Source organism: Sinohyriopsis cumingii, chromosome 7, assembly GCF_028554795.1.
Source record: "Sinohyriopsis cumingii isolate HCF-2022 chromosome 7, ASM2855479v2, whole genome shotgun sequence".
Classification (NCBI taxonomy): Eukaryota; Metazoa; Mollusca; class Bivalvia; order Unionida; family Unionidae; genus Sinohyriopsis; species Sinohyriopsis cumingii.
In genome coordinates, this window is record NC_142967.1 from 20140159 (window position 1) to 20194789 (window position 54631).

At 35.0% G+C, this 54631-nt stretch overlaps 1 protein-coding gene across 1 annotated transcript; it reads left to right on the forward strand.

Moving 5' to 3' along the window:
• Positions 1-440: 440 nt before the first annotated feature.
• LOC149794833 (putative phosphoglycerate mutase) lies at positions 441-30528 on the forward strand. The gene is made up of 6 exons (XM_089964492.1): positions 441-636; positions 4094-4303; positions 6999-7082; positions 10327-10425; positions 19896-20004; positions 29703-30528. Exons 1-6 carry the CDS (start codon positions 508-510, stop codon positions 29822-29824), a joined length of 753 nt encoding a protein of 250 aa, XP_089820618.1. The 5' UTR covers positions 441-507; the 3' UTR covers positions 29825-30528.
• Positions 30529-54631: the final 24103 nt, after the last annotated feature.

Sequence of the window (54631 nt, forward strand, 5' to 3'; positions counted from 1 at the left end):
GAAATTATAAATCAATGATTCAATTGACTTAGTTCTGTCACTTTTATCACTTAAACTTTCTCGTTTTTGAAATCGGTAGGGGGGGTATAAACAAACGGAGATGTAGAGTGAGACTTTAGATGTGTGCTTAGATCATGTACAATTTCCACAAGTACAAATCTAAAGAAATTTCAGCCATAGTACATGAAAGTAACAAAGAGGTTAACCAACATTCTCTTCATCGTACATGCTGCAAATGTAAACAACTTCACCTTACAGCCGCCAACACTCTCGTCTCAGAAGTTAAAAGATATCCGTATAGGGCCCCCAAACTGCTGTTATTTGCGAAAAAAAATTATTGACGGAAAAAGCAGACCATATCCCAATTGAGTCGTGGCACTTTCGACCTCACTTTGGCTCTTTTCGATATGAATCGTAAATATTATGCAGAAGACAGAGATCACTCCGATTGAGTCTTCGCACTGTCAAGGTCATCTCACAAGGTCAGTGGATATTGCCAGGATAAAAATGGCTAAATATCAAATCGTTTTGGTACGACATGGAGAAAGTGAATGGAACCAAAAGAATTTGTTTTGTGGCTGGTTTGATGCAGACTTGTCCAGTACTGGAATTGAAGAGGGTAGAAATGCCGGCAAGGTAAGTGTTAGGTTGTGTCAAAGATGTCGATTCTTCTCATTTTCGATAATGACGGGCCAAATTCGGACTAGGCTTATTGGACCAAAAATAAGGACTGATTTGAACCAAATGCCAGACTTATTCGGACCATACTTTGGGCTTTATCTGGCCTAGTCTTGAGTACTGCATAATCGCTTGGAACCATGGCAAAGACTGATAACAAGAGATTGTTAGTGGAATGCTAGTATAATAAAAGTCATACAAGTCACGATGACGTTCAGAACCATTTCAGTAAATAGTTTCGTTTTTATAGAATTTGATTGCACACACACAAATGACGATTATTCACTTTAGTCGAATCCTCATGCTTGCATCTTCCTTTGAAGGTCATTATTTACATGTGCCGCTAGTCCTACATGTAAGACCTGACGCTGATATTTATGTTTTGGGCGTCAGGGTCTTACTGCCTAACTAACAGCGCTGTGTAGTGTGTTTTGATGTCGACTAACATCGTAACGAAAGTCAAATTTTCAGAAATATCTCCCAACTGGCATCTAAAATAACGGCGCTTTTCTACAAAGTACGGTAATAATGTTTTAGTCAGACTTTTCTTACTCTGATGTCTTTTCTCTAATAAATTCAAATTCTCACAAAAGAAATGGACGTGTTTTCAAGTTTCGTTGGCCTACATTTCAGTTGACTGGAAAGCGACGAAAGCCGGGAATGCCGAAATCGGGTTAAGTGGAAATATTATATAACGAAACGAATAAAAATATAATATGCCTATTGGAACTGTGAAGCAATGTTTCGTTTCGTTCAAGAAACATATCCGCCACATGAATCTACTTAAACATACTTCGGCATACCTCGACTACCGTCGCATTGCAACAAATTCAAATGTATGTCAACGGAACATGAAAAGGCGTCCATTTGCTAGTGTCATATTTTCATTCCGCCGGGATAAAGACCACAGTAAGTATATTAATTACACATAAATTAGTGAAAGAGTGTCGATATATGCTGCCAGATGTGTGAGATATTCCTGAAACTTTGACTCCTCATTCCAATGTCAACATCATCAGAACACACTATACAAGGCCGTTATTTGGATAGTAAGACATAGCACCTAAACAAAATCACCATGTCCTATGTCTTACATGTAGGACTACATGTGCCGCCGACTGCTCTGGTGGCGTAGTGGTTAGAGCGTCCACCTCAGATGCAGGAGGTCATGGGTTCAATCCCCGGTTGAGTCCTACCAAAGACTTACAAAAATGGTACTTACAGCTGCCTCGCTTGGTGCTCAGCATTAAGAGGTTAGTGCTAGGATTGGTCGGCCTGGTGTCAGGATAATGTAACTGGGTGGGACATCATGCTTCGTGTCTGCGGCATGATGCCTTAGTGCTAGACATCACTATAAACTGTCACACTGCAGACATCGTAGCGATATGACTGAAAAATTGTTAAAGCTACCTTAAAATTCCAAATCACACAAACATTTATGTGTCCAGACAAGTACCCACCATGTCTGCGCAACGATAAGTCATTTCTGTAAACATTGGATCACATGTTATTTTTGGTTAAAAAAATCCATTTTGTATCAAGAAAGAAAGATCATACTTTAATTAAGAAAAGTGATAATCACAAAGTGTACAAAAATATCCCACATTTCAGCTCGAAATGCATATGAAAATGTGATTTCTAAATGTCAACATGAAAACCCACTCCCTGGCCTTTTTGAACCTATAACCCAGAAAATCCTATTTACTATGTATCTTTTAGAATCATAAAAATAAATGCATTATTTAAAAGATGGAAATGTATACTTGTAAAAATTATGCATCGTAATCTAAGTTTCCAATTTTGCAAGATGTTGTCCCACACATAGAAATTGTCAGCTACCCAATGTGTCAACTTGCCACTAGAAAGGAATTCTCAAGAAGTTCCCCGGCGTAATGTCTCTTTTTAAATTCTTTAGTAATTTTCCCCCATAAATAAGACATTGTAAAAACAATACATCTTTTTCATTGTTGTTTCTCTTCCACATAGTAGCTTTTTTTCTATAAAATGTTTCTTATACAAGATTGGTTTAATCTGATTAATATCTATTGCCTTTTATTGGCATTGTTACTTTGAATTGTTTTTAACTAGCTATAAACCTGACCTAATTATTCGACTGAACTGCTGACCAAAACAGTCCAAAGTAATGTATTTCATTTCTATAGCCTGATGGATAAACATTACATCTTTCCAAAGCTGTGTGTGGAATAGGCCAACATATCATGAGTCATGAAAACAGGGGGTGTCCAAAATTAATATTTTGAACAGAATATTCTGGTGACAATTGGCTCTTTTCAATGGTAAGCATTGCAGTATTTATTTTTGTCAATCAGTTGAATTCGGTATGCATTTTGCTTCAGTATTGGAGATGGTAACCTTAGGTGCACAGAAATGCCTGACAGCATTGTACATAATGGCCAGATCAATGTTAAATTATGGTTTTTGATTAGGCTAGAGTATCAGTCAACAAAGTGCATACATTATGCAAATTAAAATAACTAGGTCATTTTCTTCTTTAATTAATTTGATACTTTATCAGATTTCTAATAAATGATATGCTTACCTTTGGAGAACATCTTGCAACTGCTTTGTTTCTTAAACATCACAATAAAAAGAAACCCTTAAGTTCTAAAATTTAATTTCACTTCTATTTCGGATTTAAATACTAGTGGTATAAATCATGCTGGATCATCACCTTTTGGAATTACTAGAGTCCAGGTAAACTAAGGCCCAGCTGACCGTATCATTTTTTTAAAATGGGATTACACTGCAGATATGAACTTTTGAAATGACATCAAAGCAGCACAGTGAAGCAGTAAATAAATTAGAAAGATGTAGGACTTTGCTAACCAGGATGTCATACATACATTTCTTAAGTAAAAGAACAGGAAAAAAATGTTTTAAAAACTAATTTGCAGAATGATAAAATGTTGTTTGGAAAATCTGAAAAATAGTTTTTCTCAGAATTTAATTCAGATACATACATGTACATGTAATCAAATAATGATCATGTACTTTTTCATTTCTCTTTTTGTCTCTTTGAACATTGGGGACTTGACTTGTGAATTCATGCCAGGGACTATCAGAAATATGTTGAGGACTCCTGAGTTCTATGCGTAAAGAGTCCAGGATTCTTGCTACTGAAACTTTCTTAAGAGCCCCAGATCTGAACCTGCCTGTAATTTGGTATGAATGAGCAATGGTCCAAATGAACCAGGATTCAGTTGGTCCCATTCCTTTTAGAATTTTATGCATTTCAATAAGCAAAGAATCAAAACTTTATAGAGACAATATATGATTTATTTTAGAGTTCGTTACTGTTTTTGCAAACATCATAAGACAATGTATATATTTGATTTTCATCTCTTAAATGCGAGTGTATGGTAGCTGACAATTTTAGTGTTTTTTATTTCTGTAGATGCTGAAAGAGAAAGGTTTCACATTCGATATAGCCTTTACTAGTGTATTGAAGAGAGCCATCAAGACCTTGTACTTGATCCAAGATGAACTTGAGCTTCATTGGATCCCAGTAATACGGCACTGGCGACTGAATGAAAGACACTATGGGGCCCTTCAGGGCCTGAATAAATCTGAAACAGCTGCCAAATATGGAGAAGCACAAGTAAAGGTATGTTGTACTTGCGTACTGTACAATTAAGTTTGGTTATTTTTGTATACTTAGTGTGGCTGTTTCTTATTCTCTCGCTGATATGTAATATGGGGATCTAGCTGTCATTATCTCCATCTGTCTGGCTGTTCTTGCAAAATTATTACATTAGGTACAAAAAAAATCTAGAAATTAAAAAAACCCCAAAGCCTTACTGCTAGATATTCACATAATTTTTGGGTAGGAATACGAACAAGAATGCCGGCCTACATGTATAGTATATTCATATAACGTTATTTTTTCTAAAAAGAGAGATAGTCATATATAGTTACTTTAAACAATGAAAAGGTAGAAAAATACATACTTTGACTCGTTTTTCATCCAAGTTTATGTGCAAACTTGTTCCAAAAACATCTGTTGAAAGTTGCATTCATTCTATAAGTCACCAAATCTTGCACCATGTAAATCCCCATCTTTGCAGACTCTTAAGTGCTAGTAAATAGCATTTGCAAAATTAATAAAATGATTGTGTTTTCATTTGTTCATTATATTTTGACTATAGGCTACCTCAAGGGGTGTGGAAGACAATATTTTTCTTTTTCTTCCAAAGATAGAAACACAGTAGTGTATTATATAGCCAAGAAAATATAAGGATAAAAGTACATAAATACATAAGAATCATTCGTCATATCCAGTGAAGTTAACAAACCCATCTATTCTGCGAATAAGTGAACGTACAGGCCCCTGTTAACACTTCCTTTATAGTCATATTCAAAAATATCAAACAGTCATTTAAATAATTCAGTAATTTAAAAAGGATTCAGTAATATTAAACAATATTTTATTAATGAACAGTTTTTATATTTTATCAATGAGTACCTTTTTGTCAACATATTTTAGAAACAGATTTCAGTCGACATATAAGTTTGATATTCTATTTTTGCCTACGATGGACCATTTTGGAATAGTTCTAGAAACTAAACTTTATTTATAGAGCTTTATAACCCCTAAAATAATCAAAACGCATATTGCAGATTTGAAACTGACTGAATAGATCAGTGTCTATGAGAAGTGATTGGAAAAGATGACTACTTTTCGTGTCTTTTTTTTAATAGCATTTTTAGACACCCTGTAACGATGGCTATGGACTCGTGAACACAAAACTGATGTCAGAAATAAATGTTAACCATCTCATGTGTGCAGTATACATCATGTAAGGGGACACTTAGAGAGGGGGCAGAAAATTGCCCTTATTCAATATAGTCCTTTTCTCATCACATAATCATATCAAGTCATAGTGCTGTGGAAGTTTGAAACCAGCCTTATGTTACATGTTTAGGCTTGAAAAAACAGTAATACAAGAAAGAGTGAAAACAGCAAGCTTTGAAAATTATAATAATTTATTTCCCTGGAAAAATACTGTAAAAATGAAAAAATATAAACTTACAGTTTTAAGAATCAAATCCAAAAATAATCCAAGTATAATCCACGAATAAAATTTTAGAAGTCCTAATAAGAAATGTTCCAATGAATTCAAATTTGAGTCCCAACAAAGAATCCAAGATGGAAGGCAATGATGTATGGTATAACCTGTACTGGGTTGAAGTCTACAGTTCCTTGTAGAAACAAGAAATATCACTCCGGTTTTGGAAATTCGAATAAATTTTTATAAGATATGTCTTTGTTCAAGAATTTCATATGAGCACACATATAATTCCAGGAAAAAGAATCAATCCTTTTGAATCCAAATAACCTGAAGAAAAATAAACATATGACTCAGAAGCTGGCTTCAACAGAAGGAAACAACTTGACATAAGCGTTTTTAAGCCCAGACTGTAATTATTTCTCGAAAATGATGGTTTAAAACTTGAATTTTATGTCCTGGATAAGGGTCACATGATCATGTTTACATATTTAAAAAAAATCACGTAGCCCCTGTATATCCTTGATAAGAACCAATCATTTAACTCCGAGAGTAAGAGTTGTTTACTTCACTAAAAATTATTTACAAGTCTAGGGTCACGTATCCAATACAGCCTCGATCTCACTCTTATAAGTCCCACAGTTTTTTAAAAAAAATAGCTTGTTCACGTGTCTGTTGCTAATTTTGAATTAAGGTTGAGAACCATTTCAACAGATGCAAAGTGGAGTAAAGTGCTTCATTTTGCTTATTAAAGTAAGGTGTCAGAGTACATGTGTGTGCACTTAATATTTTCATGATAAGATACAATCAATGAGCAGATGTCTTAAGCTCTGTATCTACTAAAATTTGGCTCTTGTTGTTCCCCTAATCCCTTTACAGCCACATGGACTATGTTTTATAACCTTCATACTTTCCAAGAGAATTTTCTCCAAAAATGGCTTGCATATCGAGGACATGGTGATAGTTTCATATATCCAGAATTAAATATCTGTGTATTTTTATGCTGATTTTGCATCCTACACTACAGAACTTTGTTAGTGACTTAACACCAAGGGGACTAGGTCAACTAGGTTATCATCCCTGATGGTGTGTATTAAAACCTATGTGGGTTTGTTATTGAGTATCAAATCCTCTTAAGTACTGGCAAATAACCTGTCAGCTCTTTGATTTTTGAACACTTGACTATCCTGCATTTGGTGACTGTAATTTAGTTTACTCCACAGTGTGTTATTTGAGTTTAAAATATTTATATTTAATATAAATTAATTTGTTTGACCTGTCTGAATATTGTAGATCTGGAGACGATCCTATGATATTCCTCCACCACCACTGGAGCCTACCGATCCCCGCTCTTCTACAAATGAAAGAAAATACCAGGTAGGAAAATTATTCACAAGGGAACAAGCAATGGACTTGAATATTCTAAATTGGGGTAATTCTGTATCCTTCTTGGTAGAGTCCTCAATTTATCGATAATGGTCTATAATAAGATGTGTTTGCAGGATTTATGCACAATTAGCGAAATGCTTGAAAGTAGCACATTATAATTTCTAGCTGTAATTGATTGCTGCAGCTCTCAGACTCAGCAAGGAAAAACTTTCTGTGAAAATGCTGTTAATATAATTCAGGGGCTAATGCATATAGATTGTGCTGTGTGTAGCTGTTTGACGCAGCAAGATTTGTTTTCTAGGACAATGCTCTTAATATAATTTTGGGGCTAATGTATATAGATTTTTCTTGTTAAGATGGAACGGAAGGTAGATGGTTTAATTCCTATGGATTTTTATTGTTAAGATGGAACAGAGGGTAGGTGGTTGAATGCTAAAAACAGAAAAATATGCCACCCTTTTTTAAAGGAGGAAACTGTTACATGGAAAGTCATTGTCTCAAAAATTTTGTTTAAAACCTTCATTATCATTAAAATGGATAAGACTAAAACCTGAACCCAGTCTCATAGAGGCTAGTAAACTGATTCCATTGGGTCCAGTCCAATTTGATGCTGAAAAATTTATAAGGTTAAACACAAGCTAAATTGCATATTAATACTTAAAAATTCATGATATAAGAGACACATGAGAAAAGAATGTTTTCTGGTATTTCTTATAAATGTCTTATTATCTACTGAAACCATTTCCATTATGAGACCAATTTGTGACTGTTTTACTATTATCGACAGTGGAGGTATTGTACAAGTCTGCGAGATGGAGACTTTCAATATAAAACTGATCTCTTTTAGTTAAGAGTGACAGTCTTTTAATGTTTTCATGATTGAGACTCTATATAAAAATCCAATTTAGTTTTAAAGAAAAGATTATCAGACAAGAAAATATGATACATATTTTGTCCCCATTAAGACTAGTGTACTTAAAAGGTGTCTATAGACATTCAGAAAATATGCAGTTTGTTTCATTATTTGCTTTGCTCCATCTCTACAAACAAACACAATTGTTTGTTTCTTTTCATTCCCAATTAAATGATCTGTTTTACATGTATATTGTTAACATACTGTTTATGCAGGAGAACTACAATTATTTAAAAGACATGGAAATAGTTTGGGTATCTGGAAGTTTAGATAATCATCTGTTTTTACATGAAGAGGAACCTACCAAGACCAGTCTATCTGAACTTAGTTAAATTTTTGAGTTTTTAGAGGTTTTGAGTTTACTGGAGTTGTTATGTTTTTACCTGAGATTGAGATTTGATCAGGCTTGTTAGTAGAGATCTCTGTTTTGATAAAATATATATGATGAATCAGTTTTAAAACAGATGTATCATGGTGAGAATTTCATTCCATTGGTAATAGTTCAGCAGTTTCAAGACCATTTTTTGAAGTTCAGTGGCAGATTAAAACATGGAAGACTGTACAGTGTCAGGGCAATTCTGTATAGTGTCAGTGCTAAATTTGAACAAGTGACCTTTGCCTTTTAGGTCCAGCTTGCTAGTCAATAAAGCCAGTTTTTGATAACTGCTTTGGTCAAACAGTGTCAGCTGCCTTTGTGTGTCATTGGAAAAGGCACTTAGCATCATTTCCTTAGCATGGTGTAGCCTGTAAGGTGTTCAATGTGCCATTAAAACCAACCAAACCAAACCAATTACATTTAAGAGGTGCCACAATATTTAAAATGTTTTGGGCACAAGGTGTTTGCTTAGATGAACCAGACATTCCAGGCTGTACTGTACCAAGGCTTTATGAAAAATAACTTATGCTGTGAAAATGAATGGCTAATTGCACACAATGATTTTCATTTTAAAACATGTATTGTTGTATTGGAAATTCTGTCCTTCAAGCTTGTTGTTACTATATATTAATCTTTCTAAGGTATTGTACCAGTTCTGTTCACTGTGCTATATTTCATTGACTGGCTCCAGACCACTATACCTATCTGACCTCACCCATGTGTACACCCCATCTAGAAACTTATGCTCCTCTTCTGACACTCATATTTTCATTATTCCCACTGTTAAACAAAGTCATATGGACAACATTTTTTTGTATACTAGAACTCAGCTACCTGGAATAGATTGCCCATTGATCTTTGACACAAAGACACTGATCTTATTCAAGAGTGCTCTTAAAACTCACCTATTTTAACTACAAGAACAGACTCAAAGACTTATTAATGTTTACTTCCTTAATTATTGTCAGCACGTTTTTGTTTTGTAATTTCTTAGTGTTTGCTTTTGTAATCTTGTCTTATATATTCTATGTGTTATTTAATATTCTCAAGCACTTAGAGCCTCTATAGATTATGTGCTGTACTAAGCTGACATTATTATTATTATTATTATTATTATTATTATTATTACATTGGGAAATTTGAACAGAAAATCAGTCAAATGTGTGCCAAAAGTCCTACCTGTTATTTCTTAATGCCATCTTTTATTTCGAAAATTTGTCCTTTTGTTGAATTGGCATGGGTGGATTTCCCCCCAAAATAGTCAGTTCTAGAATAGACCCTACTCAAAGCTGTGGCTATAGACTCATCTCAAAGCTGTGGTTATAGACCCTGCTCAAAGAAGTGGTTATAGATACTGCTCAAAGCTGTGGTTATAGACCCTGCTCAAAGATGTGTTTATAGACCCTGCTCAAAGCTGTGGTTATAGACCCTTTTCAAAGCTAAGGTTATAAACCCTGCTCAAAGCTGTAGTTATAGACCCTTTTCAAAGCTATAGTTATAAACCTTGCTCAAACCTGTGGTTATAGACCCTGCTCAAAGCTGTGGTTGTATACCCTGCTCAAACCTGTGGTTATTGACCCAACTTAAACCTGTGGTTTCAGACCCTGCTCAAAGCTGTGGTTAATAGACCCTGCTCAAAGCTGTGGTTATAGACGCTTCTCAAAGCTATAGCTTATTACATAATTATGATATAATTAACACTTTATTATCACAGAGCAATGGAATCTTGACTGTTAAGATGTTCCAAGGTGCACTGAAAGAACTCCCATTCTCTTCTGATGAAATTGCTCCAACAAATCTCACAGGTGATAATGGGAGATGTGTACATGTTCATGTAGAGGCAAGTGGAACTGACCAGGAATTTTCACTTTTTAATTGTCTTGCATAAGTACCTAACATTGGTTACTGGATGATTTAATGCCAGTGTATATTACATGTTTCAGGAGTTTGATTCCAGTGTTGTTCCAGCCCATGAATGTCTGAAGGACACAATAGCCAGAGTACTGCCATATTGGCATGATGTCATTGTTCCTACAATCAAGGTAAAGTGATCACAGTACTATTCTGCACAAAAGATTAAGGCTGTCACACTGGTATGGAGATGTAAATATGTACTAATTTCACAGACAACACTGCAAATATCAGTGGTTAGATGAGCTCAGGCTCTTTTAGTAACCAATTGTTACATCGTTGCCCATGAACTTCACTAGTATCTTATGTTATTGTCCCCATACTGTTTAGGAATAGGGACAAAAATGGTCATCATCTTTCTGTCGGAATGAACGTTTGTCCATGTGAATACTAGAATCTGCTTTGTTCATTTTGATTTTATCCATATGTACTGTGTAACTTGTCAACAATTGCTCAGTTGAATTTTATGATGATCATATTTGGCATGTATTTTCAACCTAGATCGACTTAGAACAGGGATACCATTGACATGCCAACACTTGAGAATTCACACCTTTGATTTCAGTCAAATTCATTTGTCCATCTTGACAAAGCTTGTATGAATTTGATGATGACAACAGTTAGTGGCAAGTTCATGTTATCATTTGTGTCAGTTAAAGATGTTGAAAGTATAAGCAAGAAGAAAATAAGTACAGGTTGCCTCAGTTGCTTCAGTCAGACCTTAACTTTTCTGCAGTACTTTTGACTTCGCTGCTGGTTCTTTCAATTTCAGAAAATTGACGAAATTGGATTCTCCAGAAAAATTCTGAAAGTGTACTTTTTGGCAGAGCTTGCAAAATTTATATTTCCCTGTAAGTACAACAGAGGCTGATTATGATGTGGTTAAAAAATATATTTTTACAACTCTTTGGTATTAAACTGAGTAACAGAAAAAAGGTTTTGTAAAATTAAACAGATAATTTATTTCTCTAGAATATGTGAAAATTTAGAAAGAACTTAACAGGATTGTAAGTTAAATCCCCAAAGTCCAGAAAGGTCTATGACAAGGCCAAATGTACACAGTTCCATTGAAGTCCACTGGTGTTCCAAAATAAACTCCAATATTGAATGTGTTTACATGCTTTTAGCAGACTGTGTAGGTCCCTTATCAAAGACCAAGTCAGGCAATCAGTACTTATTGACCATAATGTATGCATTGACAATATTTACAGAGGCAATTCCTTGATAGAATATTAAGACTAAAACCATAGTGAAAGCTTTCATAAAGATTTGTACACTTTTTCGCCTTCCATAATCTGTCCAGTCTGATCAACAGTCTCATTTTATGCTTGGAATTTTCCAACAAGTTGTGTATGAATTAGGTATCCAACAATTTAAGTCCTCTGCTTATCACCATAAAGTCAGTGGACATGAAAGATTTCATTAGAATTTGAAGAATACGATTGAGTCATATTGCTTTGGTACCTGAAAAGAATGGGACGAGGGTGTTCATTTGCTATTGTTTACTCTAAGGGAATCAGTTCAAGAGTTTAGAGGATTCAGAGATTAATCTTCTTGATTATGTCTCTGAGTTTCAGTATAAGCTGTCAGAGGCTTGTAGTAAGAAACAATCGTCACTTCTACCCAGTCAGAACTGAAATTATGGTGGGATGAAACTATAAAGGAAAACACTTTTCATCCTGGTGATATAGTTCTGGCTTTCTTGCTCATACCTCAAAATCCTCTTCAGGTTAGATATATTATGGTCCTTATACAGTTAAAAAGAAAGTGGTTTAAATTATTTTATCCCCCTGAGTGGTAGAAGCAGAAACAGTTCTGCTATATAAATATGTTAAGGGAGTACCTTGATAGAGTTAGCTTTATTAATCATTCAGTCAGTTTAGTTGTACCTGTCCCACACAGGGAAGATTTAAATGATGGTATGCAATTGAATTGCAGTGATACTGGTTTAACCAGTCTTCAGAATTTGGAAATGTTAGAGAATCAGGGCCAGAAAATTTTGCATCTACAGCCACAAGAAAAGAATGAATTTAAGCAGCTGTTGTGTGATTATGAGCACTTGTTTCCAGGTGTTCCAACCCAAACAAACAAAATGTACCTTGATGCTGAAATTGTAGATTCTACACCTGTGAAACAACATCCTTACAGGATTAATCCTCTCAAGAAGGAATGTTTGAAAAAAGGAAATGTATATTTTGTTGTAGAATGCGTCTTTTTTACCAAGCAAAAGTAATTGGAGTTCACCCTGTATTCTAGTGCCGAAACCAGATAATACTTTTCATATATGCACTGATGAAAGAAAAGTGAACAGTGTCACCAAAACAGTTTGATTTTCAACTTCAAGAATTGATGACTGTATTTACAAAATTAGAAATGCAAAATATATCACCTAGCTTGACCTGTTGAAAGGAATTTTGCAAATTCCCCTTACAATAGAGCAAAACAAATTGTGGTATTTGCAACTTCAGAAAGACTTTACAAATATAAAGTGATATTATTTGGTATGCAATATTCTCCATCAACATGCCAGCATTTAATGAACATGGTAGCATTGGGTATAGATGGCTGTGATGTATACATTGCCAACATCGTTATGTACAGCAGTACCTGGAAAGATCACCTGGAAACTATCTGGAAATCTTGTGTTGGCTGGGTGAGGGAAATTTTGACAATTTGAATAAATAGTTACTTCTAGTCAAAACTAAATTATTATATTATTTTGAACAGATCCATTGTGTTGAATGCTTAAAATATATTTCTGCAGAAAAAGTTGAAGTATATTTTTTTTGTTTGTTAAGATTCTGGTTCTTGTAATGCTCTTATTTATGTTTGATGTTAGTAGGGGTTGACATTTCTGGACAGATGTTGATAGTGGTTGGTGTTAGTGGATAGGTGGTGCTAGTGGTTGGCATTTTTAGACAGGTGCTGGTAGTGGCTGGAATTTCTGGACAGATGTTGGTTGTGGTTGACATTTATGGACAGGTGGTGAATAATTAGAGGTTTATTTCCAAAGAGTTGGTTTAAGGTATTTCAAGAAACTGTTTGGGATTAGTATGCATTGACTTTTTACAGTGTGTTGGGGACTGTTATTGCTCTGAAGACCATTTCTTTATTACAAATGATGCATACATTAAGATTTTATTTTCAGTATGATGAAATTTTAAATATTTGGTTTGTGAGATTTAGAAATCAATGAGCAAGCAAGAAAAGGTCTTTTTCATGCTGGATAGCATTAACACCAATGCAAAAATAACATGCAGGACATTTTTGTTTTTCTATTGATACAACTCTGTGGTTATAAACTAAGTAAAAGAAAGCAAAACCAACAAGTTTTGTAAAACTCAATACATAATTTAATTGTCAAATTTATAAATGGAAATGTGATAGGAACTTAAAGTATTATGAAGTGAATCCAAAATTCTGAATAAGTTCTTTTATAGTCAAAAAGAATGAAAAGTTGCATATAAATTTCAGAACCAAAAATGTATGTACTGATCCACCAAGAATCATGGTGTTGTTTAGATGGCAATGTCCAGAACTCTTTGTGAATAATTTGCAATGGCTCCCAAAAAATTTAGTCCAATGAGCACTTTCTGTTTCCACTGAAAAACCTTAACAAATTTGTTTCCTCTCAGATAATATCTAAATATAACAAAAAACATCTGCAGACTTTATGATACAACAAGAATACAAGAAATAAGAATGACTCCAAAGCAGGAATGGATCAGATTGCTCAGTTATTTCCGTATATGTGTTCAAGAGTCAGACCTCTCGGATGGCCTAGTGGTTAGAGTGTTGGTCGCTCATGCAGGAGGTTGCGGATTCGAACCCTGACCGAGTCATGCCAATGACTTATAAAAATGGTGTTAACATCTGCCTTGCTTGTCACTCAGCATTAAGAGGTTAGTGTTAGAACTGGTTGGCTTGGTGTCAGGATAATGTGACTGGGTGAGACATGATTCTACATGTCTGTGGTATGATGCCCCAGTGCTGGACATCACTATAAACTACCACACTGCAGACATCATAGCAATATGACAGAAAATTTGTTAAAGCCACATTAAAAATCCCAAATCAAACACACATATTCAGGAGTCTATTATGACTATATATTGCAATATACCGCATGTGACAGATCTTACTACTCAATCTGATATTTCAGTGGGTCATATGACTGAACCCATCTGATGCTAATTAACTTAATTCTTCTAAATACCACCTGACCAACCTTTCCAGTGCAGAAAAAGGCTGAATCTTGTAAACATATCTATTAATAATTTTACTGTTAATAACTGTAAAGAGGTACATAATCATTTGTTTATAGATCCTAGGTAAGGTAGGTAATCACTACAATTTATAGTCATGAATAAAAATTACAAAAATTAGAGACAATTATGTACCAGGAGGTAGAAAAATCATAGATGTACATACCACTATCAAATATATTTCCCAATCACATTAATATAAGGAAGTTGCTCTGCTCCCTCCAAATGAAAACATATTTGAAAAATGATTTAGGGAAGTAACTCGCACATTTTACCAAAGTTGTATTGGAATCAAAATATGATACACTTACGGCAACAATTTTAGTCATCTAGAATGTTGGCGAACAAGCTGGACAAGTTGGACAAAACTAGGATCATTTTAAATCAAGTTGTGCAGCCTCTGGGTACAAGTCCCTGTCTGGAACTGTTTGAAAGCATTATTTATTTTCTGTATTCCTTCCTGGCTCCTGACCAACTGCTCCAGTCATCCAGACAGTGGTTGCACAGAGTGGCAAACAGCACATTCATACAGTTATGGTGTCTCACAGTTTATATGGTACACAGTAGGCCTAGAGTACATGTTTACCCTAAGATGTCACTTTCACAACTAAACATCACATTGTTGCAATTTTCATGTGAAATAGGATTACTGTTTGCAGAAATTCCCATATTTACTACTGTAATATATTTGTGACCAGACATTTGCATTGTTTGATTTGGAACAGTAGAATGTACAGAAGACATAAAGAAAATTTCGTTTTGAGTTGGATATGCATGACATTTGCTGTGTAAATATGCTGTTGTTGGATAAAGTTCTGTCATTGGGAGACTGTTTTATCTCCACATTCTTCTGTGAATAGGTGTGAGTTTTTATTTCTTCTTTAAGTTAACCTTTAAACCATGCTTGTAATATATAGGGTGGATTTGATGTTACAGATATACTGGCCCTCTCTCCTGCCATCGCACACATTGCTATCAAATGAGCAAAACCTTTAGTTTAACTTCTTGCAGTTCTTGTTTTGGAGTTTGAACCAATTTTTCTTATGATGATATTGTTATAAATGAAATAATAAACCCTTGTGTGGGTAAATTCTCCAGACAGCTGAGATAAGTTTTCTTCAATTTTCTTTTGCAAGTTAAGTTGAAAAATGGCCTCCAAACTGTTCATTGAAAACAAAACATTCTGAAAGAAGGGGCTAAAATATTTTTCCCATTTTCACAGCCAATCAATCAGTAAAGAGACTTTATACAATAATTTCATGGGCATATTTGGACCAATCAGAATCATTTAAAGTGATATGTTCACATCAAAAATATTAAATGGCACACACTGTTGGCAAAGTGTACTGACTATGTGATAAACTGATGAATGTACCCAGAAGTAAGTTATGGTGAACCTACTGCTGGTAGAGCAGGCAAGGTCAGTACCATTCCATCTGTGTCAGGAGAAACTCCTTCTTCATACCTGGCTCTTGAGTGGGATGCTCTGTGTGAAACTGGTCTCATGTTGATGACATCACACTACTGTCAGCTTCAATTCCCCAACTGACAAACGTTTTGTCATTTAACTCATTCAGCCCTGATCCCATCTGTACGTTTGATCTGGTTTCTGCATTCAGTGGCTGATCCCGCCTGTAGTTGTGGTTTGTTTACCTCATTCAGTGACCGATCCCATCTCCAGTCATGGTGAATGTGTGTTAGATACGCCTTCAATTGGTTACAAATGTTTTTTTTCTCCAAGAATCAGACCAATATTAAACCAATCAGAAATGCTTTTGCTTTCCTTTGTGCAAATTTGAATTGTTCAGAAGCCAAGGTTACTAATTGATAACAGTTTCACTACATATGTTCTTTTCATAAAAAAATGTAAATGATGTTGGATGTAAGAGTAATTTTTTATGACGATGAGAGCGAAAATGAGGAGTGTCTCTGGTTTTATCTTGAAAATGTTGAACAAGCAGAGGAAAGATATGTTCGATCTTAACCAACAACTGGATGTGAACAACAGCAAGTAAATTTATGTGCAGAATGTTTCAAACCATATCACAGATTAAATTTTCCTGGTTTATTTCAATGAAATTAAGGGCTGATGACATAATATTTCTAAAAATGTTGCACATAATTTTGTAAATAGTGTATAAATAAGTTGTGAAAGGCTTGGACAAATAGGAAAAAATTACATTACTATGTGGACAAATTGATTTGGAATAATTGGTGAAAATTTCATGGATTTTTATTGTATATAAGAAGAGAAATTAAGGTAAGAGTGAATGCATGTGCATGATGTTTACAAAATTTTCCAAAACAGGTAAAAACTCTTGGGTAAAAGCAGCTAGACACAGCTTAGCACTGCTGGGGCATAGCAGCAGTGATACTGATAACAGTGCTGGGGCTGAGTGAGTTAAAACAAGAAACTAGCACCTGTCACAGTCAGTGGATACCTTTCAGTAATCTCAGACATGTTCAGACATCATGTGCGATGACATTTGCTGCAGCAAGGGCCTTTTAAACTTCCTGTCCAGTTTTGACATATCCAGGCCATGCTTGCTCACCTTGTTTCCAAAATGGACCATCTCCTGCATCTTGATGTGGTTCAAGCTTTTGTTATAGTTTATCTTTATACAAGACTGTCTTCCTGATAGCACTAGCTTCATATGTCATGTCAATGGATATTAACGACATGTAGCTCCATTCCAGTGGCTTATTTATACTAATGGCGCAACCTAGTGTTGTTTCTGAAAACATGTTACTGTCAGTAAGCAGTCAACAAATAACTAGTAGTTCTTTTTCCTTGATTCACCCATTGAGATAAGTGAAACTGCAGGACCCTGATACATGCCATCAGATGCTATCTGTAGTGGCATCCATCAAAGGCACTTCATACTGGTAAAGGCAGAAAGGCAAGTACAGGTTGCTTGGTTATTCAATCAGCATAACTTAATTGTCACAGGATAATGTGTTTCACATGAAAATTTCTGTTCATCATATGCATGCTATTTCCATGAGCCTGATCTTTGAAGACTAGATCTTCATTGAGACATAGTGGAGTTAGTTGGCTGGTACTTGGCACACTCGCTCCGGTGGCCTAGTGGTTAGAGCATCCGCCTCAGATGTAGGAGGTTGCAGGTTCGAACCCTGGCCGAGTCATACCAAAGACAAAATCGTACTAACAGCTGCCTTGGTTGGCGCTTAGCATTAAGAGGTTAGTGTTAGGACCAGTTGGCCTGGTGTCAGGATAATGTGACAGGGTGGGACATCATGCTACATGTCTGCGGCATGATGCCCCAGTGCCATACATCACTGTAAAGTGTCACACTACAGACATCGTAGTGATATAACTGAAAAATTGTTAAAGCTACATAAAAAATCTAAATCACACACACTTGGTCTTCCTTCTTGAGCTTTTGTTTATTTGACATGTCCTCTCAAAAGAGGACTGAATATTGATGGGCAACTGGTAGCTGCACAGACAGTTTCCATGTCCCGTTCATGACATCACATCCAAAGCCCTGGGGAAGACCTTACAACTTTCTGTGGATTTACACAGAAAAGTTCTCAATATAAGCAAGTGGCCAGATTTGGGATACCAAAGGGATCACCCTTGCATGTGTATAAATGAATATTCTTCAGCTTTTCCTCAGGTGACAATGTTGCATAAGGCACTCCGGTTTCTGATCACTCACATTTCATTTCTGTCTGCATTGGTTTGAGCAGTCATACCGAAGACTTAAAAGATGGTACTAACAGCTACCTTGCTTGCACTCAGCATTAACAGGTTAGTGTTAGGACTGGTTGGCTTGGTGTCAGGATAATGTGACTGGGTGGGACATCATGCTACATGTCTGCATTATGATGCCCTAGTGCTAGACATCAGTATAAACTGCCACACTGCAGACATCGTAGCAATATGACTGGAAAATTGTTAACCTATGTTAAAAAATCCAAATTACACACATTGGTTTGAGCCTGGGCTTGGCCAGTTTGGGTCTGCGAGAGAGTTTGCCATTAGCTTCTCATTGGTACATTGTTCATTCCAGGGATCTCCAGACCATTCTTTCACCAAAATATACCTTCTGCTATGTATGGCTTTGCTTGTGGTAAAAATGATGTTAAACCCCAAAGTCACAATCAGGTTAGGAGAAGTTAAACCTTTCACTAGAGCAGCTGTTGTGATCCAACATTTCAATGTGGTTTAGGTTGGATACTTAAGAAGTACCTCTCACGTATTCTCCTAATGTTAGTGTGATTGGTGAATGTGTTTCAGGGAGAAAGGAAGTGTTTTAACAAATTATGTTTCTCTGCAAACACTTGATCACATTATTATCAATCCCTTGCACTCCCTCACACAAATGCAAGTATCCTGTTACATGTTTTGCTCAAGTTTAAACTGATATGCATCTAATATAGTTGGCCAGTTTGCTGGAACTTGATCTGTAAGAGTTATTTCCCTTATCAGCAGGTTACAGAGATGGATGGACATTTTTTTCTGTCATGGAGGGCTGGATTTGGAGATTGTTCAGAGTAATTTCTAATGTTAATGTGATACAATAAGTATTTTCTAGGAATGTTTTTTTTAGCAAAAACTTTTATCTCAAGCACTTTAGTCAGTGTCTCTCATGCCAAGAAATCAGTCACCTCAGATGTTGTTCTCCATTACATAACTCCTCTGATAACTTGCACCCATATAGCTTGTGAATCTCCATATTTGACCTATTATGTATCAATCAACGACAGCTAGGAAAACTTTCTGAACTATTGTCAGACATTTGTTCAGTCCCACATTACCCACTGTTCATAGTAAGTTTCAGAAACAAAGCTTTATTCTTTAATTAGTCAGTAAAGTGTGAAAGATTAATACTGTATATTCTTTCATTAGTTGGGAAAGCAAGTTTTGTTTGCTGCCCATGGTAACAGTTTGAGAAGCTAAGATTTATTCTGTATATTCTTTCATTTGATAGGAAAGCGAGTTTTGATTGCTTCCCATGGTAACAGCTTGAAAAACATTTATTCTGTATATTCTTTCATTCGATAGGAAAGCAGTTTTTGATTGCTGCCTATGGTAACAGTTTGAAAAACATATCTATTCTGTATATTCTTTCATTCATTAGGAAAGTGAGTTTTGATGGTGCCCATGGTAACAGTTTGAGAAACAAAGATTTATTCTGTATATTCTTTCATACGTTAGGAAAGTGAGTTTTGATGGTGCCCATGGTAACAGTTTGAGAAACAAAGATTCATTCTGTATATTCTTTCATTCGTTAGGAAAGTGAGTTCTGATTGCTGTACATAGTAACAGTTTAAAAAACAAAGATTTATTCGGTGTATTTTTTTACTAGTCAGGAAAGCGAGTTCTGATTGCTGCACATGGTAACAGTCTGAGAGGCATTGTTAAGTACCTGGACAAAATACCTGATGATGACATCCCAGAACTCAACATACCCACTGGTAAGTAATTCAGTTTTTATCAGCACATTATATCTGCATTGGTTTGACCTTTTCAGAAATCATGTTCATGATGTTTCTCAATATGGTGTACTGCATAATGTTCAAATTTCTGAAGTGCTTTTAGGCTTCAGCAGAGTGTCATATGTTAAAATGTTTCCTGTTGCAACTTTTCTTGTTGACTTCTACCACAATTATTGATGACAAACTATATGGGTGGGAGAGGAAAAGGTATCAGCACATTTTGAAACCCAGTTATACAGTTTAGCTCTAATGCCCATAAGGTACATTGAGTTCAAGAAATTAGTCCTTATGCACACATAGTATGCCATAGACCATTGTTGTACATGTATCTGTATAGTTTGTATATAAAATTTTCTTTGCTATTATCAGTAATAGTTTTTCCATCTCTATGAGGAGGGCCCCGAGTGGCCGAGTGGTCTAAAGCGCTCTCCGTCACGGATCACTGCCATCTTACCTCTGTCTGCGTGGGTTCGAGTCTCAGGCTTGGCCAATGTGGATATGTGAGAAAGCTTGCCGGTAGCTTCTCGTGGGTCGGTGGTTCTTTCCGGGGTTTTCCCTGGTTCTTCCTCCACCATTAATACCGGCCGCCATGTATAGCCTATCTTGTGCTGAAAAATGGCGTTAAACCCCATAACAGTAACAGCAACAGCATGTATCTGTATAGTTTGTATATAAGATTTATATGATCTTTTATGTTCACAATGCTTTTACTTTATATCTATATTTTAATTTAGATGTAAGGACTATGTAGTCTGAAATAAAGAATTCTTATCTTATCTTATAGTATATTGAGTTCATAGAACTTAGTCCTAATGCCTAGTGTTGTTCCGATTATCGATTATAATTGATCATCAGTTGGTTGAGCGAACCAATAAGATAATCGATTGCGAAACTCCATAATGGATTATGTGTAAAGGGAGACTACTTTTTAGTCGTATGCAAAGCACAAAGGTTAGTAAAACTCCCAGCCACTAAAGTTGACCTGAAATTTATTAATTCCCTTCACAACTACAAATATAAAACCATATTATATTTCATAGGTGCAAAATTTCATAATTAGAAACATATAGCCATTATTACATGATCAAGTTGTTAAATAGTTGAGTTAATAAATTTTGATGATTTGTTTCAGTTTTAAATGCAACATTATTTGTAGTATTTGTAAACAATGACAAACAAGAAAACCATGTCCTTCTACACTTAAAATTATAGACACATCACATATGAATGAAAGGATTTTGGGGGATTTTAGCAGTATTTACGTTGCATATGACTTATCAGCCTTAAAAAGTTGCGTTCATTTAACAAAGATGTAGAACAAAAATAACACAACACAATAGACAAAAATGTAATATTATTATCAGGTTAAAGTATACATGTCATTAAAAGAGATTACTCCTGTACATTTACTAATATCTTGAACTATTGATCAAAGATATAACTGAATAACAAACAAAAATTAAAATTTGCTCTTAGTAACCGATTATAATCGATTATCAGTTGGTTAAGTGGAACCAGTTATCGATTATGAATTTCTGACCGATTCCCATCACTACTAATGCCCATATGGTACAAAGAGTTCATAGAATTTAGTCCTAATGCCCATATAGTACATAGAGTTCACGGAATTGAATCCTTATGTCCAGATAGTATAGTGAGTTCTTAAAATGTAGTCAGCATACCCATCTGGTATATTGAATTCATAGAATTTAGTCCTAATGCCCATATGCTATATTGAGTTCATAGAATTTAGTCCTTGTGCCCATATGTTACATTGAGTTCATAGAAATTAGTCTTTATGCTCACATATTATATTGAGTTCATAAAATTTAGTCCTCATGCCCATATGGTATATTGAGTTCATGGAAATTAGTCCTTATGCTCACATAGTATATAGAGTTCATAGAATTTAGTCCTCATGCCCGTATCATATATTGAGTTCATAGAATTTAGTTCTGATGTCCATATTGTATATTGAGTTAAAAGAATTTAGTCCTCATGCCCATATGGTATATAGAGTTCACAGAATTTAGTCCTCATGCCCGTATGGTATATTGAGTTCATAGAATTTAGTTCTGATGTCCAAATTGTATACTGAGTTAATAGAATTTAGTCCTCATGCCCATATGGTATATTGAATTCATAGAATTTAGTTCTAATGCCCATATTGTATATTGAGTTCATATAATTTAGTCCACACGCCCGTATGTTACATTGAGTTCACAGAAATTAGTCCTTATGCTCACATAGTATATAGAGTTCATAGAATTTAGTCCTCATGTTCGTATCATATATTGAGTTCATAGAATTTAGTTCTGATGTCCATATTGTATATTGAGTTAAAAGAATTTAGTCCTCATGTCCATATGGTATATAGAGTTCATAGAATTTAGTCCTCATGCCCGTATGGTATATTGAGTTCATAGAATTTAGTTCTGATGTCCAAATTGTATACTGAGTTAATAGAATTTAGTCCTCATGCCCATATGGTATATTGAATTCATAGAATTTAGTTCTAATGCCCTTATTGTATATTGAGTTCATATAATTTAGTCCACACGCCCATATGTTACATTGAGTTCACAGAAATTAGTCCTTATGCCCACATAGTATATTGAGTTAATAGAATTTAGTCCTCATGTCTGTATGGTATATTGGGTTCATAAAATTTAGTCCTGTTGCCCATGTTAGACTTAGTTCATATAATTTAGTCCTAATGCCCATGTCGTAGATTGAGTTCATAGAATTTAGTCCTCATGCCCATATGGTATATTGGGTTCATAGAATTTAGTCCTCGTGCCCATATGTTAGACTGAGTTCATAGAATTTAGTCCTAATGCCCATGTGGTATATTGAATTCATAGAAATTAGTCCTCATGCCTGTATGGTATATTGATTTCATAGAATTTAGTCCTAATGACCATATTATACATTGAGTTCATAGAATTTATTCCTAATGCCCATATGGCATATTAAGTTAATAGAATTTATTCCTAATGCTTGTACATTGTTATATTGAGTTAATAGAATTTATTCCTAATGCTTGTACATTGTTATATTGAGTTAATAGAATTTATTCCTAATGCTTGTACATTGAGTTCATTGTTTAGTCCTAATGCTCGTGTGGTACATGGTACATTGAGTTCATAGAATTTAGTCTAATGCCCATCTGTTACATTAAGTTCATGATAGTGCTATGTATATTTAATTTGCATTATTTGTTAGCTTTGTTTTGAAAATTCAATATTTGCCATGGATAATTTTATTTTGGACTTGACCTTTTCAGACATCAAATTCACGATGTTTTTGACTAGAGACACCTGAAGTTGTTTTTATTTTGTAAACAAATAATACATAGCTAATATTTTTAAAGGAGATTAAGTTTAATATAAAGATCATTATCAATAGAAGTAAACATATTTATTAAGGTCTGGATCTTGGTTATTGGAATTCCCCAATAAAAATACATAGTCTGCCTGATGTTTACCACATTCTGTAATATCATTTTAGTAGCAGATTGTTCATAATTGGAAGTTTCCATTATGTAATAGTTTTAAAAAAGTCAAGTAGAGGGCTTTATAAACTTGTTTATCTAGAAATTACCCATTCTTGCTTTAATATCTTCAGGCAGAATCAGTCTTATTGTTGTGTTCAGTATTTGGATTTGGGCTAAACTTAATTAATCACATTATTCTCTAGAATTACAAGTGCTCAATAAAGTTCTTGGGAAAAGACACTGTTATAAATTTAAACAAAGATATTTTGGATTATATTATTGTGATTCATCAAAAGACTTGTCACATCATTACACTTCAAACCATTAGTACATCACTACATTTGAGACTACACCTTCAGCATTGGATCTTTTTTGGAATACCACTGGAATTTAATTAAAACTTTAGGACTGGTGATAAATATTTTGGACTATTTGGCATTTAGTTCTTTTTACTGTAAGTTCTTTTTAAATTTTCACTTTGTATGCTAGGGAAATAAATTATTGGTTGAATTTTACAAAACTTGGTTTTCTTTCGTTTTTATTACTTAGTTGAAGACAATAGAGTTGTAAATAATAGACCAGATCCAAAGTTGCACGAATTTAAAAAAAAAAAAATCAGTTATATTAATGGTTATTAGTGTTTCTGTTAAATTTTGTATAGTAACTTGAATTTTTTTACATTTAGAGATGATAACATGGATATGGAAATTATTCCCATGGTCTTGGAAAATCTAAGAAATAAAATTATTGTCAGGGAAGATGTCCAAAAATTGAAAATCTCACATTACATGCTTCTTAGTACGTAGTGTTAAAGTGGGTGGATTGGATAGCTGTATGGGCAGAAGGTCATTTTGACAAAAAGATAATTACCTTTCCCATCCTTTTGTCAGTATTATCATTATTTCCAATGTACAGATCCAACTTTCCTGTCTTTTCATGATAAACAGTAAAAAATTTAATCAGGGAAAATGATAAAGTTGTGTTGGAGAAGTCTTGGAAAAGTCATTGGGAAAAAAAATTTGTACTTGAACCCTGTGTGGAAATTTCTCAACGTAAAATTTTATTATATGACATGTATTTTTCAACAAATTTGAGCTCAACTGGCCGTAGTTCAGGAGAACATATGAAATGGTCTATTGTCCATTTATCCATCTGCTAGCACAAGTTTGTTATTACTAAACCTCCTAAGCTGCTTGAAAGATTACCATAAAACTTGAACCATGCATTCATCCCTTGGTCAGGGTGGTCCTAAATTAAAATGGTGCCACTTGAATATCCAATATGGCCACAGATGTCTTGAAAACCTTGTTATTGCTTCTTGTGAATGGATGGTCATATCAACATGTTTTTTACACAAATTTTTCTCAATATTGCCCTAGTGGTCCAAATTGAAAATGGTGCTGAACTGACATTTAATATGACTGCCAAAACAGACAAGATGAAAATCATTTTGCTGCTTCTCCTGACTGGAAAGTTGTATTGGCGTGTAGTTTTCAGCAGAAGACCTCTTATGATGTCTGCTTGGTCTAAAATGAAAATGGTTCTGATATACCATCTAATATGGTTGCCACAATGGCTATCTTGCAAATCTTGTTATCACTACTCCTCCTGAATTGATGGTTCGGTCAACATAGAATTTTTACTGAGAGACTTATTAAGATGTCTAGTTGTGCTAAACTCAGAAATCCAATATGGCCACCACACTGGTCATCTTGAAAATCTTATCACTATTTCTCCTGAAAGGATGGTCATACCTGCATGTGGTTTTCACTGAATGTAAAGTGAATATGTGCCAATTTGACCACCGGTATGGCAACCACAATTGCCATTTTGAAAATCTTCTTGCTGCTTGTCCTAGAAAGCTGGTGATATCAACATTGTGCTTTGACCAAAAGATGTCTTGTAAAATGGTGCCAATGTAATGTCCTATATGGCCACCATGATGGCCATCTTGAACATATTATTTTTACTCCTCCAATAAGGAAGGTCCTGTCCTAAATTAAATGGTAACAATCTGATGTCCAATATGGACGCCATGGTGGCCATCTAGAAGATGTTGTGGCGTCCTCATAAATGAAAAGTCTTTTTGTTATGTTTTCATCTGAAGAGTTGTTATGGTGTGTAGCTGACTGTAAATGAAATAATGCAAACGGACACTCAGTATGGCCATCATATTGGACAAGTGGTCTATAGCGCCGGTCTTTACTAATCACTGCTATTGCTATCTTGCCTCTGTATATATTTGAGTCTTGAACTTTACTCAGCCATTGTGGGTATGTGAGACAAAATTTCAGTCACTTTTAGCAGGTCAGTGGCTCTTAAATATTTTCCCCAGATTCTTTCTCCACCAGTTATACTGGCTGCCAAATATAGCCTGTCTTGTGCTAAGAAATGGCATTAACCCCAAAACAGCAACTGAAAATTGTGCTTCTCTGACATCTACTATGGCCACCACAAAGGCCATCATGAAAATCATGTTATTGCTCCTCCTTGTTGATCAATGGTCATATCAACATTGGTTTTCACTCAAGACTTATGATGCCTAGTTGGTCCTAAGTAGAAATGCTGCTGATCTGATGTCTAATATGACTGCCATGGCAGCCAGCGTGAACATTTTTTTGCAACTCCTCTTGAATAGATGACTTGTGAACATTGGGTTTTCACAGGAGGACTTCTTGTGATGTCTGATTGATTGGTTCTCAAACTGTGTTATGCAGACCGCTGGTGGTCCACAAGCTCCAGATGATCTATAGAAAGGTTGAAACAGTTGGCTAACGGTACAATGAACATTATGAAAGGTCATTAAGTGGTTTCCTGAGACCCTTAGCAATCATTAAGTCATCAGCCAAGATCCTCAGCTATGTTTAAGTGGTCCATGAAGAAAATGTTTGAGAACCACTGATCTAAATGCTCCCAAATGAAAATGGTATTAATCTGATGTACAGCATGACTGTCACAATGGCCATCTGGCAAATCTTGTTGTCACTACTCCTCTTGAATAGATGGTCATGTCAGCATGGGGTTTTCACTAAAAGATTTCTTATGGTGTCTGTTTGGTCAAAAATGGAAATGCTCTGATCCAATATACCATATGACTGACATTCTCTTCCAGAATATATAGTCATATCAAGGTGGAATTTTTACTAAAAGACTTACTATGATGTCTTGTTGGTCCTTAGTGAAGAAGGTGCTGATATGACTTAGAAGATAGACACCATGACATCCATCATGAAAATGTTGTTACTGCTACTTCCAAATGGATGGTCATATCAACATGGGGTTTTCATTGAAAAACTTCTTAATATGTTGTTTAGTAGATCCTAAGTACAATTGGTGGTGATCAGAACAGAAAGTCATATTTATGTTGGTTTTTCACTGTGACTTCTTATGATTTACAGTTGGTCTTAAATGAAAATGGTGCTGAACTAACTTCCAATATAGCTGTAAGAGCATCTGTCTTGAAAATCATGTCATTTGCTAATCTTCATAAATGGAAATTCTACCTTCAAAATATTGTTATTTTTACTTTTCTCCAAATGGATAGTTAAATCAAAAGTTTTTCACCATAAGACTTCTTATTTTACCTACTTGGTCCGGAACGAAGATGGTTTAAATATTCTTGTTGCTACTCTTCCTGAACAGCTAGCTGATCATTATGACATTGGATTTCACCAAAACACATGATGTGTACTGACTGTGTTGTCAAGCAGACATCTAGTCTGTGTTCCACAGCATCTGATTGAAGATGCTGTTATTGCTGAAGTATATTAAAGATGGTTTCAGCGTCCAGTTTAAAGGAAGAAATGGGCTTATCTTGAATTTCTGGAAATTATTTTCACAATTCATTATCAGTGGGACTCCTGTTTTAAAAATATTGTTGCCTCAGTTTTGCCCTGATGGATGATGGCTATATCAGCATAGTGTTTCACAAGAAGACATCTTATGTATGCTAGTTGGTTCTAAATGAAAATGGTGCCAGTTGCATATCCTATACCACTGCCACATGTATACAGCTTCCCCTGAATGGAGTGTAAAAAGCCATCTAATGATGTCTACTTGGTCCTGAATGAAAATGGTGCCTGTCTGACATAATTTGGCAGCTGATTTGGAAATCTTGTTATCACTGAAGAATATCAGATTCTTTCAATGCATGGCAGTTAAAAGAAAGAAATGTTATTATCTTTATTTCGTGGATATTCTTTTTAGCTGGTAGAGCATCTGCCCATCAAACAGTTCATGTTTGAGATAAAACAATGTGTGTGTGTGTTTCACATAAAAGTTATGAACTTTTGCCATTTACAGATTTGATGATCCATAGTACTTTGGATGTTTAGATGAAATAAATAATTTTGTCATGATCAAAGCAAGGCTTTTCCTTGTAGGAGTGTATTGGGTGCCAAAGCGAGGTTTTTCTTTTTATCATTGTATCAGAACTTTACATTAAAAAAACTATTGGTGCATTTGTATAGTGAGGACAAAGTGGCCATGGTACATGAAGCATCAGAATTATTTATATTCTCAGAGTTGGTGAAATGTTCAAATTTGACTTAAGTAGGAAAATAGTATTTTTCAGAAGAATAAAGCATGCAGGTAAGTTGTTGTGATCTTTAATGACTGGTTTGTATTTGCTACAGACAACAGTATTTTACATTAGGATAAAGAAAGATATTCAATAATATAAAAGTAACCCACAGTTCTTGGAAGATTAAGAAGTAAATTTGGAGCTTGGTTGTCATTGTGTAATTACATTGCTGTCCAATCTGGTCAAACTGAATTTGATCCTCAGTTGAAAGGCTTAATGATAGGCATATCTTGTTCTCATAATCCAGAGAATTTGTATCTCACTATATTCTGCCCTGATGGTATCAATCATTCGAAATTATATGAGCAGCATTTTAGAACAACGCACTTAAAAGTTATACTTTCCCTGCTATATCACCTTTTAATTGAAAGAAACTCAGGTTTAAATGAATTTTCATGAAGTCTTGTCTAGACTTTTGTAATTGACCTTTCTGACATTTCAGTCCAATATTACTGACATTTCCTTATATTGCTTGCCTAATGCTGGAGGGTTCTATGCTACAGCTAAGTGTGAGTTACAAATGTTAAATAATACATTGGTCATTTTATGGGAACTAATCTCACAAACATGACTCAAATACAGGAAATGTGTGCGTGTTATAGCTGGGCTCAGATGTAAATCAGAAATATAATAACCATGCATTCTCTTTATAGTTGGAAAGTAGAAAAATCGTACAAAAGTTAAATGCAATTTATTTTCCAGGCTTGGAACTAGATGTCGATGAAACAATGATGCTGAAATTAGTTCTTCAACATATCTTTTCATTCTGTGAAATTAAAGTGATAGGTCTATGAAATGTAATAGCTTTTAAAACATTGGATCAGGTTTTCCAAATGTGGAGAATCATTTGAGCCAATGTTAGAAAGATTTTAATGAAATGAGAAAGATGCAGCATTTGATCAAATGTAGGACATATATCAATACATTAAGGCACACAAATGATTATGACAATGCTTAAGAAGTCCAATCCTGCTTGGTAAGTGGCCTTACTGATCTTGACCACTATAATCCTTGCCCTTCTTGTCTACATACACCTTAGATTGATACCCAGATCTGCCCTTCAGGGTGGTTCAGAACATCAACACACTGCCATCACCTACAGAGTTTTGTTAGTCCCTAACTACCATCTATAAAGGAATGGAGAAAGCAGAACTGTAAATGCTAAGCCACTTGCTGCAAAAAGCATAGCTGTAAATGCTAAACCAGTTGCAGCAAAATGCAAAACTGTAATTGCAAATCCACTTGCAGCATAAAGCATAGCTGTAAATGCTAAACCAATTGCAGCAAAATGCAAAACTGTAATTGCACATCCACTTGCAGCAAAAAGCATAGCTGTAAATGCTAAACCAATTGCAGCAAAAAAGCATGACTGTAAATGCTAAGCCCCTTGAAGCAAAATGCATGACTCTAAATGCTAAGCCCCTTGCAGCAAAGTTAGGCATTTACTTTATAAGACCCTAACCTTATTTTCTAAATGATGGCTATTATGTGTATCAAGAGTTAAAGGTAGGAACACAAAAAGGGGTGGGGTGAGTGGGGGTGCATTTCTTGTAAGTTTATGATAGATTTATAAATTTAAATAGATGCTTTGTTTTCCAGGCATTCCTCTTGTGTATGAATTGGATGAGAATCTCAAACCAGTCAAGCATTACTATCTAGCTGATGAAGAACAGGTGAAAGCTGCCATAGAAAGAGTGGCCAATCAGGGCAAAGCCAAATGAAGTGTTATTCCCAACCCAGGCTAGACATTATTATAACAGTATAGTTTGTATTAAAAAAACTAAACAAAAAAGCAAACAAATCTTTCCCAAATTTGTTTCTGTTGTAATTGGGCTTTGAGACTGTGACTCATTGCAAAAAAGTAGTGGAAATCTCATTGTTACTGAGTTCCTTTGCATTCTAAAGTTTTTTGTGCAATTGTATGACATTACCTAATGGTTACATTAGTTGTAGGATTATCAATCACATGTTCGGATATATTAGTCTAATTATTGTAAGAGGGGTCATTTTGAGTAAAAGTTGCAATTCTTGAACCTTTTTTTAATAACTTATGCTACAGTTGAATTGTTTTCTTAAAACATTTTGTTTGAATTTTCAGATTTTGTACTGTTGTTATGATTGTGATGTACTGGAAATAAATTCATAAAGCAGGGTACAAGATAGCATTAGGTTTCAGACCTATTTCTTCATGACTGAGGAAGAGAAAAAGCTGTCCAGATTAGGCTTGAATAGTGTGTGAAGTTTTCTTGTTTCTGACTTGATTAATTATATGTCCTGTATTTTCATTTTATATGAAGAAATGATTAAGTGTCAACAGCTTACAAAAGAGTTTTTGTCATGTTAGAGAATTTTCTTTGGTAGTTGAAATTGGATTCGTCATTTTAGGAAAAATTGTTTTATTTTGAAATAAAATTTTCAAGATCAATTGCTACAGTGTGAATGTTAAATGATTTTGAATTTTTTTTCAGACAAGTGCTCATGTTCATTGAATTTTAGGCCTATTTTACTGTTTGGCCTCAATACAATCCATGCATTTTCGTAATAGCCATAACTTTAATCCATTATTTGCTTTAAAACGTTTGATTTATAAAAAGTGCTATCCATAAGGTAATAAATACAATACAACCTTCCATAAGGAGTAACGGTTACACTGGTGTTGGTTCAGATCCTACCATTGGTACTAGACTGTTTTGGCTGCAGGGGTGTGTTCATGGGAAAGGCACTTGACTAAAGTCGCCCAGGTAATAAATAACTTGTGTTGAAAAACACATTACAACAACCAACAACCTTCCATTGTGGTGACATTGTCCAACAATTCTAACAAGTCATGGTAAAATTTACCCAACTCTTCATTTCATATTGGCATCCTTCATATAGAACAAATCTCAGATATGTGACAATCATGTATTAGACATGTGCACAAGTTTCTTGTATACCTCCTAAATATTGAACCTTGACTAGATTACATACCTTGTCAGTGTCCACAGATAGATTACATACCTTGTCAGTGTCCACAGATAGATTACATACCTTGTCAGTGTCCACAGATAGATTACATACCTTGACAGTGTCCACAGATAGATTACATACCTTGTCAGTGTCCACAGATAGATTACATACCTTGTCAGTGTCCACAGATAGATTACATACCCTGTCAGTGTCCACAGATAGCGTATAACACATTCTTGTTGAGTGTGTCAACTTCCGCCCTGTGAGACAGAAGTATTTTGTTGTAAACTCTGTGAAGAAACTGCTTGAAGAAAAAATCTTGGATTTTTTGAGGGAATTTGGTTTATATATTAAAAAATTTGACCATGTGTTGTAAGGATTTTATTATTTTGTTGAACTTTATGTTTATATTTATTTGGAAGGTTTTGTCTTTCTAATGTTTTTGTGCAATATTTCATCCTTAATTTTTTAGAACGTTAGTTATAATTGGCATCATAGTCATTATTGTGCAGTTAAATTCCAATACATAACACATATGCATGCATACATTCTTCTCTTCACTTCATTTATATATTTTAACCTTGCCTTAATGGTGAGCTTGTTCATCCCGACTTATCCATGCCGCTGTGGAGAAAGAAAACAGAGCTATTTGGGCTGAGCAGAGACGTATCTAAATGAAATAATGGTTTTGTCTTGTTTATTCTTTGTGCCAAACCATATCAGACTTGCTGTCAAGATTACCAGATGTTGAGATGGCTAGCTTTAAAGATTGAATAATGTGTGCTAGTTAGCTAGCCATAAGGCCAAGTGAACTTATGGTATGGTCCTGAGGCATCAGTCATTGTGCATCATGCAGCTGTTGGTCCATAATATGATCCTCCGTTTGTCAGGCATCAGTCAGTGCATCATGCAGCTGTTGGTCCATAATATGATCCTCCGTTTGTCAGGCATCAGTCAGTGCATCATGCAGCTGTTGGTCCATAATATGATCCTTCGTTTGTCAGGCATCAGTCAGTGCATCATGCAGCTGTTGGTCCATAATATGATCCTCCGTTTGTCAGGCATCAGTCATTGTGCATCATGCAGCTGTTGGTCCATAATATGATCCTCCGTTTGTCAGGCATCAGTCAGTGCATCATGAAGCTGTGCATCAATAATTGTCATAAGTTGGGAGTCTGTATTTCTGATATGATATGAGACATGGAGTAAGGGTTTATATCATAATAAGATATGAGACATGGAGTAAGGGTTTATATCATCAAAACCTCACATGAATTTGATAATAAGCAAGTTGCATGCATACTAATTAGGTGACTTTGCATCAGATTGGCTGAGCTTGTTATCTCTCTGGAAGCCATATTTCTGATCTGATTTTAATCAGACTTTAAATATGAATTTATATCATCAAAGTCTTGTATGAGTTCAGTAATGAGCAAGATCCCAAGATATTAATGAGGTAATATTTTCATCGTCAGGTTGGCTGATGTTGTTACTAGTGTGGAGGTCAAAATAGTAGTTTTCTTATGAAATAACATATATTCTAGTCCACTGGAAATTGTAGGTGTTAGGGTGGTGGCGTGTTTTCCCCTTAGAAAACATTTGTAAACTTTGAAAAATGTATTTTAGAATTTTTGAATTACAAAATAGAATCTGTTATACAAATTAACAAATAATACACCTGTGTGATAACATTGATTAATCTGTAATTATTCAGTGTTATTTCATATATTATTTGTTATTGGTCACATGTTGTTCTAGACTCGTGTCAGGTATTTTGGGACATAAAGTTGAAAACACGATTCATTAATGACTGGGTGCTGGTTGCAGTCATTTTAGTTCAGGTTTACAGCAAGTTAAATTGGATAACACCAATTATGGAGTCAGTATCAGACTGTTGGAAAACATGGTGCCATTGAGTAATACTAACAAAACATTTTTTCTCAAAGGAATAAAATTAGGTGTTGCAGTTATGGGTTAATTTGATAAATGGCAGAGGTGGGGTTTGGAATGAGCATTTTTAAAAATTATTCTAGCCAACCAGATGTGTTTTGCATAAATCTGAAAACACTGATCTATTTATTAGGTCTAACAGACAACGTGTCAACTAAGTATTCCAAACATTTCGTTCTACCTCACAGTTTAACTAATGTATGATTTTTTTGTAACTTTAATTACCATTTGCCATGGGGACCTTTTTTTAATGATACTTTTAGGGAAAATCTGTTTATCAAAATAAAGTTTGCTTTTGAAAAAATAAGTGGTGGTAACAAATATGGACATGTAGCTGGATAATGATTTGCACACTCTGGAAAAGTCTTTGCATTGAAAAGTCCTTTGATTTAAAAAAAAATGGGGTTTGCTTTTGAAAAAATGCTTAAATTAACTTTTTCAAAATCAAGTTTCTTCATAATTTCCTTGAATTTTATTAGTACTGTCAAAAACGTACTACTAAAATGCGATTTAAACAATAAGAGAAAGTTTTAAAATATTTGTTTTCAGTAGAGTAATACACTAAAATTAAGTTATTAAATTAGTTCTTGACACTAGTTGGTATTGGATTGAGTTGTGTCCATTTGCACATGTGGCACTTTAATTTGACCAAGCTTGCACTTGATGTACCTTGAGATGTATATACAGCAGCAGATGGGAATGTGACCCTGTAACAATATGAACTTAATAAACACAAAGATACTGAACATATCTTTTTGTGTACAACTGCAGGAATGAGGAAAGAAAACAGGAAATGTTATTTTGTGAATTCTGTATAATAAAATTCAAGAGAGAGAAAGAAGAAGAAAGGAAGAATAGGACAGATAAAGCTCTTCACAAATTCTACATAAATGTTGAATATGTTTAGTAAATGTTTGTATCAAATAAATAACCAGGCAAAAGAATCAGGAAAAATCATGTCTGCAGTTCCTAAATGTACCTTTCAATTGTTAGCACAAAATTGGCATGATTCATTTGAGACAGCATCATGTAGAAGGAAGACGACTCCAACAACTCATGAATACTGAGTGGAAACGAAGTAATGTATTTCCATCCTGAAAAGACAGGTGACTGATAAATGCATGTCAAATTAATGCTTATATTTACAAGATATGTGACTGATAAATGTCTAATTAATGCATATCTTTATAAGACAGGTGACTGATAAATACATGTTCAATTAACACACATCTTGACAATCTTATAGAATTCTTACTCATTTGACAATTAATGAAACACCTAACACCAATCAGATATGAGAGAACCATTAAGTCATGTACATGCAATTTGTTAATTCCGGCTAGAAACAAAATAGATTTATAAAACCCATAGATATATCCAGACACATTTAAATGGATAAATAAATGTTTGGAAATGATAATATCACCCCAAAATAAAAAACAGGATTGCTTACAATATATATGGAAAGGTAACTCACCAAATGGGCATTCTGAACAGGCATAGAAAATAATGATGCAAATTGTCAACCATGGCTTCCATTGGATTTTATATGTAAAGGCAATGAAATATTTAGTTATAAATGTTTCCAAAAAGTGTGTAGTATTGTAGCTGGATGCACGAGTTTTATATTGGCACAAGCATACAAGTGTTGAAAAAAATAAGGTCTTATATGAATGTTTGAGTCATGAAACAAGTGAACATTAGTGTGTTTGTATTCCTATATACATGGAATGTAGATATTTCTTTAAATCATCATGACCAAGTTTGACTATCTTCCATTGCCTGATGAGTCCTACCTTACCTAATTCTCTATGCCAATTACTAATAGCACCTCACCATGCCTGAAGAAAACTACCCTGGGCTACTGCAATGCATTGTTGCTAAAAATTTGAAACTAGTTTTACAGGTTTTTGATATCCGTAGAGAACTCAGTTATATCCTTTTAATAAACATAGTCATCACAGACCAGCTTTATAGTGGTTTGGTGAAGCATTGAAGGTGGACGAAAATAAGCAATTTTGTAAGACTTGTGATGAGATACTGAATATTTCCAGCATTCGAGACAGTGCTCTCGAGTCTTGAATGAATAGTGCAAGACAAAAGGGAATGCTAGTTTGTCTGTTGTCATTCATTTTAGGTGACTGATGATACATGGGGCTTCTGGAACTTTACCCACTGTCTCAACTGAAGGGTTTACAGTGCTACATGTCACCAGTGACTGGTCTTCCTTCAGACATTATGGATAATTGTGCAATAAAGGATGATGTATTAAAAGGAGAAATATTATAGATATTGAAAATTGTGACTAAAACCAAACCATTTACCAGAATAGCCTAGCTGTTTCAAGAAATGTTTCTGGATAGTAGCATAGCTCAGAATGTTGCTTTTTATTCAAGAAAAATGTTCCTTCAGAAGATGGTAAAACCCTTCAGACATCTTCAGGGGTGTACAAACCCAGACACAAAACATAAATTTGCTCCTTTTGTAACCAATAATTTTAGAACAATTTGCAGTTGAGTAACTCCTGTTATAATATAGTTGGAATATTTTTTAGGATAAAATAATAATAACCACAAATAAAGATGAATGCCTACAGTTGGTTTTATACCTTTCTCCCTACATACATTCATTTATTTGATCAGTGACTTTTGTATACCAGCAATGACTGCAGAGGAAAACACTGGTCGTTTTGAGGCAATATTTTGTCAGATCTTAATGAAAATGCTGAGAAATCGTGCGCACATTTTCTCGCTTGCAATTGCATGAAATTGGTGATCTTGTTATTATTCATTCATCATAAGAGATTTTGTAAGTTTTCAGCCTGAGAACAGCATTTGTGAACAATGTGTGTTTGTGTGCGATTTGGATTTTTAACGTAGCTTTAACAATTTTTTAGTCACATTGCTACGATGTCTGCAGTGTGGCAGTTTATAGTGATGTCTAGCACTAGGGCATCATGCTGAAGACATGTAGCATGATATCCCACCCAGTCACATTATCCTGACACCAGGCCAACCAGTCCAAACACTAACCTCTTAATGCTGAGTACCAAGTAAGGCAGCTGTTAGTACCATTTTTATAAGTCTTTGGTATAACTCAGTTGGGGATTGAACCCACGACCTCCCACATCAGAAGTGGATGCTCTAACCACTAGGCCACCAGAGCAGTTTTGTGAACAATGCATTCTTATTGGTGTAAATAAAGAAAATGAGACCAATGTTTTCATGTCAATAATGGCTTTACATAAAAGATTCTCCACCAATTAAAATCCACATTATTGCCATCCTACAGTGCAGACTAACTAAAATCCTATAGGTCATGTATGTGTTCAACAATGATTATTTCAGTAATGGGTGTCATTTTTTGTATTTGATTATACATACCTTTAAATGGCAGTTACAGACTTTATTACAACCCTCTTACATCCATATTCCTTTGGAAGATCATTTTTTACACGTCCATAAAAGTACATACTGCAGACTCATTATTAAAGTATGTGGACATTTATGGACAAGATCAACCTAAAGTGTGATGCTGTACAATCTGGATTGAATGTTGTGTGCTGTAATGTCACAATGAAAGCTATGCACATTGATAAATAAATTTGTATGATCCTATGTGGTGAACACTAAACATGCTCTTTTCTTGACCCAGTTTAGTACTTGGCCACCATTGTACATCCATAGCAATTGATAAATTTCCTCTGGAAGTTTCTGGCTGACAGTTAAGGTTCAGATCATTAAAAAATTAGGATTGAATAGACTTTGGTTAAACAAAATTAGTATGAAATTTTTGAACAACAATTTATATTTAATTTGAGTTAATGCATATGCATGACCTGTTTGACTTCTGCTATAGGACCATGCTGCCTCTTTGGGCAACAATTGCAAACTCTGTTTATAATAGTCTTAATATTCACTTGAAATTGTCCCTGATAGGAGCATCTTAATGCATCAGAAACTATAATTTAATAGTAGCAATAAATTATAATTTAATGGTAGCAATAAACTATAGTTTAATAGTAGTAATAAATTGATAACTGGTGTAGTTGCTGTTTGACATATATTGCTAATTTGGTCAAATGTAAATTTCTTCTCAAAACATTATGGTAGAAGATGTTTGATTTAATAGTGAAAAATCAATAAAACAAAAACAACAAGATAAAAAGATGATGTTAAGTCTTTCTCCTGTTGCCTTATTTTTGTGCAAAATGTAAACTGAAGCAACCCCCATTGTTAACTTTGTTTACAATAGGCAGATTAAGAAAGGTTTTAGTTTCCCGCAGATTACTTATAAATAAACTGCTTAAGACATCAACAAGTCGGTCGCAATCATGGACATTAACGGAACTGCCCGGCTGATCGTTCCATTTATTTCTAGTCCAGTTAGCATTTATTATTCATGTAATATATTTGCATTAAACAAGTTTCTACTTGAATGTTGATTGGGCTTTTACCAGATATAATTGTTAACACCGTACCAATGTTACGACTTTATGGTCTTATTCTAAGTAATAAGGTAGAACGAAAACCAGCAAGTTTTGTAAAATTAAACAAATAATTTATGTTCCTAGAATAAAAAGTGAAAAAGTAAAAAGAACTTACGTTATTGTGAATTAAATCCCCAAAAATCCAAGAATTTCTAAAACAAGTCCTCATATTTAAAGATTTGAATAAATGCAAGTGATATTCCAAAATAAATCAAATGCTGGAAATGTTGATGTGCCAGTGGTGGCCTGTATGTAGTGATGTGCCAATATTATTTTGTTGAATCACAGTAATACAATCCAAGAATATATCTTTATTTGAAATCCGCAATGAATCTAAGTCTATATTTCAAAGAATGTTATTTCAGAGCAATTTGTATTTCCAGAGAACATTCCCTTGAATTATATAAAAAAACGTCTTACCTAATGGAAAATTTCATTCTAAAAGGTTCCAAATGTTTACAAGATAAAATAGCTATAATTAGAGTTATGTTACTAACATTTTAATAAAGAACATGGTAAACACAGTGTCCTTTATTCAAATATAACTATTTTTACTTATATTAATAATGATCCTAACATATTCTTACAGAATTTTTTTAAAGCTATGTATTAGTTATTTACAGAATTTAAAAAATCAAAGATTTTGGACAGGCACAAAATAAACTTGATTTTAAACAAAGTCAGTACAAATTTACAATTTTACATAACCCATATCAAATAATGAAATTTTAAAAAAATTAAAACAAAAATGTTTCATATATATATATGACAAATTAAAACTTGATTTTAAACAAAGTCAGCACAAAGTTACAATTTTACATAACCCACATAAAATAATAAAATAATTTTTATAAAAAAATTAAAATTATATATATATATATATATATATATATATATATATATATATATATATATATATATATATATAACAAATTAATGCAAAATCATATTAAATCGTGTTCGGCGAAATAAAATCGTCATCAAATAATTTACCACGCGACATTAAACTCTTTTTCCTATTGCCTATGCCATACTTTACAATATATTAAGTTTCCTAGTAGTCCATCATCAAGAATGGATATTGAAGAGGCTGCCATGTTTTCCACTAAACCAATTCACAAAAGACTACCAGATAGCTAATGTTACTCGAAAAATAGAGCAGCTGTTGTTGTTAGGCAAATCTCTTTGGAATTGAGTTAAACAGTAAGACATCAGCAACTTCTTGGAGTTACAGATATAAAAATAATTTAATGAATAACACTGAATCATACAAGTCATGAGAAGAAAGCACAAAATGGTATGAAAAATGTTTAATATGGTTAGAGGCAAGTATGGAAAGAATTTGAGCAGACACAACTAAATCAACCGCTGAATTTTGCTTATCTCTCGGCATAATTGTTTTATTAAAACTCGTTGGATTTAGAACATAAGCCATAGGAATTATTTCAGTATTTATGAATAAAAAACTAATTAGCAACACATTTTTGAAATAAAATAAAATAGTGACATCAACCATGGCTAAGTTCAAAAGCATAAACGAAATTATTGCCAAGCGACGTTGCCTTTGCGGCAAGACTGGCACCAACGGTAAAACGACATGGTTCGTGAGGCAGTGACGATGACGTTACCTCTGAATTGAATATCTACAATGAGGACTCATCAGTCAGTACAATGAGCACAAGGAGATAAACAAATCATGTAAAGAGAAATAAATATGAAATAAAATCTCATATTCATATGAACTTTGCAAATCAAGAGACACGAATAGCAATGTAGTCGCTTCCTGACAGATATACATTTTACCGACCCAGATAACATATGTGGCACATTGTCAGTTTCATTACAGAGAACTGACTTTGTTGCTGCGTTTTACAATGTCTCTAGTGATCAAATAATCAATATAGTCGCTTACGGAAATCACAGAAATGGAATATATAGCCTCGATAGGACATACAATTCTTCAAAGGTGGAATCACTGTCAAATGGTGACATATACACTGTATTCATAAAAATCTACAAAAGTAAATTGATAAGAATCTAACATTTGAAGAATACAATTAATTAAATGCAATTTGGGCCAAATCAAACACACAATTTACAGTGATGGCTATTATTCGTATTGACTCGATTCGCTGTCACTAAAAATGATTCATGGACACTTTTTCGTAAAATGTTAATGGTCATTAATAACAATTACAAATTGTACATTGAACAGATTGAAAATCAGCATCAAGGATGATGATGGCTAAGTGATAAATTGTCACAGTATGCATGTAAAGTGTGTTTGTTTCCTCGCAAAATAAATACAATGGTTTTAGACAGATATCATTTTGAGATCAAATTAGACCTGCCAACATTGAAACAAGTGGACAAGATACAATACTAGATGAAACAATGAAGATGTACTTAGACCTCAGCCATAATTGAGTTACTACTCCATGGTCATAAACTAAGTAACAGGAAGAAGAAAAGAAATATGTTTTGTGAAACTTAACAAATACTTTAACTATCAATGTTAGAAACGAAAATGTGAGAGGAAATTAGTCTTATTATTACGACTCTGGTCTTGAAATACGTAGAAGAAACGAGTGAGAAGCAACAAGGTTTGTAAAATAAAAAATAAAAATTTCGGTATTGCGAAAATTATTCTAAATAATCATAGAGTTACAGATATAAGTTATAATGTTCTGAATAAATTGAAGTCGAAATGCAAATTAAATCTAACACTGGAAGTGTTGATGTGCCTGCGGTTGCCTGTGTAGTGGTGATGTGCCAACAGTCTTTAGTTGGATCATAATAATACAATCCAAAAATACATCCTTATTTGAAATTTAAAATAAATTCATGCCTCTATTTCCAAAAACGTTAATTTTGAGCACATGATATTTCCAGAGCAGAATCACTTGAGTTAAATAATTTGAATACATAAATTACAGCTTAAATGAATTAATGGAAACAACAATAATACAAGTAATTCTCCTCAGATCTTACAGTACGAATAATTATTTTCTAGAAAAGCAAGATTATAGCGTTTCCTTATATTTTACAGAACAAATAGAAAGGAAGTGTATGAGAATAACACGCTTTATAATTTATTGTAAATTTTGTCATTTATTAACGCAGTTATATTATTTTCCACAAGAGTTACTTGACAAAGACGTGTAGCTTGTATTTCATAACATGATTTACCATATGAAATATTGAAGTATTTTCAGCGGGAATCTGAAGAAATGGATGATATAGCAAATAAATGTATTTTCATCGTGAATATGAAGAAACGGACGATATATCGAATATATGTATTTTCATCGTGAATATGAAGAAATGGACGATATATCGAATATATGTATTTTCATTGTGAATATGAAGAAATGGACGATATATCGAATATATGTATTTTCATTGTGAATACGAAGAAATGGAGGACGTATGAAATATGTCATTGTTTATATTAAGATAACTTTAAAAGGGGAACAAAGTCTAGCAACATTGATGAGGAAATGATTAAAATGCACATTTAAGTTGTTTTTTTTTGTGATTGAAAACCCGGAAGGAACATTCTTGTAAAAGAAGGGTGTATTCAATAAATTGGTTTCACAATTTCTGAACAAAGTTTCGATGGCGCGCGCATTATTATTGAAAGATTAAACACTTGGCAACAATAGTAATATGGGGCGACTGAGACTCATATGGTGTCATATAAGAAATTTAGCCAAACATTTACAGCATCAAAGTTTATAAACTCAACATAGTAACAATGTTAGAAGTGGTTGACCTCTATTAGTGGGTGACTCTCTCTCTCTCTCTCTCTCTCATGCAATAAGTTCTATATATTATAATTTTATTGGACATCGTACTGACAAAAAATTTTGAGCTTTTGATTGTTTATTCGGGCAATATTGAGACTGTTCGCACTCAATCCTTTAGCCCATAATTTCTAAAACTTATTTTTAATTTTTCAGTATCATCTTTTTAAACCACATTTTGAGTTCTTATCGTTAGGGAGTGGGTGTATGGGTCAACAAGGAAGCTGCACTCTTAATAGGGATGACAGCCGACGAAGTTTAAAAGACTTCTCGTGCGTCTTCTTTCTCTCGCTTTCGTGTTGTCGCGTCTGTCATAGTCACTAGATTTGGTGATTTTCTGTTCTTCATGGCCTTGAATCTTTCAAGATGGGTTTAGCTGTTTCGTCTAAAGCTTTCTAGTGAAAAGGTTTTAACATGTCAGAAGATTTTACCTTGACTTTGCGATTTTGTTTGTTTCCGACAAATCGGTACGACCCATCACCGGTTGTAGTTCTTGTTGTAACTGCGACATCTTGGTGAGATTAGGATTGGGAGTTAAATGAGGGTCGTTTGTTCTTGCCAACGATGGAATTTCATCCATAGTTTGTAGGGCACTAAAGTCAGCTTTCGACCTCCCAAAAGACTCCTAAGCCACTGCCTCCAGGTTTCAAAATGATTTACTTTTTGGTTTGAGTGTCAATTCTGGGATCTGCCATTTGCTACGATGCTGCTTTAGGTTTGAGGAGAAACGTTTGGATTGATGAGAGATGTGAATGGTACCTTGGAGTAATTGATGTTCTGTCACCGTAAACCATCGTATGACTTCTTTGAGACTGGCTTTCCCAGAAAAGAAGCACGCACTTGTGGATTATTATTTTTTGGCAACTGATGCCGTACAGGGCGCAAAATAATTTGGCTGGAAGATAAGATTGCAAGAAGATAATTTGAAAACTGTGAGATAGAAAAGAAGTGTCTGAATTTTTGTAGTTCTTTTCATCCCGATGTGCACGTGAAGATGATCGGCACTCCTTCTTGATCCAGTCGTGAGACAGATGGTTACGATGTCGCAAATAATCGGATGTAGTGGGTTTTAAATCGACGAGCAAATATTTGTGAGGTTTTTGCACTTGCGATTTATCTCTGGGACCTTGAAACAAAACGAAGTAATGGAAATTGAGACTAATGTACCTATGAACTTTAATTTGTTGAAACAAATTTTATGTAATGTTAATGTAAATGACAATCGCATTGTGGTAAACAAACGTTTTATTTCTTCTTCATCGTCTCCTTACATGTCATTAAAGATGACCGGATATGTTTGATGCATATCAGACATGATCCTGTCGTCCTCGCGAGGAATGTCTTTCACAGAGCCGATCGATTCTTCTAGACTTTCTTGATGGAGGGTGTAAGTCGTTTGCCACTTAGTGTAACACAACACGATGTGTTGGGGTGGACGATAGATCAAATAAGTTTTGTACTCGATGACACGAGTTTTGCCTGAACCGCTCGGTAAAGCAATCAACATATTAATGGGATGACGAAGATACGGTGCCTCCCAATTTGGACTATCGAACGTTTTGTCAGTGACTTTGAGAGCAAAAGAGGAAGTGGAAGATGTAGCCAATTGGAAAGTGTTCATTTATTTTGAGAATATCATAGACAAGGTAAGAAATTGTATACTTTGAAGACACGTTTATTGAATGTTCAGTCACAACTTGACATGAAGTACAAAAACACATGAAAGCTATATGGTTAAGTACATCGCTAAAATGCAAGCGAAATGATAATAGCGGAATAAAAACAAGTCACTGTACAACTTTGTCAATGAATTTCTGGGACACGCTCAAATATTCTTTGAGTCTCAACACTTTTATCCGTTTCTAATGTTTCCACCCAGAATGGATTTTAATTGGTGTCAGTCTTGATGACGGTCCTGCTGTCCTGAATTTGGTATTCTTCTGTGTTGGGTTCTTCTACCGCTGTTTCTAACACGGGCACGACTATCATCTTCACTTTTTTTAAAGTGAGTTAAACAAATTATTGGCATAGTCAGCCACTTCTTGCGTCCGTGCACTGAAGCCAACACTTTTCCAGTCACGTAAACCTTTCCAAAACTCGTGTAAGTAACACGCTACACAGACATCTTAGTAAACATCCAAAATCGATAAAGCGTCAAGAATCTTTTAACAGAATGAGTATCTCATGCACATTTAAAGTAGAAGGAGCATCCATGATGTCTTTGCAGGTACTTTTCATAAATATAAAGTTTGAAAGGTCAAGATGCTTTTGCAGGAACTGTTCGCAAAGAGTCCACAATGAATTCTTTGGCAAAGGAACTTTCATAAGCATATTCACTAACAAACATACCATAATAGCGTCTAAAATTCAAAGGAAACAGTTCTTGTAAGAGGTTTTGGTAATCCTTCAAGGTTTAAAAACTGTCATTTGCTTCCTTCCATAGAATCTGTTGCAACGCTACTGATAAAGATCGTGGCATGGTGGTAGGCTTCTATACCCACGTAGGCAGATTCTGAATGTCTTTAGTCATTCACCCTCTTGTGACAAATGTGAAGCGATCTTGCAGTAATGCCAATGAAATCTTGTAATGTAAACTGTCTATAGTTGTATACTCTTTGTAACAAAGTCCTTGTCCAAGAGAAATCTAATTTATTTGTTCACTTTTTCCGTTTTCCTCTGGTGAATTTCTTTCTGTAAACGTTCGATAGGCACAACTTGATTGAGATTTTACTGTTGTAAGATCACTCCAAGCTTCCTTGTATCCCTTATTTTGCAATTATCTTGGCAATAATTGAATATTACTTTCCAAATTTCGCTTAAATATTGAACTCCAATGAATAAATGGTGTTGACCACCTAATGACTTCAAGCCAATCTGGTTTCTTAAACAATATATTAAGTAAAAAGCCGCGTAAATACTTACTTAAGTTCCATCAAAGAATGGAGGTGACATCACGGAGACCATCAAACATGTTCCAGGCATGCCGAGCTTTTCTGATCCTATTCATGCAGTGACACAACGCAACCGAAGCACTGGACTTTATCTTCTTTGACTAAGTAAACAAATCCAGCAGCTCTGGATAACTGTTTGAGTGTAGGTTCTTCGAGATATTTAGACAATTTCCCCTTGAACGTATGCAATCGACTTACCAATAAAACCTAATATTCGTGAATCATTCAATCCATTGACTGTTGGGCGGAAATAAACGCCATCGTTTTCACATCTGTCGGGTGGTGCACGCACAGTATCACTTTCAATGGTAGTAGTAGTAGTAGTAGTAGTAGTAGTAGTAAAGTGATCATAAGTAGTAGTCAAGGTACAACATCGCACTCTAATTTATCGCCAAACTTGAAACCCTTGTACGCTTGTGTCTGTGTGAAATGATTCATCTTTCTAGCTCTGCGTTTGTAGTCTAATTGAAGTAGCATTCTAGGGAGTCTTCCCTTTTTTATACCGGTCAATATCAGTGTGTCTTGACGGTAACGTGTTGTGGTCTGGAAGTTGCACTGGCTTTAATACTCGATTATATGGATTTGTTTCCAAAAGACAACTGACGATTTGGTGTGTTTGGTAACCATACAGTTTAACTTTGCAGTTATTCTGCATTTCGCCCTGTGGATTTCAGTATTGGTAGCGATAATTTTTGGGTCCGCCGCTAACAAAACTCAGAATCTTGCCTTTGGGGTGTTTGTCTGTCCGTGCCCCTAAATGTTTTCCTTTGATGACTAGGTGGGGTTGATTAGGGCGATGCATGTAAATGCAACTGCCCATATAAAAATACAGGACACGATCTCTTGATAGGGGCAAGGCTTCGTACAATTTTTTAGTTTCAAGAGCTGTCACGGTGGCAGCAGTAATGACATTTCCAAATTTGTCGGCAAATGCAAACACTGGTTTTTCTTAGTAATTGAACAATATTAAATCTTCGCCAGCAACGTCCACGTATTTCTTCCGCTTTCTTTGGCCATCAACTATTTCATAGTAGCGACAGGGATCTACCAGGTATTACGTCTTGGGTAAACAATCCCGTTTTCCCATTTTCCCTAAAAGCAATTCAGCATGACTTTGGCAAACGAGCGTCTTCCTTCTTTCTTTTCAACTTGGTCAAAAGTGATTCTTTCATTGGAACTGTACTCCTCTTTGAATTTTTCTCGGTCTTCGGGAGTTTGGCACACGGAAGTATAACCTTTAACGTCTTGTTTGTTTTGAAAAAGGCATTAACGTAGCCCGAGAAAATGTCATTCTGGGTAACGACGTACTTTTGATTAATTTCTGCTCTGGGAAAGAAATCAGTTTCGTAGACTTTTAACAAGCGCTATACCAGATCTAGAGCACAAAACAATTCCACGCTGCCCCACGTTCCTGTTACAATGCGTTCTACCTTGGTATGATGACAAGGCTGGCTACGGTTACAGGCTTTGGCACAAGTGAAATATGCATGAAATTTGTAGATGATCTTGGAGCCTTCTAAGTCTCAGCCATCCACCGAAAAATTCCAATTTTCTTTTCTCTTTCCCCGTTTCTGGCATGTTGAATCCATTTTTCGTCCTTGACGGACAAGTAGTGCAACCAACGCAAATGTTTGGCCGACTATCCACAGCTGATGAAATCAGAAGTTTGAGAGCTTATGATAGCAATGGTAATCTCGGACATGAATTGTGTGAGGTACGCTAAGGAGCATGTTTAAGCATGGTAGAGGCTTCATTCAGAGGATCGATCCCTTCGTATTCCATAAACAGTTATCGAAATGTTTCACTACAACGGCATAAACTATCCACTTCGAAGCGACAATGCTTTAATATTTTTTTTTTCTGAAAGTCGAAAGGTTAGAAGCGTGAGAGCGGTACCAAGTGAAGAAAGCTTATCGTTGTTCTGTGTTAATATAGTCAGGGTCGTAATAGTGTAGAAATGCAAATGTGGTAGGACCGCGTGTTGAATGGCTATGGTTTTAAAATAGTGTGGAAATTCCCGTTTGGCGATTTCTGTCATTCCAAACTTATTAGGCAGTCGACTTAAAGGCATGACCAAAAAACTCACAGAATCTTTCAATTATATTTGTCCCACTTTCATGTGTAAGAGTTTGGCTTCGTTTATGGTGACTTGGGATTATTTGGTGCCTTTTTCTGAATATTTTTTCTCCAGAAAGTGTCCATTTTATCCCGAGAAATTGTTAGCGATCGCCGTAGCATAGAAATGGCAGTCTCCGTAATGCTGAATGTCCTCTTGACTCCACATGTAGTCGATAGGAGCTAAGATTCATCGGGAAAATCGCGAAGTGTTAGGTCCTTCAAAGATTTTTCACTTCCTTGTGAAATCTTACTACAGTGGGTGCAAAAAAATGATAGGTTCTGGGATGCACTTCACTCAAGCTCGATGAGCGACGCAGAAATTAAGGATGTAAATACCGGTCTCTTTCATACATTAGAAATAAATAAAACAAATAACTACATGCGTCTCTTTCTTATGCTTATATTCCTATTGTTAATTTTTGTATTTGTAGATGTAGCATTGATGTTCCAAGTCGACGATTTGGTGACAAATATGACAACATGTCTTTCCTGCTCAAACGTGGGCTTTGATATAGATGGTGTGCGTGGATTTCCACAGACAGAGCACAATCTCAGTAGTTGGAAAGCACTTTTCTGTTTGGAACCATACATCATATCGTGCTGTTCGTTTAGCACGTAGGACTGACAAAGGTTTGTTGGCAAGCTGAGCAAATAATTCGTCCGAAATGAATGGGTTGCTCCCAATGGCAAAACTATTGGTCACGTTTCTCTCAATAATAATTATATATGAGGAATCCGGTGATACTGGTAAAGGCGTCGAAATGTTTTTCATTATAATAGACGTGAATGTAGTTTCCGTCTGAGAAATCAGGCCTTCGAAACAGCAGAGGTCCGCGAACCACTTGAGTGCACACTTTCAGCGCGTAGCGAGGTGCTAAAATGTCTTGAAGATCGTGCATTTCAGGAATGCCCAACGCGGCCTCTTTCGATTGGCCTGCCTAATGTAGCAGGAGTTCTGCTTCTTTTCGTTATTTGGCTCGGTCCGATCGTCTAATGCTTTTCTAGGCTCTTTTCCATTCTTCGGTAGAGTTTTGTCCGCATACGTGTGACCCATGACGAAAGCCCCGGGCTAAACATGTGGTCTTGAGTTTTGTTAATTTGGATGATGCTGTGTTTGATGTTGAGAATGTCGTCCACCAAGGTGGGTAATTTAAAGTGGCATTCTATTTTCAGTGTGGCTAACAAGGTATCCCACAAATCTGTGATAAGACCTTTTACTTTCTGGGATGATACTTCCGACTTGAACTCTATCAATTTCTATGTGTAGGTATAACTGGTGGTTCTAAAATTTCTGGAGGAGCGTTTTTTCTCTCTCGAATTTGGTGATAATTTTCGGGAGCTACTGACTGACTTTCGTTTAGGGTTAGCTCTCTTGGTTTTGGGGCTGACATGGAAGGAGTTGATTCAGGCTCGATGATGAAATCAATGGCATGAATCTGAGCAAACATTTCAGGTCGTGTGCAAGGCGATCATCAAGTTCAATCCCCACACCCACAGTATAGAATTACATTTTATCAACAATCATTCAGTTTAGTGTCGTTAACATTGAGACCCACACTACCCGATCATCAAAGAGAATCACAACACCCACCGTGCAAGATTTACAATGTAACAAGAATATTTTAATCTTTTCACGTTAACTATGAAACCAACAAAATCCGATCATAAATTAAAATCTCCACACCCACCGTGTAGAATGACGTAATATCAACAGTTATCTAATCTATTGTCGTAAACTGTGAGAACCACAGTACTCGATCATCATACACAATCCCCACATTCAACGTGAATAATTACATTTCATCAACATTCATTTAAACTTTTGGTGACTCCACTAAGACCTACACTAACCTTTCATCAAATACATTGGCCATACCCACTGTGAAGAATTACATTTTATCAACAATCATTTAATCTTTTTGTCGTTAACACTGAGCCACACACTACCAGATCATCAAATACAATCCCCACACCCACCGTGTATAATTACATTGTGTCATCAGTCATTTAATTTTTAGTTTTTAACGCTGAGAGCCAACGACCAGATCATCAAATGCAATCCCCATACCCACCGTGTAAAATTACATTGCATCAACAGTCGTTTAGTTTAGTTAATTTAACACTGAGACCCACACTATCCAATCATCAAAACAACTCCATCACCCACCTTGTAGAATAGCATTATGTCAAAAATTATTTAATCATTTGCCGTAAGCACTGAGACCAAAGCATTCCGATCCTCAAAATACAATACCACACTCACCGTATTTAATTTCATTGCATCAACAGTCATTTAATGTTTTGTCTTCAACAATGAGACCCGCACTACCTGATCATAAAGTAGAATATCCACACCAACCATATAGAATTGCATTCTATCAACAGTCATTTAATCTTTTGTCGTTAACACCGTGACCCACTGTACTTGATCATCAAATACAATCCTCACACACGTGTTGTAGAATTACATTGTATCAACAGCCATTTAACCTTTTGTCGTTAACGTTGAGACCCACACTACCCGATCATCAAATAGAATCTCATCACCCACCGTTTAGAATTACACTGTTTCAACAGTCTTTTAATTCGTTTGCCGTTACCACATACAATCCCAAAGTTCAACGTGTAGAATTACTTAGTACCAACTGTCATTTAATATCTTGGCGCTAACACTGAGACCCACGCTACCCGATTATCAAATAGAATCCCCACACCCACCGTGTAGAATTACATTCTATCAACAGTCATTTAATCTCTTGTCGTTAACACAGAGATCCACACTGCCCGATCATCAAATACAATCCTCACACCCACCGTGTAGAAGTACATTGTATCAACAACAATTTAATCTTTTGTCGCTAACACTGAGACCCACACTACCCGTATCAAAGATAATCCACACATTCAACGTGTAGACAATCATTTAATCTCTTGTCGTTAACACAGAGATCAACACTACCCGATCAGTAAATACAATCATCACACCCACCGTGTAGAATTTAATTGTATCAACAACAATTTAATCTTTTGTCGCGAACACTGAGACCCACACTACCCGTATCAAAGAGAATCCACACATTCAACGTGTAGAATTACATTGTATCAGCGCTAATTTGATCTTTTGTCGTTAAGATAGAGACCCATACTACCTGATCATCAAATACAATCACAAAACCCACCGTGTAGAAATAAATTGTATCAACAATAATTTAATATTTTGTCGTTAACACTGAGACCCACACTACCCGATCATCAATACAATCTCAACACCCACCGTGTAGACTGCTCCGGTGGCTGAGTGGTTAGAGCGTCCGCCTCGGATGCGGGTAGTCGTGGGTTCGATCCCCGGCCGAGTCATACCAAAGACTTACAAAAATGGTACTAACAGCTGTCTCGCTTGGCGCTCAGCATTAAGAGGTTAGTGTTAGGACTGGTCTGGCTGGTGTCAGGATAATGTGACTGGGTAGGACATCATGCTACATGTCTGCGGCATGATGCCCCAGTGCTAGACATCGCTATAAACAGCCACACTGCAGACATAGTAGCGATATGACTGAAACATTGTTAAAAGCTACGTTAAAAATCCAAATGAACACCACACCCACCGTGTAGACTTAAATTGTATCAAGAGTCGTTTAATATTTTGTTGTTAAGACTAATCCAGTTCCAGTAGAACGTTATTTCATGTTGGTTGTATAGAATATAATCCAGCCCCAGTAGAATGTTATTTCAGGTTGGTTGTATAGAATATAATCCAGCTCCAGTAGAATGTTATTTCATGGTGGTTGTATAGAATATAATCCAGTCCCAGTAGAATGTTATTTCATGGTGGTTGTACAGAATATAATCCAACCCCAGTAGAATGTTATTTTATGGTGGTTGTATAGAATATAATCCAGCTCCAGTATAATGTTATTTCATGGTGGTTTAATTGAATATAATCCAGTTTAAGTAGAATGTTATTTCCAGGTAATTTTATAGAATAAAATTCAATCCCATTAGTATGTTATTTCCAAATGGTTTCATAGAATAAAATAAGTTATTAATATCATGTATTTTGAACTCATTTTTAATGAAGATTATGAAACTCGTCATCGGATAGTCTGAATTCGTTGATTTCCAAGCAAAAATATTATTTAAATCGTTTAATTAAAACTGAGCTGTCATATACGATACTCTGCAACATCATAATGATATTGAAGTACGCAGAAAATAATAGTAATGTAGATGTACACAAAGAATAATATCAAGTTTATAATAATGTAGATGTACACAAAGAATAATATCAATATTTTAGCAATGTAAATTTACACAAAGAATAATATCAAGTTTATAATAAAAGAATATTATCTATTTTGTCTTTAGTTTGAGACTGAATAATTTGCTTCATGTACTTAGATAATTCATAACAATGAAATAATAATTGTGTTTTACATTTGCAGATGAATATCAAGTATACAATTATGGTTTAGGGCGTTCGTGCTCAAAGGTAAGATGTTTATATTTGCACAAGAAACGTCGCGTCGTCGAAAACAAAAGAATTCCACCTATTTATAAGCACGTATTTACCATAAAAGTAGTCCGTACTGACCAAGAAGTGGTCAGGATTACAACATAATGTGTGAGGGACACACTTTCCAAATAATGAGTTTGCTTCTGTTTCTAACGTTAGTAATAAAACTGTTTACTTGCATATTTCTTCCGTGGAACATATAGGTATCTCCTGGAAATAAAGGTAATTTTACACCCACGTTATGCGGTAAGCGAGATACGTTCTTGACATGTAGGTCTGAAGTCTGCTGATTCATATATTAGAGACTAACGTGAACCTCTATATCCTAATTACAAAACTAGAATATAGTGGGCATCTGCTCATTTAAATTGACGTTTTGAAAACATGTCTCACGGGCTGAATGGTGTAGCATGACTCATCGTATTGCACCAGGCCTTAGCTTACATACATATTGGACACAGACAATGACCTAAGTAGGTGGAAAGCAATCAATCAAAAATCTGTATTATCATCACAGCTTATAAAGTATATAGTCGATTTCGCAATGTGGCAGTGTCACGAACAATTCAAAATGCTAATTTGGTTTAGTAAATGCAAAAACGTAAACTCTCAGAATCTAAAGGAACTTGAAACTTTTTATCATAAAATCTACAATTTAAAAATAAAATTTCTTTATCGGAGGATGAACAATATCTTCTTGTTGCCATTATTATAGAAATATCGGGCGATGTGTGTTCTAAGCATAATTAAATAGGCGTCCATAGGTACTAATTCATTTCTTAATGAAAGAGGTTTTTTAATATTACCCAGCGAGCTACCCCTATTCAGCAAGCACCGTTTGCTCCTTCGGGGAATAACAATTACCTAAAATTAATCTTCTCATGTGAGGACTGACCAATCGTCTACATTATAGCACAAGTCTTGGACTTTTCATTGTGCGCGTATCCAACTGCCAATTGTGTGTAAGCCACATATGTAAGTGTATTAATATGTGTATTTCTTTGTACATGACGAAGGTATGTATGTATACATGTCTGTAAGTATGTGTGCGTGCGTGTATGTATGTATGACTTACTGACTAATTGACTTTATTACCTTTTCAGCAAAGATTACATCAGATTAATCAAAACACGGATTATATATAATACAAGATCACCAGACACAACAAAGAACCGAGAACATATGCATGAGACATATTGCGTCAACTAACGCCTTTACAAGATGAAACATTAAAACATACAAATTTCTGAAATTATCTCTAATAAATTTTGGAACTAAATATTCATTGGCATAATATGGCTCCAGCATTTTTAAAATTTTTTTTACATATTGGCCTGAAACTGCTAATGCCACAGCGAGTGTCGGGTACACCAAGCATATATTGTTACATGATTAAGAATAACCTTGCAATAGGAAGGACACCGATTTTTATGTGTTTCGGAATATGCGCGAGAATATGCTCTAATTAATTATAAAGCTGGTGGCTGATAAGTTAAAAATTTTTTCCATATCTAGTCTGTCAAAATAAAAAGAAAGAGACAAAATAAGATACGGTATACAAATGTCAACAACACGTGTCTTTCTTGCTGCAAGACAAATGTATGTATGTATGTATGTATGTATGTATGTATGTATGTATGTATGTATGTATGTGTGTGTGTATGTGTGTGTATGTATGTATGTATGTATGTATGTATGTATGTATGCATTTTACATAGATGGTCACTCTTAAATATGACTCCAGAGTTCATCAAATTATCAAGCTTAACAGAGTGTGCGTTGATGGCTCAATGGTTTGTACCGTTACTAGTGATATTATTGGCTAATGTCCTGTGAGTATCAAGACGTGTTTGACTTTGACTGACATTCGATGACAGGTTAAAGTCAGTGTATCGAATTGGACCAATATATCCATCAAGGTGTCAAAGAATGGACATATAACCCTCATGTGCTTGTACAAATAATACTTAGACCAATTCTCTTGCTTTGAACACTTCTTCCAGTTGGTGTCTGGCTTTGGCAGGTAAGAATTATACTTTTATATCTTATAAGCTATGTTAACCACCTTTGTTAGTTTTGAAGCTATCATCTTACTGCAGCTCAGAACGAAGTTCATCGCAAATCCTCGGAATGATTTGTTTAAAAATAAAAAGTGGATAAATGTTGAAAATAACTTCCTTGTTTAGTCATCCCAGGGACAATCGTTAAATTATTGTCTAGACATATTAGCAGACTTGAAGTTTAACCCATCCATCTTTATAATCAAAATTATATATTTAAGGCCATTGCTTTTTTAGAAAACAAAAAAGCAAAGAAATATGTTTTGTACACAATGCAAACAGAGAAACGCATCGAAACACCGAAACACAATGGTAACACTGAAGTATTCCGATTGTTGTAAACGGTACCATAGAAAGTGCATTGACATACATTGATACACAATTGTTCTATTGTAAAATTTGAAAAGTAAGATATAATTGTTAGATTTGCAACAAAAATATGCTATATAAATAAGAGTTTTCTTGTTTCCGTTTGGTGAGGCAATTTCTCTTTTTGTTTAGGCAATTGCCTTTGTTTTGGTTAGTTTTGGTAACCGTAGATAAAATCGGGCATGAAAAATGTCAGTAATTCTTAACGCTAACCTTTAAGTTATTAATTACTTTTTAATTCTGTTTCTTCCCGTTTTTTTCGGTAATATGCGGTTATTTTGATTAATTTCGTCCTCAGTTCTTGTATGTAAAGTTTGCTACTTCTTCCATATAATTAATATTTAATTATCAATGTCATGGATTAGACACGCACAATCAATGACACGCTATCGTATAGACCTTTCTATTTTTGTTTCCATGCGTGTGGCCATATTCGTACCACGTGAGAGTTCTCCATTAAGGTACTGATTTACCTCTGTGGTTTGCCTTAAAGACGATTATTTTCTACGTGTTGATTCTGAATACCAGCGAGTATCTCATGTAGTCATGGCAGCAGAAAAGCTCATATGTGTAGATAAGTGATGTTTTATAGCAAAACGGATAAAAGTAAATCCAAATAACAAACGATTAGCATGATCAGAAAGTTAATAAAATATAATCCCTTTGCAATGATGACTAAGTCTTCTTCCCAGTTATTCCCATTTTAGTGGACCAGATCGAGGCCGGTCCTTAAATTTCAGACATGATCAATTGCTTTAAAGAAACAATCGAATCACTGAACGATCATAGCTGCTTTGGGATAAAAAAAATATTAAAACAAAATGATGAAACGTTATATCTGCGAATGCGAAATGCCGAATAGTTTTGACACAAGCTTCAGATATTAAAATCATTAGTCGGTTACGGTCTTTCAGATAAAGCGCACATAACACCTTAAACCTGAGAATGACGCATTTTAGCTGGCCTGACAAGAGCACACTTAAAAATATTCTAAAATGCCCCCCCTCCCCCCCCCCCCCCGAATTACTGTCCTACTAACTTCTTGGTGCAATGAGCGGGAGAGAGGAGATAATGACTTAGATACCCGATCGTAGGATTGAAGGTCAAAATACAAAAAGTACCAATTCTGATTTGTACAGCTCTGAAACAGGTGTAGGATAAAAAGTCAGGGATCAAATTGTCACTAAATGTTATTGGAGTTATGGAAAAGAGAAGGTCAACAAATCACAATATGACTTATGTAATGTTTGAAGTTTTCTTTCTGCGCGAATTAAGACCATGATTTATTGGTCCTATTAAATCTAGTACTCGTACAATAATACC

Bases quoted from the DNA above. Each gene is read 5' to 3' on its own strand.
- LOC149794833 (XM_089964492.1), top strand. From the start codon at position 508: ATGGCTAAATATCAAATCGTTTTGGTACGACATGGAGAAAGTGAATGG. The intron at 637-4,093 runs GTAAGTGTTAGG...TTATTTCTGTAG, and splicing joins AGGGTAGAAATGCCGGCAAG to ATGCTGAAAGAGAAAGGTTT. The intron at 10,426-19,895 runs GTAAAGTGATCA...TTTTTTTACTAG, and splicing joins TCATTGTTCCTACAATCAAG to TCAGGAAAGCGAGTTCTGAT.